Source organism: Artemia franciscana, chromosome 5, assembly GCF_032884065.1.
Source record: "Artemia franciscana chromosome 5, ASM3288406v1, whole genome shotgun sequence".
NCBI lineage: Eukaryota > Metazoa > Arthropoda > Branchiopoda > Anostraca > Artemiidae > Artemia > Artemia franciscana.
Window position 1 is genome coordinate 51171475 of NC_088867.1, and position 60948 is coordinate 51232422.

The 60948-nt window shown below is 36.0% G+C and overlaps 1 protein-coding gene across 1 annotated transcript; it reads right to left on the reverse strand.

Annotated features, from left to right (window-relative positions):
- Positions 1–505: 505 nt before the first annotated feature.
- On the reverse strand, positions 506–60509 carry LOC136027563 (casein kinase I). Its single transcript, XM_065704932.1, has 7 exons — positions 60111–60509; positions 44602–44708; positions 25873–26098; positions 23581–23720; positions 16545–16623; positions 13179–13253; positions 506–1715 (listed from the first exon to the last, which is right to left on the reverse strand). Exons 1-7 carry the CDS (start codon positions 60249–60251, stop codon positions 1455–1457), a joined length of 1029 nt encoding a protein of 342 aa, XP_065561004.1. The 5' UTR covers positions 60252–60509; the 3' UTR covers positions 506–1454.
- Between the last annotated feature and the right edge of the window lie 439 nt (positions 60510–60948).

The following is a 60948-nucleotide window of genomic DNA, read 5'->3' on the forward strand; positions in this document are numbered from 1 at the left end:
TATATATATATATATATATATATATATATACATATATATATATATATATATATATATATATATATATATATATATATATATATATATTTATATATATATATATTTATATATAGATGCAAAAGAGGATTATTTAAGTATTTATCACAATAGATGAATAAGGATATAACCAGGTTTGAGGGAAGTGGATAGTGGTTACTTGCGAAACAGCTTTCATTATTCCTTCTAAGACGCACAATTCAACGTAATTTCCCCATACCATCCAGGAAGGGGTTTGAAAATCTTTCCTTACGAGTTTCCTTGGAGATGGCACTTATTTGATTTTGCCTCGCCAAGACGTCGGTAATATTTACTATTGTCAGACATTTGTTTTTCGTGAATATAAAATGAAAGTTAATTGTTTCCATTCAGCAGCAAATTTTTTCTCTTCATGCGGGATAGCCGTTTAGCCGTATTTAGCCATTATCATTGTCCTAAGTTAAAAAAAAACATGAGTGAAAAGAACTAATGCTTTGGAACAATTTATTATTTCATTCCACCAAATACTTGTGGCTCGGATCTAATTTTCAAACACCAGATACGAACCTAAAACAAGGATTTTTGTCACTGAAAAAAAAAAGGAATAAAGCAACCTTAGTTACTCTAAACACGTCATTTAAATGCACGTACATTTCAAAAACGTTTCACGTAACATAGCCTAAAAGTGAGTACTCCTCACATTGTCCTTTCTTGGGTTAGAATATGAAAACAACTTCCTTTAATCGTCTTTTAAAGTTCTTTGGTCTAAACGGAAACTAACCCAAAGGAAGCAAGGAAAAACTGAGAAACACTTCAGATTGACGAAGAAGAAGAAATGAACACCCAAAACTTGTTTACGCCTTAGCCACAGCAATTTACAAGACTTTGAAATAGGAAAAAAAGAGCCTTTTTAACGACACAAACTTCAAAGTGGTAGAAAGCAACTTCTTTACGACTTAAAAAAAAAGTTAAGTCTAGTCTATACAAACACACGACACACAAATCATGACTTTAGTCAGACTGGGTGGTCAATTGGATCACCCCAATGCAAATGAACAGTTATAAACTTGTAGAATTACACTTATTTCAACACTAGTCGAATTTATGTATATATATTTTGTTTTTATATAAAAAAAAAGTGACTCAACTGCAATAGCCTATAACTAAACACTAAAAATTGACTACTGGAATCCAGAAGTTAATACAAATTGAGGCGGTTCATTTACTAACGTAGAATACAAAAAAGGGAAAAAAGATACAAAAATCTTATTTTCTGTCTCTGTCCGCTCTCCACAAATGGATTCAGTATGCCTCACACCAAAAAAAAAGAGAAAAAAATATAATCACTTCTATTCGAAACTAAAACACAGTATATAATTGAACACAATATCTTAGGGAGGGGTCAAAGACACCCACACTCCTTTAAAGACACTAAAATCTCACTTATTACGTTCGCGATCATGCTCTTCAGTGGTACCTCCGGCAGTGGCGCCACTTGGCCCCGCCTTTCCCATGGCGGCAGCACTGGCAGCAGCTGCTTTTTGTTTAAGCATTGTCCAATCAAAAGTATAATCGTATTGATGGTTGAGTGTTCGGAATAGAATCCTGAAGAGCTGACGAAGATACATGTAATCAGGAGCTTCTTCAAAACGGAGGCCTCTACAGTAGTTCAGATACATGGCGAATTCGGCGGGAAAGCCCTGAAATAGAAAATCGATATTCTAAACGTCCAACCAAAATTCTTAATATTTTAAAAATATATTGTCAAAGAACGTACATGACATGAGTTAAATAAGGCTGTGTTCTATCCCCCTTTGTATAGATCATTTTGATGGATTTTGTCTTAAAGGAACATAGGAAAGGCAATGGGAGACCACGGAAGCAAATGGTGACGAAAAACTATCCTGGACTTAGATCTTGCTGATGACTTTAAGTATAATAGCTAAAAGTGTGAGTAAAACGAACGAACTTTTAGAGGTTTTGCGATTTCAGGGAGCTAGGATAGGTTTAAAAATTAATGTTAAGAAGACTTAGTCACTAAGGCTGGGAAAAAGTGAAGATGAAGGCGACGTTGGATAACGAAAGATTAATGAGATGGGTAGCTTCACTGGCCTTGGTAGTATTATTAGTAAAGATGGTGGGAGCAGTGAAAATGTCAAAAGTAGAATAGCCAAGGTTCAGGATGTTTTATCACAGTTAAAAAAAGTTTGGAAGAATAGGAAGATAAGTCTGCAAACCAAGATTAGAATATTGGAAGCTACAGTGATGATAGTGGTCAAATATGGCTCTGAAGCATGGGCGCTCCAAAAAGCGGATGAAGATTCGCTCGACATTTTTCAGAGAAATTGCCAACAGATTGTTCTGGGTACCCGGCTGACTGACCGTATTTCAAACAGTAGGCTGTACGTAAAATGTGGTTCAATCCCGCTTTCTAAGGCTATAATGAGAGAAAAGTTGACACGGATAGAGTACGTTTTGCGGATGAAGGATGACAGATTGCCAAAGATTATCCTTTTTGGCAAACCGTTTAGGGCTAAACGGAAAGCAGGTCGTCCGCGGTTGGGGGGGAGGATGTCATAAGGAAGATTTAAAAGAAACGGGAACTTCCTGAGAGGGTGCAAAGAAGGAAGCTTTGAATAGATTGGGATGAAGGAGAAGCAGGCTTAGGTGTGTTGGCCTCAGGCGACTTGATGCTGCGGTGAGTTGTTAGTAGTAGTACATGACATTTTTGAACCAGAACACATGCCAAATTCGAAGAAAAGCCATGAAAACAGAAACAACACCCTAACCATCCCATTATAATTGCCCGTATTATGAAAATCTAGTTTTGAAAACTGTACACGACAAATCCAAATCTAAATATATGGCAAATTCAACAAGAAAGCTTCAAAAAAAAAAATTGACAATCTAAACGTCAAATCAAGCTTCTACATATTACATAAATATCCTTTCAAAGAATGTGCTAATAACAGCTGTTTAATCACCATATCAGATATCAACAATATCGGATAATATCGGATATCAACAATATCGGATTAATCACCATATCAGATAAAACAACTTTCACCGCATATACCTCTCCACTTTATACAAGATCCAAAATACCTTCTATTGTCTTTAACATAAAATGCAGTCTTATTTTCAAAATGCCTGCCTCAAGTTACCGTTACTGAACTTAACTTTTCTTATACAAAAAAATTTAAAATAAATGCAAGATGATACAACCACTACCAAATATAAAAATGCTATCAGTAATACAGGTCAGAAAACTAAAATCAATGTAAAGAAAATATATATAATCAATGTAAAGAAATATATAAAACCAAATAAACCACGCATAAGAACGTCAGTAGGTCAGTAAGTAATATATTTAAAAGAATAGACTTTTGAAAACATGTTCAAATAGATTCCTATCTTATGTTCCTTATTTTTAGTAATTTTTTTTTTCATTAAGTTATGTTAAACTATAGTACTAACAAATTATTATATTAAGTATCTATTTATTATACAAATTATTATTACAAATCATTATGTTCAATAAGTTCTTTAGTGTTATTATTTAATAAAACTATTAACATATTGTTAATACTGCTGCATATTTTTGAAATAAATTCCTTGGATTTCACGAGTCTTGAGTCTACCCTGGATTTTTTATACCTGGATGCTTTAGTTATCCAGATCCAACCTGGATTATTCAATCTCCTCAAGTATAAAAAAGATTTTTCTTTGAAACCCAAATACACAAACAAAAATATTGAATTCAAACCCTAAATCCACCATAGAAGTTAAACACGTTCCGAGTATCCTATCTTTTCAAAAAAGCTGAATATAATTTAGAGGGCGGTGTAGTGTATAATTCGATGGATACGAAAGGGTATAATTTAGAATATTATTTTAGAGGGTTAGAACAACCTCTAAATGTATTGTTTTTTATGCAAAAAACACGAGTTGGTGATGTATGCAAGTCCTGAATATGTAACTAGCTGATATAGATAACATTCTGATTCAATAAAGAAATAAGTTTTGTTTTCAATTGAAGGTAAGGAGCCCCAGTAGAACTTAAAACGAACAGAAATTATTCCGTATATGGGGGGGGGGTGTCCCTTCCTCGACCCTTGCTCTTTACGCTAAAATTTTAAAGATTCTAAAAAATACTTCTAATTAAAGATCAACGGTCCTTGTGTTTGAGTAGTCAGCATGAGTTTCCTAAAGAATTAGGACGAAAAGTCAAACTTTCAGTGTAAAGAGCGATATTTGAGGAAGGGGTAGCCCCCTCCCCCCCCATCACATATGGAATAATTACTGTTCGTTTTAAGATTTGATGCGGCTCCTTACTTTCAGTTGAAAGACTTACTTTTTTTCATTAATCTCTGCCTTTTTTCAATTCATGCCAGGAAATCCTGTGTTCTCTTCCCCCTTCCCCCGTGCAACATTTATCCTGCAAAATTCCCCCAAAAATTTTCCCCTTGAAAAATTCTTTTATCATGGACACTCCTCTTCCCCCCCCCCAAAAAAAAAATGCTCCAAAATTTCCTCATGTTTCCCACTAACAAATACTATACGTAAACAATACGAGCAAATTGCGTAGCTTACAGCACTTTCTTCGGAGACTATGGAGCGTCATGTCATCACGAAAAGCCTCGTTATTGAACCTTTCTGATGTGCTAAATTGAATTTTAAAATTTAATGTCTTAAAATTTAGATCGAATGTCATTGGAACAAAAATGGGCGTGGGAGGGGGCTAGATGCCCTCCAATCGTTTTAGTCACTCAAAAAGGGTACTAGAGACCTTCCAATTCAAATGAGCTCTCTCCGCATCTCCTAGGACCATTGGTTCGATACGATCAAACATGGGGGAAAGTAATAACAATAACAATAATAACATGCATCTGTGATCTTAAACAAAAATTCCATATTTTTTTTAGATAGGAGCGTGAAATCTCTGGAGTATTGCTCTCTGATATATTGAATCTGATGGTGTGAATTTCATTAAGATGGTTTCACTTTTTAGGAGGGTTTTCAAACTTTTTAAAAAATCAGGCAAATTTTCTCAGGGTCGTAGCCTTTAATAGGTAGTACTAAACTTAATGTACTTTGCATATTTGGAATCTAACAGTTCGTGGTAACGAACTATAAGATAGGAGCAACCCGGCTTAATAGTAATCGAAACTCTAAAAAGCGGAATTTTGACACAAATAGATATGTCAAAAGAATCGAATTTTTATACTGATTTCATATTTAGAAGTTTCATTAAGTTCTCTTTTGCCTATCAAAGGTTACGAGCCTGAAAAAAATTGACTAATTTTCTTAAAAAAGGGATAAACTAGGTCATAGAATCTTAATAAAAATCACACCATTAGATTCAGCGTATCAAAGAACTCTATAGGTTAGAAACTCCAATCTGCAAAAACGAGTTTTGTATTTGTATTTGTTTTTTTTTTTGCCAGAAGATAGATCCCGGATGCGTGTTTATTTATTGTTTGTTTTTTTTCCACGGCTGATCATATCGATCCAGTGGGCCTACAACATCGAAAGAGGGCTCATTCTAACGGAAATTAAAAGTTCTAGTTCCTTTTTAAGTGACCCAAAAAATTGGAGTGAAACTAGATCCCATTCCATGCCACATTTTTTTCCAAAATCGTCAGATCAAAATTTTGAGATATCTTTTTTGTTCAGCATACTTGAAAGGCCCAATAACTATGTCTTTGGAGATAACATAACCCCCCACAGCCCATGGGGAAAGGTCTTTAAGTTACGAAATTCGTCCATTATTTACGTATAGTATTAGTTATTGGGAAGTATGAATACATTTTTCAGGTGAGGAGGGAAGGACGAATTTTCTGCTGGGGGGATTTTGTACGAGGAGAATTTTGCAAGGAGATGGAAGTTTCCAGTGGTTGAACTTTTCAGGGGAAACTTTATACTTCGGGAATTCGCCAGAATTCCTACACAAAATTTCTTTATATGTCTTGTTTTCTCTTTACCGACTCAATTTTACGCGTGGAGATGTTAAGAGTAATTGTCCGGGATAAATTTTCACCAGGATTGAATTGTCCAGGGGATATTTCAGCGGGGAGACGGGTTTTTCTACCAGATTTCTTGGCTTTATTTAAAAAATGATCAGAGATTAAATAAAAAAAAACAAATTTTTCAACTCAAAGTAAGGAGCACCATGACCACTTAAAACGATCAAAAATTATTATGTATATGAGGGTTTCCCCCCTCCTCAACACCTTGCTCTATACGAAAAAGTTTGAATTTTGAATTCAACTCAAAGTAAGGAGCAACATTAAAACTTAAAACGAACATAAATTATTATGTATATGAGGGGGGTTTCCCGCTCCTCAACACCTTGCTCTATACATTACAGTTTGAATTTTGTCTCAATCCGTTAAAAACGACTCCTGAAAGACAGGCGTCTTTTAATTAGAACAATAAGCAACATCTTTTGAAATGCCGAAAAACTTTAGCGTAAAGAGCAAGATGTTGAGGAGGGAAAAACCCCCCTCATATACATAATAATTTAGGTTCGTTTTAAGTTTTAACGTTACTCCTTACTATGAGTTGGAAAACCCGTTTTTTCTATTTAATCAGCACAAAAAGCCAATTCTTTTTATGTCTATTTTACTTACAGCTACAGGAACATATAAGACACGGCCCCAGGTAGAAATATGGTGTTTTTGTTATGAGATTTTAACACCAAGGTCGGTAGAGATAGGGATAGATGGTATCTTAGCCTAAGTAAATTTGGTGAAGGAAAAGGAAACAGTAATGGCTGATGTGATAGATCACATGAAAATAAAAGGAATATAAAGTAACTGAAGAAATCATTAAAATACAAACTAAGGAGGTATGATGTAGAGGCCATGGATAAAATTCCCGAAAATCTGGAAGATGTAGCCAGGCAGCATAATAGTAAATTATTATTGACCTGGCATGTTAAATAAATTGAGAGTGAGTAGTGAATCTGGACTAGTCCTGGTTGAAGATAGAAACGGGCCAGAATCAGTAATAAGGAAGCAGTTAAAGAGACATGGGCAGAATGAAAAAGTATAAGAAACTGGAAGTGAAATTTATTTCACGAGGTAGAATCAACGACTTTTTTTTTTTTTTTTTTTTTCTTTTTTTTTTGTGGTTATAAAGTTAGAGCTAAATTACTGAAAATCATTAATATGGTTTTTGAAAAAGGGAAAATACCTGGCGTTTTATCAAAACTTTAATTGAACCGCTCTATAAGAAAAGTGATAAAGAGTGAGTGTGGTAATTATAGAGGCATTAGCTTGGTTTCTGTAGGAAGCAAATTACTTAGCACGATGATACTTTTCAGACTTAGAGATGTTGGGGACTATGTTTCGAGAGAAGAAAACAGTAGTCTTAGGGTCCTAACCTTATATAGTATACCATATAAATAAATTAAAGTGATTAATACGATGTACGAGAACAAAATTGTTGCGGCTAAGGTAGGATGAGACTAGTAGCTGGTTCTGTACTCCAAGACAAATAGTCCGATTGAGTTAGAGGCAAATCTGGCATAAGCCCTTATTAGAATTAAATAAAAAAAAGTTTTTTTTTTAACTGAAAGTAAGGAGCGACGTTAAAATTTAAAAAGAACAGAAATTATTCCGTACATGAAAGGGGTTGTCCCCTCCTCAACCCCCGCTCTTTGCGCTAAATTTTTTTTATTGTTTTGAAAAAGTAGAGTTGTGAGAAAGAGTCAAACTTTAAAGCAAAGAGCGGAGCGTTGAGAAGGGACAGCCCCTTTCATATACGGAACAATTTCTGTTCGTTTGAAGTTTTAATGTCGCTCCTTACTTTGAGTTAAAGAAACTGGTTTCAGTTATTTAATTTCTGAACGTTTTCGAATTAATGCAGTTTTGATTTTGGCTTACCGTATATGAATTTTTGGCTTAATGGCTTTCTCAAAGTTTTGATCGGACTATTTTGAGAAAAAAGCGGGGGAGGGGCCTGGTTGCCTTTCAATTTTTTGGTTAATTAAAAAGGCCACTGGAACTTCTAATTTTATTTAAAAACGTTTTTATTAGTAATAAATACACGTAAATTACGAATTAACTTACGTAACGAACTTCTATATTCGTATACTTTTATTACGTAAATAAGGGGATTCGCCCCCTCGTCAATACCTCGCTCTTTACGCTAAAGTTCAAATTTTGTTCCAATTTTTTAAGAATGACCCCCTGAATCACAAAGAACGTTTAATTAGAATAAATAGCTCTTACTAAAAATACTTTAGCATAAAGAGCGAGGTACTGAGGAGGGGATGGACACCTTCATATTCGAAATAATTACTTTCAGTTGAAAAACAAACTTTTTTTATTTAATTTCTCATTGTTTTTTTTTATAATTCTGGAAAATCCAGCGCCCCTTCATGGAAATTCTCTTCCCCTATGATAAATTCCTCCATATAAAAATCCTCTCACGTAACTCCCTACCCCTTACACCCCCACCACTAGAAAAATTTTCCCTGAAAACGTCTGTATACTTTCCAATAACCAATAATATACGTAAACAATGGGCAAAGTCCATAGCTTGGAGCCATTCCCCCGGGAACTGTGGGGGATTAATTCGTCCTCAAAGACTCAATTATTTGATTTTTCGACTATGCTGAATAAAATGGCTATGTAAAAATTTTGATCTGGTGACTTTGGGAAAAAATGAGCGAGGAAGGGGGCCTAGTTGCCCTCTAATTTTTTGGTTACTTAAAAAGGGCACTAGAAGTTTAATTCCCGTTAGAATGAGCCCTCTCGCAACACTAAACGACTGGGTGGATACGATCGACACTGGGTCAATACGATCGACGAAAAAACAAAAAACAAATAAACACGCATCCATAATCTTTTTTCTGGAAAAAATACAAAAATTCCACATTTTTGTAGATAGGAACTTGAAACCTCTACAGTAGGGTTCTCTGATACGCTGAATCTGATGATATGGTTTTCATTAAGATTCTATGACTTTTATAGGTTGTTTGCACCTTCTTTTTTTTATATAACTAAAATTTTCTCAGGCTCGTAACTTTTGATGTAAAAGACTACACCTGATGAAACTTATATATTTAAAATCATCAGAAAAATCTTATTCTTTTGATGTATTTATTGGTATCAAAATTCCATTTTTTGAATTGTGTTGCGAGAGCAACACTTTGGTTTTGTCCCGGTTTTTTTTTGTTTTTTTTTTTTTTCTATGCCGCCGATATCAGCTTATTCCTGAAAACTGGTAAGGGTCTAACCTGTGCGGTTTTTACGGAAAGTGTGGACCTCAGGCCGGATTGATGAATATGGCATTACATTTTGGAAAGCTCCGTAGAACTCTTGCCTGGGGCCAAAAAGGATGGTTTTTGCTTGTCCTCGAGCCAGAGCCTATGGTGTGCGAAGTGAAGTGGAGTTTTATAGCCTATGTCAGAGAGGAGTATCTGAAGTTGTGCAGCCAAGCTTTCGTTTCATCAAACCATGTTTCTGCTTTCGAGTGGAAAGCTCCGTTCTAGCAGGCAAGCAGGCAGGCACCAGTTTCAAATTGAAGATGGACTAAAATCTATAAGTGTTAAATATATGCGGTAGTTCCCCGGCCCCACAGCCAATATATCTTCTTTGAGTGATAAATAGAAAAATTTACAGAAACAAAAAGTGCGATTTTCCCACGGGTCCGAAAGTGCTGCCATCTATTGTTTCTAGCCATTTCTGTTCGTGATTTCAGCTGACTTTACCTTTCTTTTTTTTCTACTTGGGATTGCAATAGAGAAATGGTATCAGATATACCTCTTAAACTTTAAAAGTTCTCTCATTGCTAAAGAAATTAGAGCTTATCCTTTGCTCCTTTCTAAGTGGTGGTGTTAGAAAGTTGGCCTCCGGCAAAAAAGTCAACTTTTGAACTAAGACAGATAGAATTTTTTTTTTTCAATGACAATCGATAGACCTTGATGAGCTGATCAAAGTATATGTCATCCATTTTTTGTTACAAAAATTCCTTCATGACATACACCAGTTTGAAAGTTTCAAGGGGTTGACAACTTCAGTGGTAAGGTACATACTTGAACCAAAAATAGACCGATACCAATTGTGAGATATGTAGGGGACTTCCAAGCAACAGTCGATTATTACCTTATAATCATCTTTGGCAATGAGGGGTTTGCAACTTTTGCTGATTGGTGTACCTATTATCTGTTTCTGGTGTAATTGATGGTAAGAACAACTTGGTTCCCGATTGTAAGACATGTAGGGGAGTTGTAAGTAATAATCGGCTGTTAGGCTACAATGACTTCAGCGACAAGGGGTTTGGAACTTTTGCTAGTTGGTGTACCCATTATTTGTTTCCGGTGAACTTGGATGTATATCCCGGGAGAGGGACTTGTAAGTAAGAATCGGTTGCTAGAGGAGGCTCACGAGGGGCTACAAATTTGTGTAAATTGGTACACATCTATGGAATCAGGGACCCATAAATTTCCTGTAATGACTCGCCATCCAATAATAAGCGATCCTGGATGGCGAGTCATTACAGGAAATTTATGGGTCCCTGATGGTATTTTGATCCTGAAAAGTTACAGATAGCTTTATAATACCAATTAGATTACATAAGATAATGTTCCAAGTTTCCATCCGTCACGATGTCTACGATTGAAAAGGATAAAGTTCAACCGGCTGCAAAGTGACATTTAGGGGCCTAGTAAGTAATAATCGGCTGTTAGGTTACAATCATTTTCAGAGATGAGGAGTTTGCAACTTTTGCTTGTTGGTGTACCCATTATTTGTTTCCGGTTGAACTTGATGTCTATCTCGGGAGAGGGACTTGTAAGTAAAAATCGGTTCACTTTAGGCTAGAAATTTGTCCAAATTGGTGCACATTGTATTCGATCCCTGTAAATCTGTCGGTAAGAAAGTTCATATCGATGGTCTATCAATCACTGTAACCTAGAATTAAGATGTTACGCAACGGGTACAAACGATAATACAAAACAATGAGGTAGTTTCGTAATAATTAATAGAATGTCATCTATTGTATTTTGATCCTGAAAAGCTCCGGATAGTTTTATAATTAATACCAACTAGATTATACAAGATATTGTTCCTAGTTTTCATCCGTTACGATGTCTACGATTGAAAAAGATAATGTTTAACTGGCTGCAAAGTCAATTTAGTCCTTTCTTTCAATATTCTTTTGTTGTTTTTTCAACGCTGGGGTGTGATCATGTGATTACTGATTGCGTTCTTCTTTGAACATACTGTTTTAAAAGCTTCGATAGGCTGACAACTTCAGCATTTAACCGATAGCGAAGAAACAAAACCAAAGTGTTGCTCTCGCAACACTTTAATCGGCAAAGCCGGACAAAGGTTGCCGCAACACTTCACGTTGCCCAGGCAACGTAGGTCTAGTTTCAGTTACTATTGAGCCGGGTCGCTCCTTACTACAGTTCGTTACCACGAACTGCTTGATCAGGAGTTGAGAAAGGTTACGTTCTATCCTCATTTATATGATGTTTTTGATAGACTGTGTTTTAAGGGGGACAGTAAAATCTATAGGAGAGCAGGGAATCAAATGAAAAAGAAAACTTTTCTAGACTTTGATTTATTTGATAATTCAAGCATCCTAGATGAAAATGTTAGTAACATGGATGACTTTTTGGAGGTTTTGAGAGTTCAGGGTGCAAAGAATAGGGTTGAAAATTAAGGTTAAGAAGACTGATTCGCTACGACTATGAATAAATGAATATGAAGAGGTGATGTTGGGTAAAGAAAATATCGATCAAGTGGACAGCTTCACTTACCTAGGTTGTATTATTAGTAAAGATGGTGGGTGCAATGAAGATGTCAAAAGTAGAATAGCCAAGGCCCAGGGTATTTTTTCACGGATGAAAAGTTTGGAAGAGTAGGAAGACAAGTCTACGAAACAAGATTAGAATATTGGAAGCTACAATAATGTCAGTTGTCAGATATGGTTCTGAAGCGTGGGTATTCCAAAAGACAAAGGAGGATTTGCTAGATGTTTTCCAGAGAAATTCCCAACGAATTGTTTTGCGTACCCGTCTTACTGACCGTATCTCTATCAGGAAGCTCTACGACAAAGTCCTTCAATCCTGCTTTCTAGGGCTTTAATGAGCGAAAGGTCGAGATGACTAGGACACGTTTTGCAGATGACAGAATGCCAAAGATCGTTCTTGTCGGCCACAAGGGCCAAACGAAAACCAAGTCGTCCTTGAATGGGATGGGAGGATGTAGTAAGGAAAGATGTAATGAAAATGGGAACCTCTTAGAAGGGTATAAATATGGAGGCTTTGAATCGATTGGGATGGAGGAGGAGTATGCAGAGCTGTGTTCGCCTCCAGCGGCTTGGTGTTGCAGTGAGTTGTTAGTGATAGCAGTAATAATTTGTAACTGAAAATTGTTTTGCAGAGCATTCGATCTCACAACAAGCTAATTCTAAGCCATTATATTTTTGATAATGATTCAAGTAAAGGAAGAACAATTTAATCCGAGATGCATAGAAGATGTATCACGAATACATAAAAAATGTAAACATAAATACATAAATAAATACATAAAAGGCAATACATAAACAACCTGTGCTGATGTTGCTCACTGTTTCTGTCAATATAAGCCAAGAAAATCAGACAACACGAAACAAATATTAAAACGTGGTGCCTAGTCAGAAACGGGATCGAACCATCTATTTTGTTATTTAAAGTTTTTAAATAATTCCGTTTTAAGCCGTTACTGCAAAAAAACACACTTCGGTGCAACCGAAAATATCAACAAAAATTCAAAATGCTTCATTTGTTGTACCGTGTTACTGTTCGCAGCAAAAACACGAATTTCAGCTTGAAAAACGCACCAGCGAGACCCTGAGGATCAGGCCCATACGCTGAAATTTTGTTTTAACGAGGGGGGGGGGGTAGACGGGTTCCAATAAATGAGCAAATCATATAAAAAATACCACAAATAATGATAAATCCCCAAAGAACCGTGAGAGACCTGGGCCCGAAACTCCGCTGTTCCATCAACTTCAGTGTATGTACCTACAACGGATAAAGAACTTTTTTAGCTTTGGAGGGACAGATAGATATGATTGACCAATTAAAGACAGCCCAAAATTAAACCCAAACGAGGGCTACCTCGTTTGGGTTTTCGTTTTGGGTTTCTCGTTTGGGTTGTTACCTTGCAGAGTACTTCAACTGGAGTGGACATTTTTCTTTCACTTATTTTTTCATACTTCTGTTTCTTAGTTGCAGCCTGAAACAGAGAGATTAGGTCAAATTGTTATATATTAGTAATAAAAATTATATATAGCCTACATACAAGACTTTAGTTACTATAATAGCTAATTATACAACAGTTCCATATATTATATACTAATATAATAGCTATTATATATAGCAGCATTTATAACTAATAAGAAATCGACGAATACTCAAACGGATCTTGCAATATTGTCTCAGATTTCTTTTCCAATATTGTCTCCATTCTTTTTCGTAGATTATCATATCAAACCTAGTTCTAGAAATATCAACAATAAATTTTAAGTTCCATCAACTCCACATCTTTTTTAAAGTGCTTCACAAAAACCTAGTTTTTAGGATACTACCCACCATATGCTCCCCTTCTGTGCACGTGTGCGTATGAATTGAATCCTTTTCTGGTATTTGCAATATTCCTGCAATATGAGAACAGCTTTTATCCTGTGGCACCCACAACCAGCCTTAATCCAAGAATATTCTTCAGAATTGTGCAGAATATACTTGTAATATTAGTATTAATATATTTAAAAGAGCATTGGGTGAAAATCTTGTGCAAAGCCTGTTCTGAACTGAAGACTGACACTCCCTAATATACTATTTTCACTTTGAGCATCATCAAATGCTATTTCGTTTATTATATTAAAATTCGTAAGTAGCGAATATGCTGACGTTCACGTCAGCTGACAACGACGTTCTACCAAAAAGATATTAGTGTGTGGAAAGGGAAACTAAACGGTCAAATTTTTTCAATAAAATAATGCTAAAAAATTCTACTCCCCATTTTAGGCCATGGGCTCCCAACCAATTTTCAGGTCGACCCTCTTTTTACTTTTTAAACCAAACCTCTTCTATAACAGACTGCTGGACTTTTGCTGGTGTAAGAAGTCCTTTACAAAATCATCCCCAGATATCTTTTATAAGACTCCATGGCTGAGCGACCCCCCCTCCCACTTTCTTCAATAGAATAAAAACTATTAAAGATTCAGGAAATACCCAAAGATTCATAATCAGAGGAAAAACAACAGAAAACGTGAGAACGCAGGAAACAGAGATGCCAGCATTCATTCTGGCTGCATTCCAAGAGCAAGCTAATAATGGAATAAGAGTGTATATGTTACCGTGAGTATTCGAAATTGGTGACTTGTCGATATTCAAAGGCGAATGTCCGAAATACCTTTTTTTTTCTCCTTGGATTTAGTCACAGTCGCCAGTCAATTTTTTCAATTTTATGCAAGGTTTGATGGTGACAGGTTAGGTTAGATTAACTTAGGTTGGGTTAGGTTTTAAACCCATTTTCTGGACTTTATAACCTAACCAGCATAACCTGACCTAACTTAACTTTAACTCTTACCATCAAAGCTTGTATAAGACCGAAAAAGCTAATCCGCAAAGAACTGAATCCAAGCAGAGAAAAAGCAATTTTGGACATTCACCGGTGAATATCGACATTAACCAGATTCCTGACATTCACAAGATAGTCTCTGAGAAAAAAAAGTAGACAAAACCATCTAGCTTTACCAATAAAGATATTAAAAATAATTATAAAAACCAACAATTTGAATTAATTTAGTTAATCAACCCAGATCTTTTATCAGACTTTAATAAGTATTTATTCTACATATTAAATCAACTCTATTACATAACCAATAAAAAATAATCTAAACATAAAAGAATCTTTCTACCTCCACAAAATTTCTGGTTTAATCCAACAAAAAAAAACTTATAGAATAATTGAAAGCTAAGCCTTAATAACTAAGTATTTAAGCTCGTCTGAATGTTTCTCACCCCGCTGAGTAATACTGCAAAGCCAGCAGGGACGTACCCAAGTGGGTAGGGGCCTTAGCCACCACCCCATTGTCATGATTTCTCTAGAAGTTCTAGACAGTTCTTATCTAAATTAAGAATTTGAATTATCATTATCCCCCCCCCCTCCCGAAAAAATATATTATTGACCTCCCTAAAAAATCTATGCGCACGCCCTTGGCTTTAGCATTGAATATTAAAGGGTCAACCTGTCTTAAATATTATAAGGTTTATGAGAGGAAAATAATATATTTTCCCCCTTTAACTTCCCTGTTATATATGTTTGTACAGCTCAACAATATTTTAGTAAACTGTTCCTTAGCTCTGTACTCAAACCTTAGACATAAGATTAGTGATTCCCATCTAAAAGAAGAGCAATTTTCATGGACAGAAAGGTACAAGGGGATTGCATAAACATTATTTGAAGCGGCAAAAATACGGTTCTTGGTAAAACCTTATAATAAGGTTTAGGTAAAGTAAATATTAATCAATAAAAAATAAATGTAAAATGCAAATATAATAAAATATAAAACAAACATAAAAAACAAAGTAAAAATAATGTTTAGGTAAAAAAAAAATATTTCACTATCGTTTTTCAATACAAGTAATTACTACCTCTCAATGCCCTTTTCTAGTATTTGGAATGCGTAAATTAGACCAGACACATACCAACAAGGAGAGAGGAACGATAGGTCCATTCCCCAGCTAAACTTGAAGACTTTCGACATCCCTGCCATCTTTGTTAGGTATTTAAGGCCGAATTCACTTTGCTGTTAAAAATACTGTTAAGTAAGAGAAATGTCATTCGATTCAGTTATTTTTCCCTCTCTTGTAACTAATCAAGGCTATATGAGGTAAATTATCTGGTTATATGAGGCTATATGAGGTAAATTATCTTGATATTCTTCACACATACTAGTATATTCTTATAATCTATTATTACGCTACGTTGATGCTGGTATATTGATAGACGCATAATATATTGATACACTCCTGATTTGACACAAGAAATATTTTTTTCTACAATATTTTGCAGATATATTTGGGAAAAAGATCAAATTGTAAAGGGTGAATTTTGACTGCAAAACTGTAAAAACAACTTATTCGCATAAGAAACGAACAAGCATCTTTTACAAAATAATCCCTGGAAAAAGAAAAACAAAAATAAGCTTGAAAAACAGATTAGTAAATACCCTTGACTAGGCCTACTCCCTGTTCATAATGAGAATTTATTAATGCTGAGATTTAGCTCGCGCAAAATTCAGACCAATCAGAATTTTTATAGATTTTTTTTTTTTGAGCCAATTAGAAAATCAAAATCAGATTGCCTCAAAATAGCGCAAGCTAAATTTTGATATTAATTAAACCTCGTTGTGAATGAGCATTAATATATGCAATTTCCCATCAGTTTCCGCAAAATTATGACAAACATGACATTTATGAAACCCTCGCGATTGAGCTTCTAATTGTATACTGTACTCACCTTCAAGCCTTGCCATGGTAGGCTGCCTCTATTGAAGTACATTAGAACATACCCCAGTGATTCCATATCATCACGACGACTGCAAAAAATAGGGCATAATCAGTGATGTCAATTATAAATAATGGAAAGCAATTGTTTACAATATCTGCTGATAAGAAATAAATATAAATTTTGTCTTTATATCTAGTATTTTGAAAAATAACTTTTTTTTGTTTTTTTTTTCATTGAAAAATTGGAAAAAGTACTACATCCCCTCCAAATTTTGAAGCATGGAAATATTCACTGAGAAAAGTACCAAGGATATCACAGTACCAAGGATATCAAAAATAAGGATATAAAAATGAAAATATCAAAATAAGGATATAACAATGAAAATATCAAAATAAGGATATCAAAATAATGACATCAAAATAAAGATATCAAGACGGGGATATCAGAATCAGGATATCAAAAATAAGGATATCAAAATAAGAACATCAAGGATATCAACAAGTACCAAGGATATCAAAAGGTTTAATGTATCAAGGATATCAAAATGAAACTGTTTTTACCCCCGGACCCATCTTACTTCTATTCATACTAGTTAACCGCCATTTTCTTAGATATTTTTCTTGGTTATTTCAAGTCTATGAAGTTTTTAGGGCAATACCACATTGACGCCAATGTTGCCACGTTGAACCGTGAAAAGAAATAAAAGCAAAACTAATTAGTTAAATTTGGCAATGCCTAACGTCCTTATAAACTCAAAAATTAACAAACTGTCGATGCCCAGATAACCTCACGTTCAAAGGAAAGTTATACCTTCTTAAGTTGTTGGGGGCTATACATTTAGCTATTTCCGGCTAATCAATCATATTTCATTTTAATTTGGCGCCCAGTACTACCAAAAACCGATAACTGCATATCGAGATTTTCTTTTATTAATAAATATTGAGTTCATAATTTTCCTTTTTTTTACGTATATATGGTTGTGTCAAGCTTCAACTTAACAAATCCAACCTACCAGATTCCATTTTCACTGTCCTTGGTACTTGGAAGATTTAACATTTATAAAAAGGGAACGGTACTTGTTAATTAAAGGAAACACACCCAAGAAGTGAATTTAGGTTAATCCTAACGAAAAATAACCTTCATATAGCCTTTAGTTTATATAATAACATAACCTGAGCTATATATTTGCACATTAGGGGGAAGGGTAAAGTAAAGTATCTTGACAGCACCCCTAACCTAACACAACCTAACTTAACGCACACTCACCCTAATGTACAAATATACAGCCCAAATTATACAAGTCCGATGCATTCTATCACCCGTCACTTGTCTTTGTGGATATGAAACCAGTTTTCTAATCTAGACTAAGCGTAATTCTTGTTTGTTTCGTTTAGTCAACAAGTACCAAGGGAACTTTTCGAAATTGTTTATAAATACCAACAAGCTCGAACAAGCGTTTTCTGAACTGATCAATGGTTCTCACTTTAAAATTAAATTTAAAAAAAAATCAAACCGGCAAAATGTGCGATCAAAGATTTATTTTATGACGATCACTGAAAACTCTAAGTTCCATGCTCTTTTATGCCAATGAATAAATCTGGTCACGTTAAAAAATAATTTTTTACACAAGTCCAATTTCTCTCACGTAGGAATACCACGTCATTTTTGGAAGGAACGTCAAACTTTAGGTACCAGATACAATTAAAATATTTAGTGAGGTTCGACCAGTACAAGAAAAACTTGTCCGTTGATAATAAATATATCCACTGTCTTTCAATGACATAGGCCTACAGGAAGTACCAATTTTCACAAACACCGGAGTATTTCAAACAGAGTTCAATAAAATATAACTAAATAAAAAAAAATAGGTACTTGTCTTCAATCCAGAACAAACTCAACAAGTTTGCTTTGTTTGATCTAATGAAACCGGTTTTCTCTCGTATTCGGTTATAATTTACTTATTCTTTCATGAAATAAACTACGATGCAGCTCTATTTCAATTCAGTATTTAATATATAGAGGTGGTTAGGTTAGGTATTTTAATATAATGCGTTCTGGGCTGCCTGCATTCCATAATTCTCTGTTGTAATCTCCATAATTTTGTTATTATTATTATTTAAGAATTAACGACGCTTCTTGACTACTATGGTCCCTGCGTCGGCCCTGCTGTGCATTCCTGCAGCGTGATTCGATCTCTGGGTCCCGTATTACCAAGCTAAGTTCAAATCAACTGCGCCACCACAGGACCCATAATTGTGTTACTAAAGTATTACATCTTAATCATATTTCGGTATATTTCATAATGATTAACCTGACTTCACTACTTGAGTGTGTTCTGGATAACAGACAAGTACCAAAAATTACTTAATAATGAACAACTGGACATTTTGCTACAAAAAAAAAGAAAAAGAAACCTATTTTCAGTTAAGTGTATAATTTTACAAATAACAAATAACTTTCACTATTTTTGGAGAATTTTATCTTCTTGTGTATAAAAGAAGAATTAATAGATGCAGAATTACAGCTAACTTCAGAATCGGGTCATGGTTATTTTTCATTGTAGCCTTTTCATACCGAGCCAATCCTCCCATCCATCCTAACTTTTCCTGTCCTAATATGGTTGAAATAATTTTTTGAAAGAATAAAAAACAACTTTAACTTGCAATTTTAAAAGCCTTCAACAGCATTCAATCCTGATTTAATCAAAAGAACAAATCAGAGCCACTACTACTACAATCTTAGACGCAGTTTTATGCCTCCTGAGATTGACAGACTTTTGAGCTCTAGTTGACAAGCTTGTGAATGTCTTGCCCTTTTTTGTGGTTTAATAGCAACCTAATCGGGCGGGGATTCGTGACAGCAGTGGTGTCAATTCACATAAGTTACGGGGAGGTGAGGGAAAATATATATTCAAAATCTAGGTGAGGAGGAGTTTTGTTCAAGATCCAGGGGGATTGTATTTTTTAAAATCCAGGGGGGATTTTTTCAATGGAAATACCAGGAAAGCCAGTTTTAAATTAAAATACCGAAAACGAAGGCATTCTTAAGATCTGGGAAGTTGGACAGAAAAATCTGAGGTGCAAATACCCCACCTCCCCCAATTCACGCCACTGTGTAAGAGAATTAAATTCATCCAAAAATTGACATCTGGATGGCTTTCAGAATTTTGTTTTGGTAATTTCTATTTTTTTTAATGCTCCACGTGCGTCATACATTTCTTTATGACGTGAATTAAGAACACATTATTACTATTATTATATGCAGTGACGTACACAGGGGAAGGGGTATTGGGAACCAGCCCACCAATATCTTATATTTTTTTCGAATTTCTGGGCACTTTTTATTCAAATTACCAAAAAAAATTATTTTTATTTATGGCTCTCCCTACAAAACAAAGTAAAGATATTGCACACGTTCATGATATTCACTACATCATTTGCAAAGAAACAGAAAACGTTTAATGTGTTTTCTTACTATGACTTTTTTTTACATCAGAATTAAAGAGCATCCGACTCGCCACAACTAAGCACGGGTATTTTTACTAACACGCACGATTTATTATGTAATTTTCATAGCCTTATTTCTATCTCCAAAATTGAAAGTTAAACCAGAATTAAAATGACTGTTTTGTAGAAATCTCGAACTCCTTGTACACAATCTAATTCTACTGTTATTAGAAGTAGATCGATAAACAAAATATATAGGCTAGGATGGACTACTTTATAGACACACTTCTAAACTCAACAAATTCACCAATAACCGACGTCTTCCTAAAATACTATATAATCATCCACTAAAATACATAAAAGGAATTGAGCTAGTAAAAATAAACCTCCCATACTTCTCAAATGACTAGACCGCTTTTATTACTATTTGTAAACGATTAGGCTGAAGTTTAAAGTAGCCTACCAAGGATATCAAAACGAAAATATGTTATACCCACTGGCTCCAAGGTCTATTCAATTCATTTAAAAAACTCATATTTTTATATTATTTTGTTAATTATTTACATTACATATTATCATTAATCATTTTGTTATTTTAGTTATTATTAATTCATTTTAAGGATCATCTTAAAATGAATATTTACTAAATATTAATATTTATGTTATTATGTATTAATATATTTACATTATTAATTTTACCTATTAAAATAAAAATAATTAATTAAAAAAACATCCAATGCCTCTCAAATGACTAGACGACTTTAATTGCTGTTTGCAAACGATTCAGCTGAGGTTTGATGATTATGCCGTCGGAAGAAGCTTCCAAAAAGTCACGGGCAGAAGCAAAACAGGTTTAATTCAGATATGAATTTGCACATCGCTTTGTAGCGCTGACATTATAACACAAAAAAAAAAAATAAAATAAAATAAAATAATACCAATTACATGAAAGTGCTTTTCAAAGGCACCCAAAATATTTAAAAGCTACAAGTCTAGATTTTACGAATCTTCACGGTGAAAGATTTCTCGACTCCTTGATAAAAACTATAAAAAAAAAACTTCTGAAAAAAAGCGGGATACAGCCAATAATAGCAAACAAAATGACAGACATTTCGGACCGACAATCAGGGTCCACTATAAAACGGAAGAATGAAAGGAAAGGAAGAACAAGTCTAGAATTTCATCATTCATATAAAGCAACAACAGATCAAGATAAAAAAAAGAAAATCATAAACAGTCTAAAAACAAAGAAAGTGTAAAGTTGCTTACTTTCGCAAAAGAGACTAGTTATTATCAAATTCACACATAACTACTTGGAGGTCAACAGGAAAGCCAATTCCCTGATCAATTTTAAGGTAGAATAACTTCTTTCCCTACTCCCCTCTGTGAAGATATAACAGCAAACGTATTCAGAAACAGCAAAACTCCGGAGGAAAATTAAAAGGTTTACTTGAGGGGTCTCATATTTGTCTTTTAGGCGTGAATATCTGAACTCGTCCATATAACCATGTACTTCTCATAGAAAATACAATGGAAGAGGAGGGGTCCTAAGTTAGATCCTTAGCAAAGCGAGGGGGCCATCCCTTTTGATCACCTGTATAACCGTAACCACCCTCCTATCCAACTAACTCTAAAAGAGGTACATTGTATGATATACCCCCTACCTAACAGGGTTCTATATGTTTATCTGAGGCTCAATATTAACGAAATATACCACAGTAAGATAAAAATATTATACTTAGAAACACATTATGCTTTATGTGATAGGTACACAATTATTCTGCATATTATGTAGTAAGAATTGTTTTCTAACTTCACATAGTACAAATACTTTACCCCCACCCCCTAATAGGCAAATATATAGCCCAAACTATATATTTTCAATCTACTCTGTCACTTCGTCTTGCCTCACGCTATGCTGGAAGAAACTCACGAAAAAAAAAACGGTTCTATAATGCGTCAATGAATGAATAACTTGAGTGGTAGGGGGTTTATCATACAAGTACCCAAAAAGATACCCACTTTGGTCTCTAAATGCAACAGCGCAGAATGCTCTCCCTTCCTAGCAGGAGTGGGGCTTACATTTATACTGGAGACCCAGTTCAGCCAAGATATCAAATAAAACAATAAAATCTAGCAGCGCTTGTTGCAAAATTTCAAGAACGGATAAGGCAAGATCAAACACATTTTAACAAGAATTTCGAGCAAAGAAAGCAGTAGCAACCCTACCCATAGCCCTATTCAAGAACAGGTTTGGTTTAAGATTATTGACGTGACTAAAATGGTGTTGCCATAATTATAGGAAATAGACAGTTAAACCAGCTTAAAAATGATAACTATACATGAATTCTGTTTTGCATTTGATTTGTATCGGTGATATTTATTTTCCATAAAGGAAAGAAACAGACAATAGCAAGTTCCGGTAGGAAGTTGGCCTGACTCAAATAGTGGAAAGACAAAATGCATATTGCAAAAAAAGAAAAAGAAAATAGTCAGAAATCAAACATGCTCGCTGGCTTTGTCATTTTGGACAAGGAGGAACGTTTTAAAATTTTGAACCAAAATTGAAAGGAACAAAATGACCAGATTATATGAGAAACATAAGAAATGATAGCTTTCAACTATTGAAAAAAAAAACCTATAGAATAAAACCGAGGACCCGAAAACTTGGTATAATTCGTGAACTGCCTCAATTCTAACTTCGCATTGCTATGTTCTCCTAATTAAGGGCGCGAAGTTCGGACCGATACAAGTCAGTTATCCCGACCATACTCAAGAAGTGAAGTTAGGTTAATCATAATGAAATATACCAAAATATGATGAAAATATAATACTTTAGAAACAAAATTATGGAAACTGCAACGTAAATACCCTGTCCTATTGGTGCAGCTGCAGGCTTGTCGCAAAGTCGCTAGTTTCAGAGAAGACATACCTTAAAAATAAATACATTTTTTGTAGTAGGACTGACACAAAAAAGCGAAGGTGAAACTTTAGGTTGATAACACTTTCCCTCTTTCTAGAGGAGTCTAGAAGATAATATTTATTCATCATGAAATACATATACCATATTATATTTTACTATTCCCTCAAAGGCTCATTGGCCTGTAAAGAAGGGGGAAGACAAAGAGTCACTTACTCAGAGAATCAAAATAATCACAGAGAGAAAAGCAAAAAGGAGAAAAAGATGAGTAACAGTAATAATAATAAACAAATAAAAACAAACAAAAACTATAGAACGCGAAAACTAAATAGATTGAATAGACTAAATTAATTAAGTAGATTAAAGACTCCATTAAAATAATAATATAAAAAAATAATATATAATAATATACATAAAATGAATATATATAATAAATAATATAAAACATAAATAATACATAATATAAATAATAGTGGCAATACAGACCCAGGTTACTGGGCTACATGCTTTTTTTGCTATTTTTTTTTGCTAATTTTTTGTGAATAAATCATGTCTCCAGTGAAAAAATAAATAAATAGATAAAAGTAGTTTTTGAGAATCCAAAGAAAAACCTAACAGTTTTTGGGCCGCCTGAAAGAGTGGCAAAGACATTGTGTAGGCTATTTTTTATGTGTCTTACCTTTGTTCAATTCCCAGGTGGGCGTTGATGGAAGCATATCGCGCAGTGCCAGTTAAGTTCTTATCTTCTCTGTATGGTATGTGTAACCGAGTGCGCGAATCTCGAAACTTTTTTGCCAACCCAAAATCAATAAGGAACAGCTAAAAATATATATAATCAAGTTTATGAATATATGCCATTAAAAAAAGAAGCTAAACTCCTCGGATCAACAGTACACATTAGAAGACAAATGGATTACCTAGACAAACGGGATACATTAAACCGACACAGATAACAGTGTCGAAGCACTTGAAATTTATCTGTTTATAAATACCAAATAGTAAAAAGTAGAAAAAAAGATTCCCACAGATCTGACTCTTAGGGGGAGGGAGTAGAGTCAAGACTTTTCCTGTGATGCGAGGGAGGGTAAAACTGTGTATTTTTATCTACCCTAATGTTTCTATTTTAGAACTTTCGTATTGGGAAATAATGCCAATTGACTTGTCAAGCCCAAAGGGCTTGACTAAGATGCAACTTCACTGAGGCGATCTACCATTACCACTTCATCTTATTCATTCTTAATTTAAGCAACTTAATCCTTTTGAAATTAATTTTCAAACATGTTCTCGCTCCCTGAACGCTCTGAAAATGCATTATATTGGTAGCATTTTTTATCTAGAAAACATAAATCGCCTGAGCAGTTTAAGTCTAGGAAACTTTTACCTTTAATAAAATGCTACAATGATGTGCTATTTACTAGGCTATAACTCTTGAAGGGCGCAACTCTTCAATGAAACCCTGTAACGCTCTCGGCAGTCACGGTTTTGGTTTTATATTGACCGAGTGCTGAGTAGCTTTACCGTCTCTGTGTACTTATGTTGTATGACGGGTTAGAAATAAATAAATAATTGCCTATGGACCAATATTAGTAAGGATGGTAGATTCAATGAGGACATGAAAAAGTAACAAAGGTACAGGGTATATTTTAACGTTCGAATATAGTTTGGAAGAATGACCAGTTCAGATCCGAAATGAGGGCATTTCGAATGGCATGCTAGATGTTTTCCAGGTGTTCAAGGATAGCTTTAGGTGCTTTTTTGAATGACCGAGTATCAAGTAATAAGCTGTACGAAAAATGTGGTTCTATCTTACTCTCTAGAGCTGTAGTAAAAGAAAGGTTAAGATGGGGGGGGGCACAATTTGAGGGATGAAAGGTCGTCAAAAATAGTAAAAATAGTGCTTTTTGGTAATCTCATAGACGCCAAACGAAAAGTAGGACGCCCTAAAATGGAATGGGAAGAACTCATCAAAAAAGATTGAAATGAAGCAGGAGCGCCAGTTAGAACGGAGGAGAGGGAAGGGGGCATATTTGCCCCTCTAGAATGTCAAAAATACTTTTTTGGCATTTTATTGAGTCAAAATAGAATTGACCCCTCCCTGGACTTTGAAAGAATACCTTCTTGTTTTCACCACTCCAGAAGATCCAAAATACGGCAAATAGGGCTGGCTGCGCTTTTACAGATGACTCACTCCAGCCTCTAGATTCGATGCAGCGTCGATGGCAGTCTTCTACAAGTACATGAATTCGCCTCCTCAGACGATCTCTCTTGTATTGTTACCCCATTGTCCAACCGACAAGGCAGACGCGAAGGTACACAACTCGGTCCAATTATCTGAAGGAGGACACGCCAAGAACCGAGTATTTGAGGGAAAGCTTCATCCAGCGTTACACTTCTATCTGGAACAATCTTCCTGGGGATATTATTCTGCAAATTCCTCTGTTGACTCCTTCAAAAGAAGGCTTAAAGATATTTAAAGTCTAGAGGTTTCTGAACAAGGTAAATAAATAACGGCATATGAGACACCTTTAAGTATCTGGCGCCGTGAATACAGGAGTAAAAAAACTCCTTACTCCCTTCCCCTCTTAAAGTTTCTTAAAATAGCGCCCCTGAGTGGGAGCTTAATGGGAGGAGCTGTAGAGGGGAGCTTTGAACTCAGTGGGTGGAGGAGTGTACGTAGCTTTTTTGGCCCCAGGCGGCTTGATGCTGCGATGAGTTTGCAGTAGATTAATAATAGTAATAGACCTACAATATCCAACTAAAATTTGTTTGATTAGTTACACAAGGCCGTTTCTGGGTGAGGTGTGGCTTCTCTACTAAGACATATGGGCGATTAAATTTTTTACATTATCGTGATAGAAGAAAAGACAAAACCGATCTGATTCTTTTTGGCTGACCACGGCAAAATCTAGTATTAAATATTTGATCAAATAAAATTGTGGTTTTGTCTCAGAAAATAATGAGCCCACCTTACCTTGTTACAATGACGTCCGATTCCCATGAGATAGTTGTCCGGTTTGATGTCCCGATGAATGAATGATTTTGAATGGACGTATTCTATTCTTCCTAGCATTTGGTCCGCCAGCATAAGAACTGTCTTCATTGTAAATCTTCTAGAACAAAAGTTGAAGAGGTCCTCCAATGATGGACCTAATAAATCCATCACCAGTACATTATAGTCTCTTTCTTGGCCATAATACCTATAAAAAGAATAAAATGATAAATAAATTGTCAATCAAAACTAACAATAAACCAAGAATAGAGATTTACGACATAAATTGCATATACTATTCGCGTTCCTGACAAATATTCTATCACTTTTTATCTAAACATGCAAGCCTGAAACAGAGTCATGGTAACAGACTTGAAAATAGAGGGGGATTCCGGATTTAAGGAACGAGGGTGGCATAGATAAACATAATTGACATTTACAAATTATGAGCACCATTTCAAATAAATCTATACAATAGTGGTCAATGCCATCAATTTTTTTCACAATTCCTTTATAGTTTTTATAAGCCCCAATAGAATCCCAGACATTTGGTTATTTCAGCGTAAAAGCCTATTCCTTTTTAAATCAGACCTCTGGTGTTGCTGGAAATTGCCTTCATTATTTTCCAGCTCTGTAGATCCACATCTTTACCCAATATATGTTGGACAACCAACCCACATGATCTAAACTCCGACTGATTAAATTGCACCTTATGTCAGCATCCAGAACGTTATGAACTAATAGAATTAGAACTGGTTACATTTTTAGATCGTTAGATTGTTGATCTTATGATAACTTAAGTTATTAGATCTAGTAATGACACTAGAAACACACGCGGTTCCATAACAGTCCGAACAAGCAGAAGAATTACTAGAAACTGAAATCTAAAACAAGAGTCCGAATTCTGCATCCACCAACTTACCAATTGAAAGCAGTTGAATCGAAAGCGGCCAATTGAAAGCAACTTACCAATTGAAAGAATCAAAAGCAAGATTAAGAGCGGAAATTTCCAACAGCCTATTTTATAAGTGAGAGTTTTGGCGTCAATATTTTACCGAATCTTGTTGGGTGGACAAGGCTCCTGAAAACCTTCCCCTCTCGCCATCAATGATGGATTGCAACAGATCTTCTGTCAGCTAAGACTTGTTTCAGTGAAATTACGAAATTATAGAAAATTCAATCAAAATTTAAATTCTGTAAAAAACAAATCCGAGTCTGAGGTTTTTATATTATCACAATTACAGACCCTTAATCCTAATTTCTAAAAACAACAAAATCATATATAAGAAGTATCAAGAGACTGGTAAATGAACACCAGTTTATACGAAACGCAAGCGTTACGGAGGAGATGGGCACACCTGAACACACAACAAGCCCTCATGATATTTATATGACGGCCTCTTGTAAATAAATCATCTAAAATGTACTTTTTTGTCCTTTGAACCCCATTCCTCTCCCTAAGGAGAAATTTTATGACCCGCACCATTCACGAAAGATTAGACAGGGCGAAATTAGGAGGGGAAGAAGTCAAAAGACCTACTGTAAGTGGGTCTGATTTATCAGAAAAAAACCCCTTTTACTATTTTAAACGTTAATATTTCATTCAATTAGCGCATTAAAAAACGCTCCACCCGAGGAATTGAAAACCATTTTTCTCAATTTTGTTTTAATCAAAGCAGTTTTCTCATTTAAAACTTCGGACATAGCTCCAAGAGATTAACCTTTAAAAAAAGATTTCCAATAGAACATTCTATTTTTCCCTACTTAAAAACGGGTCACTAGAATACGCACCCAACAAGAGAAATTGTCAGTCACCCAAAAATAAGGTCGATGTCGATCAATCAAATGGGGAGTTCGCGTGCTAACATCAGCGTCTCAAAGGAAAATGACGTCAGTAAAAAAAAAAAAAGAATCAATGCAACAATGCTTAAAATATGACTAAAAAACTTTATCACGTGGGAAAGTATTAGATAAATTATGCTTTAAAACAAAGCCTGGCGAAATAACCGGTAATCAAGCAAAACCGTTACAGAATCATTTGATCAAACAATAGCAGATTTATATCGATTTTTACGTTTATAAACAAAAAAAAAAACTCTAAACAAAGCGAAGGGTGGCTAACTTTCAAATATAATGTACATCAGTTTGTGCGCGTCACGCATGTTAGAACAGGTGGCGCGCCAAGTTGTACCCAGAGTGACGAAGAGTCTAAAACCCCTCGAGGTTGCGCCATTCTACAATATTTACTAATACAGTTTTAAGTGGGTTCTTAAATTTTAGCATAGATGCTATAAGTAGGAAATTTATAAAAAGTAAGGCTTACTAAGCAAAATTTAAAAATTTTTAGGATTTGGAAAAAAAGCAGAATCAATCTTTTTTTTTTTTTAATGGGCATATTGATATTTCTGGCCACAAAAACGATCTAAAGAGGTCACAACTCTAAGAAAGAATTTGCGTTTTTCCCTGGGTGGCTGTATCGAACCTAAGGTGACACGCGAAATCAAGAAGGGGCTCACATTGTTTTCGGCTAGAAGGCAAGCGACCATGAGAATCAATATATATTCAAGCCTGCTGCGTAGCCGTGCCGGGCCCGGCCCATGACATCAAGAAGAGGCTCATATTATCTGCAGCTATAAGACAAGCACAATGAGAATCAACATATATACAAGCCTAGCCCGTAGGCGTGCCGGGCCCGGGCTCCAAATCGGCTACATAGTTGTGTTTTTCTTAAAACTGGCATATTGAGATTTATGGCTACAAACGATCTATATAGGACATAATTTTAAGTGAGAATTTGTATTTTTTTTCAGCTGAGGCCAACACAGCAAGGCAATATCCTCCTCCTTCCAGTCTATTCTTTACACCCTCCCAAGAAGTTCCGGCTTTCATTTAATCCTTCCTTACGGCTTCCTCTCATTCCATTCAGGGACGACCAACTTACCATTTGGCCGAAAAGGACTATCTTTGAAAGTCTGTCATCCTTTATCCACAGAACTTGTCGTGGCGTAGTCACCTCAACTTTTTTCTCATTGAAGCCCTAGAAAACGGGATAGAACCACATTTTTCGTACAGCTTACTGTTTGAAATATGGTCAGTCAGATGAGGACCCAAAAGAGTCCATCATCAATACCTATGGAAAACATCTAACAGATCCTCCTTCGTTTTTAGGAGCGCCCATGTTTCAGAACCATACTCGTCCACTGCCATCACTGTAGCTTCTAATATTCTAATCTTAGGTCGAAAAGTTATCTTCCCATTCATCCAAACTTTTTTTCAGCCGAGACAAAACGAAACATATATAGATTAAAAAAATAGAAAAATCGAGAATTCAATTTTGGCGGGAATTCAGTTTTAGCGGGAATTCAAGATTGCCAAACAAAAAAAAAACAAACAAAAGAAGTGTTGGAGAAATATCAGCAAAATTAAGCAAAAGATCTTAAAAAGATGTAGATTTCCTTTAAAGGTGCAGTTATCTTTGGCAATCAACAGACTTTTAATGTTATGATTTTACCGACGAAAAGCACTGCAAAGTTCAACAAATTTGCTTCGCTTATTTTTTTTTTTTTTTTTTTTCACGGTTCAATGTGGCACCTCTGACGAAATTCTAATATCGCACAGAAAATTCGTAGTTTTGAAACAACTAAAAGCAAAATCTTATAAAATACCGTCGTGAATACCTAAGACGAGTCCAGGGGACAAACAAGCTTTTTGTTTTTATTTTGATTTCCATGGTACCAAGGCCGTATCCAGGATTTTTATTCGTGGATGGTTATTTTTTTCGGAAGGGGGTAACAAAAAAAAACTTAAAAAACATAAAAATTTGTCTATATGCATTAGCGTTACGTTTTTACGAGTCAGATAAAAATCTTAGGGAGGGGGTTCAAACCCCCTAGTCTCTCTCTGGATGCGGCCTTACTTGGTACTATAGGGTTTCACCTAGATCACCTCCTAGTTGTAAACATATCTATGCCTTTCATAAAAAATATCACGTGGTCAGAATTCACGATTAGAAAGAATTTACGGTCATTACTTTCGCGTACGGTTTCTGATGCTAAGATTGGGTATGCAAAAATAGCAACTAATAGGAGCAAAAATAGCCGTAAATTGTTAGCAAAACTACGCTTGACCAACTATAACCATGTTTTTCTTATCTGGCGTGCTTCCAACTTTTCTCAAAATGATATGCGATCGCTCCGTGCAGTTTATTTTTGATTTTTGTGATTTTATTTTATTTGCCTCTGTGGAATACGAATAAATATATTGTACAAAATTTACATGCTCTAAGTATAAAAAAAAAGCTTGCCTTTTTGCATGAAGGACTGTCCGTCACTTCCATGATTGAGTTATTTCATTGTCTGTTCCCATGTTTTCAGCTCACTGGTTGTATTATTTTTCATTTTATTTTCTTTCCTTTCTTTATACATTTCCTTGCTCTACTTTTAATTGCATTTTATAATGGAGTATACAATCATTAATATTTAGCCTAAGTCCTTCTCGATAAATCAGATTTAAAGTAGTTCTAGGTGACAAAACTTTATTAAACGGATCCATGGCCCAAACTATGTCTGTAAGTCATTTTTGGCTGTCATACCTCGGGTCCACACAGATGCGATTTGCACAAAAACATGACCCGTTAAAAACACACGGCAAAGAGCCTGGTTATAAATTTTATAAAAATGGTTTGTATTGAGAAATTAATTTTGGGTGTAAGATGAAAGTCAATAGTAATAACTGAAGCCCCTTGTAACTGAATCCTTGCTCAATTGAACCCCATTTAACTGAACACTCGTGCAACTGAGCCCTCGTTTAACTGGATGTCCGTTCAACTCAACCAGCGTGTAATTCATATTGAGTTCTTTCTATTCTTTAATATCTATATATTTCTTTACTCTACTTGTATTTGTTTTATAGTGGAATGATTTTGGGTGTCATACTTTAGGTTGACGCAAATGCGATTTTACACACAAAAAAAGAGCCTAATTCTAAATTTAAAAAATGGATTTCACTGAAAATTTAGTTTTAGGTGTACGATGGAAATCAATAATATGCTTATAGCATAAAAAACAACATCCCGACCATTATAAACGCCACTTCACTACGAAAGAAGCAAGCAAAAGGCCATGGTCGATGATAATTTTGTTAAATCCTATTTTTGTTTTCTGCGTTTTAGCAGCTTTGGTGTGGCCGGTTTCGCCTTTTGCTTCATCCGTTATCCACGAGCTGTTTAGCACCCGAAAATAGTAGACCTAAGGGATTCAAGGACACCATCCGATGTTTCATAAGAGAACTAGTCAGTTACGCCTCATTCATAATAAAATTTTAGCAATACCATGATTTAGCCAGCTAACCTAAACCAATCAGAATGTTTAAGTCAAAGAAATTCCGAATTAAAAAAAAAAAAGATTGGGTCAATTTAGTGCTAAATAAATCTCGGTATCAGTAAAATCTCCATGTGAATTGGCCATTTTAGACAGATTGGCAGCATCCGGGTATTAGCACCCGGTATTAGTACCCGGGTATTAGCATCCAAGTATTAGTGTGAGTGGTAAAATACAATTAGGCAGTGAAATTACCTCTTTTTACCAATTTCTTACTTATTTAATTATTTTTCTTAGGGCGATGTACCGTAAAGAATCCCTCGTAAAGAATCTCGTCCATTAAAAAAAAATTTTAGTCCATTAGTTAAATTAATTAGAAATGATTGGGCAGTCTTGTCATAACTTGTAGAGCTTGGATAAGGTATCTAAATAAACGACAGAAAAGTGTGGATTTTATTTTTCTGATTGAACAGATCAGGAGTTTCTTTTAAGTTCCGAAAAGGGCAGTCCCTAAAAATGTTCTAGCATAACACCTAAGAAAACACTAAAAATCAGTTCAAAGAAGATATCTTTTGAGCAATTTGACAGCATTGGGAGAGTCATGTGGTTCTACCCACTTTGATTGAAAACCTTGTCGAAACAGGTGATGGATTAATTATGTTGTCAGTTACACTGAATAAACAGTGTTTTGCTTAACAATTAGTAAAAGATTACATTTTTCTTTATTTTAAACTAGCCTCTCGTTAGATTTTCGCACTTTTGACACACTCAGGATCCCCTATCAATTTTTACTAAAATTATAAGGAAGTACGATTTGAATGACTTAGCATTTTTGGGAGTTCCCTGTGGTACTGTGAAAATTCGCTAATGAGCCTTTTGTCTTTGAGACGGGGACCCGACACTAAGAATAGCAAAACGACTTGCAAAGTATCGAAAGGCCTTAATTTCTCTTAATATTACAGGCAATAGACTTTTGTGTCTAAAATTATTTTGCAAGAATACAAGACTGAGTAGTGTGCATTTAGCTATTGACCGTATTATTTTTCATCTTATATTTATTTGATAAGAACACAAATTCGGCCATTTTTAGTATTTTGAGCCTTAAATTATGTAATTTATATTACATAAATTAGTAAATTTTGAGCCTTAAATTCTTTAGCCTGAATACCAGACTGAGTAGTGTGCGTGTAGCTACTGACCGTATTATTTTTCATCTTGCATTGTCATATTATATTTATTTGATAAGAACACAAATTTGGCCATTTTTAGCATTTTGAAACTTAAAATTTTTAACCATGTGATTAGTTGGAGTTGAAAGAGTAAAGCCTGCTAGGGACACAATATCTATGAAAAGAAAAAACACTGAGTATTTTCATGAAAAAATTAAAAACAAGATTACACGAGAATTAAATAATATAAAAGATTATTTCCTAAATTATGCATGATTAACATTAAAATCACCTCCTAAATTAAATTCAAGAAATAGAAAAATAAAAATGTACCTAAAATTAATGATATGATGTTGTGTTTACAAATTACGATTCGTTATGTTACGATACGTTGTGTTACGGATAACGATACGATAAATTGTATTAACAAAGCTAACTATTTATTCTATAATCTTCAATTTTTAAGATGAAATCTTCCAATGCAAATCTTTCAGTTGCTGTTCTACTATGACGAATCACATAACCGCAGTGATTAGCAAAACTGTAAAATTAACTTCATCTCACAAAGTGAAATATTTCTCTTGAATTTAACAATTTTGTCATGTTTAAGGCAGTGAGCTATTCTAATATACCCACTTCTATCTATATGCCCACTTTCACAGATACATACAGGCCCAAACCTCAGGATTGGAAATGGGATGGTTGGGGATCTGTCCAATGGGTATGGAGTAAAAAAAGATAAAACGATATTTTTTTAAGCTTTTAACTTTTACTATTTTTTTTAATCAAGTTTTTTTTGGATTAGGCGAAAAGTAATATCTAATTTCTCTAGGGCGCAATTAAACAACACAATGTGGTAAAAAAGAAACGTGTCGACATACAGGGTGGAGCGGGGATGAGATTTGGATAATACTTCCAGGGAGATTTTTAAAACTTTCTTCTATCCCACTGCTCTTGAAATGCGTTTGTGGCGTAAACCTCGAACACTTCTTGAGCCCCCCCCCCCGTCATTACAAATATAAAATTGAGGTATGTATTTTATAATTTGTTTGCAGGATTATCCAGACAATTAAATGGCCATAGGATTCGATATAAGAAGATCAGGAAACAGTTTTCTACATTGAAATGGTCATAAAATTTAATGGTCATAGGAATTTAAAAGGGCTACAGTAAATGGTCATAGGAATTTAAATGGGCTACATTAAATGGTCATAAGATTCGATATTAGCCGATCAGTAAGGAGCTGTGCATTGTTCAGTTCCACTGAAACTGAGTTAATGGTCATCGGTCTTCAAAACATATTATTCAAAAAATTCCGGCCAAGATTTACAATCTTTTGAGTGAGGTACCCCTCACTCCCGACTGACCTACAAAAGGATAACTAAGAATTACATAACCAAAGGGGACAATACAAAATAAATTGCATTAGCCAATAAGTGGCACCTCAAAAAAAGACAACAGCTATAAATACACAAAATCCAGCCTCCCCCCTTCTGTGAAGGGAGATAATATGTTTATGAGACATAACGGGTCTTGTCATTGCTAGATCTAGGCAAAGTATTTAGGTCCATTTCTTTTTACTATTTTCCCCTGCAACATTATTAGCATCCACTTTTTTTTAACAACGCTTATTCAAGAATTCTTTAATAACAAAACCGTGTTGTATCAGAAGAGGTGCATTTTAAACAGGATTCTAATTGATGGAAAATGATGGAAAGAATTGTGGTCTAATATATGCAACTTCCTTAAATGTAAGGGTTAAAGTTAATCCCCCGTCAGGGGCGTGTATAGGGAGAGCCTGAGGACCCACCCAATCAACAAAATCCTAAATTTAGGAGTTTCCACACACTTCTTATTCAAATTATGAAATAAAGTTTGTTTTAAATTTCACCCCTTCCAAAAAAGTCAATGTTTAGGGGCTTTTCACCAATTAAACCATGACACTTAAGCCGGAAAGGAAGTGGGGTTACAAGAAAACTTTTAACACCCAAACACTTTTTTATATGCATTTTTGCTACGTTTTACGAGCTGGGCAAAAATTTCGAGGGAGGGTCAAACCCTGCACCCCCCTGGATACGGCCTTAACCTGGGACCTAGTTACGAAAGTGATTATTTTAAATTTTTAGTTTGATCTAACGTAAAAGGTTTGAAAATGTCCCCGAGCTGTTTTAGATATCAGCTGCAATAGTTACGGTTCGTCCTTCGTTCCTCTACAGCGCCATTAGCTAATACTTAAAAAGCACCAGAACCTGAGATAAAATCCATATTATCAGAATACAGCATAAACTATAGCCATTACGCAATTAGGATTAATTTGCTAGTGCATAGGTTTTGTCAGCAGGGAATTTTATTGCTTTTATTAACTAACCGCAAGTGGCGAACAACAGAGAGGCCTAGGCTATAGATTTCCAGCTTTCCCACAAAACGAACAACTTATTTGTGTACAATTTTTAATTCTTTAAACTTTCGGCACTTTTTTTTTTTAGCGCTTAAAAGTAAACTGCTGAAAAGAATAAAACAACACATCCATATATCCACACACTCCATCCCCCCGTCTTTGTCATAGCTGGGCTAACCTGGGATAACTTATTAAGTCAGATAATATCAACAGCTTAAATAAGCGACAGGGAGTGGAGACCACTGCCCTGTTACTGTGATATAAAAGGCCAATGGGTACAATTTTACAATTTAACGTAAGGACATTATAGGTCAAGGCAAGTAAAGGTCTGCAATCCTAGGGGCAGCGAGTGCTACAACCCAAACCACTCCTAAATGCTTTTGCTCAGATTTTTGCAGTGTTTAAAAAGAATTACCAGTACGCATTACTATGAATGTTCAGTGGCACGTGTATAGTGGTATATAGTATATAGGGTATATAGTCTCTAGATAATTTGCCCCTTCCCAAAGATATTTAAAACAACTGTTTTGGGTAGATATTTTCATTCAAAATGCCTTGTTTGGTATTCTCTTTTTTGAAGAAATTTGAAAAAACGATAAGCGTGTCCCCCACTAGATTATACAGAATATATTCTGCCTCCTCCCCTCATAAATGATGCCATTGATACCACTACCTCTTAGATCTATTGCCTGAATTGACTATGTACTTACTATCGTACTGGAGCCCTACTCCAATTATTAAAAAAAAATATTGCAAATTCCAAAAACCTAACTACCCGCGATTAAAAACGTATTTTTTCAACCTTAAATCTTCACAACGATCCAGATTATCGAACACCCTACACAGGGGTAATACAGTGAAGTCAGGGCACTGCATTTACAACGCAGCTATTGGTTGCTGTCAATGCTGCCAATCAAGATTTCCAGGTTCTTATACATCCAGGGATCCCTTCTCCATGTAAATATTTAGATTTAAACTCAGAATGTGTATGACTATTTTTGTTTGTATTGTTTAGTTGGGTTTTTTTCTTACAAAAGCACGACAAATACCAGTTATATAAGATTAATTTTTTAATCTTATATGACATGAATCAATAGTTTACAAGAGGGCTCGGGAAGTCAAGGAAGATTTGTTATACAAACAAGCCCATTTTGTGTTTTCAGTGTAAAGCCTATCTGTAGGCTGCACAGTTTGCATCATGTCATCCCTTGAAACATATTTATTGGTCTTTCAGACAGTTCAAGGTAGGCTGTTCACCATACACTTTGAGCTCCCCTCCCAGCCGAAATGTTTGGCCGACTGGTAAAAACATAACAAAAATGAATACTAACACATTTTTAATGCGTTTTTTAAGGTTTCTTGTAACCCCCTCCCCCGAGAAAATACTTTTACACGCCCCTCACCCCTCTCGAAAAAAAATCCTGGATACGACCCTGGTTAGTAATACCAATATAACAACCTAATTCATTAAAAACGTGAAATGTAATAATATCAGACAAGCTTTATTCAAAACTAAGCAAAGATGTTTCAAAAGGAATTGTCCGATTATAGTTTTAGGAACTAGCTTGACTAACCGTATATAAAACAATAAGCTGTGCAAAAAATGAAGTTCGATCCCGTTTTAGGGCAGAAATAAAAGAAGGGTTTAGATAGTTGGGCCACATTTTACTGATGAAGGATGAAAGATTGCCAAAGATCGCGATATTTGGCCTCCACTCTTGGTTAAACAAAAAGCAAATCCTCCTCAAATTTTCACCTAAAAGCTTAAAGATAAACTTTCTAAATGAGTTTCTGTTAATGCTGACCATAAGGTACACAACACCTGACACTATGGTGAGCTATAATAAGTTGCATAAACCTGGGCATTTTTTTCAATATTTCTAAACCGTTATTTCATAACCACGACGAGTAGCAGACGAAGATCTTTTTCTTAAAAACTACGGTGAGCTAAAATAAGTTGCATAAGCTTGGAGTATATTTAACCATATTCAAATCATAGTTCATAACCCTAAAGAGGATCTGGCAAAGGCAGTTTTCTGAAAACTATGGTAAGCATGGATGACAATCTCACTGCATTTTATTCAACATTTCTAAATCGTAGTTCAAAACCACGAGGTGTAGCAGACAAAGATCCTTTTCTTAAAAACTACGGTGAGCTAAAATAAGTTGCATAAGCTTGGAGTATATTTAACCATATTCAAATCATAGTTCATAACCCTAAAGAGGATCTGGCAAAGGCAGTTTTCTGAAAACTATGGTAAGCATGGATGACAATCTCACTGCATTTTATTCAACATTTCTAAATCGTAGTTCAAAACCACGAGGTGTAGCAGACAAAGATCCTTTTCTTAAAAACTACGGTGAGCTAAAATAAGTTGCATAAGCTTGGGGTATATTTAACCATATTCAAATCATAGTTCATAACCCTAAAGAGGATCTGGCAAAGGCAGTTTTCTGAAAACTATGGTAAGCATGGATGACAATCTCACTGCATTTTATTCAACATTTCTAAATCGTAGTTCAAAACCACGAGGTGTAGCAGACAAAGATCCTTTTCTTAAAAACTACGGTGAGCTAAAATAAGTTGCATAAGCTTGGAGTATATTTAACCATATTCAAATCATAGTTCATAACCCTAAAGAGGATCTGGCAAAGGCAGTTTTCTGAAAACTATGGTAAGCATGGATGACAATCTCACTGCATTTTATTCAACATTTCTAAATCGTAGTTCAAAACCACGAGGTGTAGCAGACAAAGATCCTTTTCTTAAAAACTACGGTGAGCTAAAATAAGTTGCATAAGCTTGGGGTATATTTAACCATATTCAAATCATAGTTCATAACCCTAAAGAGGATCTGGCAAAGGCAGTTTTCTGAAAACTATGGTAAGCATGGATGACAATCTCACTGCATTTTATTCAACATTTCTAAATCGTAGTTCAAAACCACGAGGTGTAGCAGACAAAGATCCTTTTCTTAAAAACTACGGTGAGCTAAAATAAGTTGCATAAGCTTGGAGTATATTTAACCATATTCAAATCATAGTTCATAACCCTAAAGAGGATCTGGCAAAGGCAGTTTTCTGAAAACTATGGTAAGCATGGATGACAATCTCACTGCATTTTATTCAACATTTCTAAATCGTAGTTCAAAACCACGAGGTGTAGCAGACAAAGATCCTTTTCTTAAAAACTACGGTGAGCTAAAATAAGTTGCATAAGCTTGGGGTATATTTAACCATATTCAAATCATAGTTCATAACCCTAAAGAGGATCTGGCAAAGGCAGTTTTCTGAAAACTATGGTAAGCATGGATGACAATCTCACTGCATTTTATTCAACATTTCTAAATCGTAGTTCAAAACCACGAGGTGTAGCAGACAAAGATCCTTTTCTTAAAAACTACGGTGAGCTAAAATAAGTTGCATAAGCTTGGAGTATATTTAACCATATTCAAATCATAGTTCATAACCCTAAAGAGGATCTGGCAAAGGCAGTTTTCTGAAAACTATGGTAAGCATGGATGACAATCTCACTGCATTTTATTCAACATTTCTAAATCGTAGTTCAAAACCACGAGGTGTAGCAGACAAAGATCCTTTTCTTAAAAACTACGGTGAGCTAAAATAAGTTGCATAAGCTTGGAGTATATTTAACCATATTCAAATCATAGTTCATAACCCTAAAGAGGATCTGGCAAAGGCAGTTTTCTGAAAACTATGGTAAGCATGGATGACAATCTCACTGCATTTTATTCAACATTTCTAAATCGTAGTTCAAAACCACGAGGTGTAGCAGACAAAGATCCTTTTCTTAAAAACTACGGTGAGCTAAAATAAGTTGCATAAGCTTGGAGTATATTTAACCATATTCAAATCATAGTTCATAACCCTAAAGAGGATCTGGCAAAGGCAGTTTTCTGAAAACTATGGTAAGCATGGATGACAATCTCACTGCATTTTATTCAACATTTCTAAATCGTAGTTCAAAACCACGAGGTGTAGCAGACAAAGATCCTTTTCTTAAAAACTACGGTGAGCTAAAATAAGTTGCATAAGCTTGGAGTATATTTAACCATATTCAAATCATAGTTCATAACCCTAAAGAGGATCTGGCAAAGGCAGTTTTCTGAAAACTATGATAAGAATGGATGGAAAATATATAAACTCGCTGCATTTTATTCAACACTAGCTGTTGGGGTGGCGCTTCGCGCCACCCCAACACCTAGTTGGTGGGGCGTTTCGCGCCCCCCCAAGCCCCCCCGCGCGCGTAAGTCGTTACGCGCCATATTAGTTACGCGCCATTGTAGCTGTGTCCCTGTGTTCCACCTGTGAATAGAGATAGATATAAATATATATTTTTAACTACGTAAAACATGCGAATATACAACATTCTTCGCTTTCCCATTGTCTGTGCATATAAATAGCATTTAGATTCCCTGTGTCCCGGTCGTCATTTGTGTCCTGGTGTCCCAGTTTGTAATTTCTCTTTGAGTGTCCCGGTCGTCATTTATATTCCCTGTGTCCCAGTGTCCCGGTCGTCATTTGTGTCCCGGTGTCCCGGTCTGTAATTTCTATTCAAACAATCCCTGTGTCTCAGTCGTCAATTATATATCCCGCCTGTGCCCCCGGCGTCCCCGTTGTAGTTGTGTCCCTGTGTCCCGGTCGTCATTTATATTCCCGGTTATATCCACGCTTTCTTTTCTTACTTTCTCTATCAGCAGCAAGTTTTTTGGCATAGACTCTTTGAGCAGCTTCCTCGGCTGTTGCCATTGTAGGTTCTTCAGTCATTTTACAATTAAACATTTTTCCGTGAACGCATGTTTTAAATACCATTAATGACGTCACCGTCATAACAAAAATGACGACAACTAACTTCATGACGTCAGTCGACACAGAAACATGACGTCACCTGACAGACAGACACACAGACAGACAACTTATTTATATATATATAGATTTCTAAATCGTAGTTCATAACCCCGAGGAGTAGTAGGCAAAGATCCTTTTCTTAAAGACTATGGTGACTATGAAAAGCTATATGGGCCTGCATTTTGCCCAACATTCCTACATCATATTTGATAATTCTGAAGAGAAGTTGACGAAGGGTAATTTTCTGAAAAACTATGGTAAGTTTGAAAAAGTTACATAATATATGGTATTGATGGTTGAAGTATGGTAAGTCATATGCATTTGGTGCTTTTAGCGAATATTCCTGTACCATAGCACATAACCGTAAGAAGAAGATGATAAAAAACAGTTTTCTGAAAAGGTACGGTAACTATGGTGAATTTTGATAAGAACGATCTATTAAAAGTATGGATAAACTATTATATGCACTTACTAAAACTCACCAATCATGTGAGTTTTGATAAGTTATATGCATGGTGCATTCGACTCCAACATTTTTAGGTCATAGTTCACAACCCTAAAAAGGACCTGGCGAAAAGCAATCCTTAATTCATTAAAAAAATTGTAATATGTACAACTCCAGAAACTGTTTTTAGTTGACACTGAATAGAGAGTGATAACCTTGATTGTAAAATAAGTAACCAATAACTTTTGATGATGCAAAATATTGTCCAAAGAGAGCAATGGCCCTTTGAGTAAATCCAGAATCATTATGACAAAGTTCACCACTGATTTCAGTATGTCCAGAAATTCTTATCATAACGAAGTAATCTTTTCGCATTTTTAACTTGGACTCATTCCTTTTTAATACATTTAAAACAAGACAGAATTAAAAGAATAGTTGTAAAATTTGCACTTTTTTATAATTCGTTGAAAATAAATGGAAACTTGACATTTTTTTCTTTATTCAATTAATAATAACCATACTTATTTAACATACCCTAAATTGTAATTTTAACTTAGTGTCTGAAACAGAGTACAGCAGATTTGAAACAAAATACAATAAGAGCAAGTCTCACATCACATTCTACGCTAGCCATCATTATAGGGTCAAGATCGTAAGACCACACAACTGTTGGGCATAAATAAATACATAGTAAGACACATAAATACATAGTAAACAAATATTATTTCATAAAAGAGGCAAATTCTTAGGAATAGCAAAAACAGCGCGAATTATTCAATATTAAGCGAAAATATCGTAAAAAGTATAGGATATTAGGAATGGGCTCCTAAGCCCCTTCTTCCTGAGTTGGGGCTACAAAAAAAACCTTCCTCAGAAAGTTTTGATATATAAAAGTAAGCCTACAGAAATATGGCCTAAATTATAAGTATCATATAATAAGTATATTAATTAGGTATATGAAGTTTATTAAGTATATTAATAATCATATAATAAAGTAATATATATATATATATATATATATATATATATATATATATATATATATATATATATATGTAATATATATATATATATATATATATATATATATATATATATATATATATATATATATATATATATATATATATATATATATGAATCAATTTCTAAAGTATCAACACAGAGCAGACAGCCCCGAAAATGAAAATTGCTAGACCATTAATAGATTTTTCAACTGAAATATTCATAATTTATGAGCCAATGATGAAAATCGTTGGACAACTCGAATAGATTCAAACTAAAATACTCCTGGGAAAAAATATGAAAACCGTTCAACACTCAAACAGATTTTTCAACTGAAATGCTCATAATTTATTAGCTAAAGATGTACTTAACTCACTTGTACTCGTTGCAAGTTCAATCCAGGCTTATCATGGCTACCAGCAGGCGATAAAATGCTTCCTTCCAGATATTTCACTCGAAGGTGACAGGCTTTACGATTTCAAGCCAGTGACTTGACTTGAGGGTGACAGGCGTTACTCACATTCGGAAGCCCCCACAAACCTTAAGATCAGAATTGACTCTTGCGAGTTACATTTTCTTCTGTTCTCCTGATTTCTTCTTCCATTCTGGTAGCAGAAGACTTTTGAGTTTTTTTGCTTATATACTCTTCTGATCTCCGCGCATGGTGTGGCAGAAACGACCTCAATTGCCTCGTTTTGACAACATGTGAGATAAGTGTGCAATTCCCACAACTTCTCCTGATTTTGTCGTTCCAGGTCCTGTCTGAAAGGCAAATTCCTAGTACATATAATAGGTAATTGGGATGGAATATGTCCAAGTTCGACGCTTCTGCAGCTTTCGGAGCCGTAGAGAAGAACAGAGAGTACCATCGCTTGCCTGCGTTCATTCCGTTCGGAGCTAGTGTGCGCTGGTGGAGGCTATTGCATATCTAGGATATTTTTGTTAGCTGTTTGAACACGGGCCTCTCTTGATTTATTTCAGTAATACAGGGCCCTTGCCTGTAAGTCTCTGTTTAGTGGATTTTTGATTTGATAATTAGCCAATCTAGGGGAAATTATTGAATAATTTTATGATGTCTTTCACGAAGCCGTACTTAGATCACACTGAGCTTATGACGAAGATTCTAAGCCTAAAAAAGGGGATTGATACTAGACGAAATGAGAATTTGGAGCTTAAAGAAGAAAATACGGTTCTCAAAGCCGAGGAAATAAATCTGAAAAAGTCTCGTCTTCAAGTTGAACTTATTTCAAAAAGACAACATTCTACTTCACAGCATACCAACTGTCAGTAACGAGAATTCAATGCCCTTTGTCAAGTGCTATCGTTTCAATGGAAATAAAATATCAGGCTATAATACTAGTACAACATCTAGGTCTACAGCAAAAGCCGGGCCAGATCTCGTGACTTTGGCTAATTTAGCAGATAAAGACGCTATTATGAAAAATTGCAGTAAAGTGAAAGGATAACTGGAGGAAGCATCACTTCTGATCTCCAGCGCGAATTGGCACGCCGTAGAAAAGAACTGCTATCTTTCGGCTACAATCTGCGTACGTCATCTGATACTCCAACAAAAGTTGCTCAAACCCGAGTGAAAACGAGAGGGTTAAGTGTATGGATAGAAGCGAAAAAGTCTTCTAAGAGTAAGACTTGGTTGCGAATTGAGGACTCATGTTCCGATCCTTTTAAGTTATCTAGTTATACAGCCTCTATTGTTCCCTCCCTCGCTTTATCAGTCGGGAGTAACGAGTAATTGGTGTGATTCATTCATTCTTTATTTATTTGTTTGGCATTTGTTATTGTTTTTTCGTAAGTTATGAAACATAAATTTTTCTCCTGGGTAGTGAGATTTAGTTATGTTTTCGTTATTTTTCAGTTTGCATACAAGTTTTTCTCTTATCAAGTTCTCTGTTTTTGGTCTTTATTTTTTCTGTTTCAGTCTCATATGTGCCAAAAAATGAGTTCATCGTTCTATGTGCCTAGTTGATGTCCTCATGTCGTTGTTGTGAAGATGCCAAGCTGGGTGGTGAGTATGTATCGGATTTAATGAAGTTTCTCTTGTGATTCAGCTTAATGGTGAGGGTATTGGTCCTTCGTTTGATGAGTTGAAAAGATAGTGCGTAGCGGCCACCATGATTTTATTTTTCTTTGTGAGACTTTCCTTGATTCGAGAAATGAATCTCTACTACATCCCGCTGGGTACAAGATGGAACATTTGAATCGAAGCAAGATGGCTAAAGATGGCCTTGCTGTTTATGTTTCAGAATATCTTTCGTACTCTGTTAGACATAACCTGTCAAGGAATGAAGAAGGAATTTCTGAATCCATATTTATCGAGATTAAAACCCAAGCTAAAACTTTGATAGTTGGTAATATACACTGGTCTCCTAGTGGGTCTGTTCCCTCTTTCCTTCAGATCCTTGACGAGGTTTTGAAAATAATCCAACTTCATTCATGTGAACTTGTCATTATGGGCGACTTCAACCTTAATTTGTGTGACCGGAGGTCATCCTCGTCCTTGGATTTTCTTTCAACAATGCTCGCTTGTGGAACATTACCTTCTACATACATTCCAACTCGCATAACTAAGACTACTGCTTCTTTGCTTGATATATTGTATTGACGAGTGATATCTCAGACCATTTTCCTGTTTTTTCCATGCATGATTTTTCCGATTCGTTCCCTAGGAGGTAAAGGTAAAGGATACGGCATTAGACTTTACGGTCCGTAACGGCGGTGCTGATCTCCGTTTCTTGGCCCTTCAGCCAGGAAGTGCAATGGGGGGTTGCAGCCAAGGAGCTGGTTTTTCCTCTTTAAAATTTAATGATCAGGGTTTGCATCTTCTTAGGTCACGGTTGGCGAGTCATTCGTGGAGTATTTCTGAAGATGAATCTGATATACTCTTTGTTTAATTCGTTTTATGATTCTTTGAAAGAAGTTACCATGAATACATGTGCTGCAACCCAGTCGAACCCGGCATCAAAAAGAACAGCTCCTTTGAATCCTTGACTGACCCCTGGACTCCTTAAAAGTTGAAAGGATAAAAATAATCTTTGAAAGGCGTACGGATCCTCTAAGCCATTTTCGCGTGATTCTCGGCTTCAAATTTAGAGGCTTATAGAAGAGTTTACAATTCGTTTTGCCGAAAGACTAAAGCGTTATCTTATTAAAGAAAGTTCTCTGCGAGCGCTAAAGACATGACAAGTAATCAGTTCTGTTATAGGTCATCTTCTGTCCCTTCAAGTGTTGTGATTGACGGCGAAAATGTAGAGGGTGAGCTAAAAGTTCAAGATGCGTTTACTTCATATTTTGCTAATATCGGCAAAACTACAGCCCCTTCTGTAAGTCCTTCTTCTTGAAGAAACGATGAAGAAACGAGCCCAGTCTTTGCTTCCGATGAACCTATTTTCATAAATGAATAAAAATAAACAAATAAGGGCCAAAGTTAAGCACCTTGTTTTAATTCTACAATGTTATACATGAAAACAAAATGCGTTAATTTAATCTTACCTGCAATGTGGGATTCCAAGTCCGCCTTGTAATATTTTGTATAGTTTAGACTCATACAAGAGCTGAGGATGCCTTGCTTTCAACGATTCTAATTTCACAGCCACTTCCTATAAACAATGGAAAAGAATTTCAATTTTTGACTAAGCAAATATTTTGCCCAACAAAATAAAGATGAAACGATTTTATCAAACACCTTGCATGGTCATACCGATTAGCAGCAGTTCTTGTCATACTAAGGCACTAAACATATAAAAATCATACCCATAGCCATCATCATACAAAATTATACATTGATTCGAAAACACGGAGTCAAAGTAAAACCTATGGCATTGAAAACTCTAATTTCAAACTAAAGAAAAAAAACTTTAAAAACAAAACGAATAAAAAAGAATAATGAAATAAAGCATATAAATATTTACAATTATTGACAAGTGAGTGCAGAATTAAAAATTGCAGAATTAAAGGCACTTGTGACGAGGCTGGAAGAGCCAAGAGCTCATATGGTACGAGCTCTAGCAAAATTCTAAGAATCAAAAGATTGATTTAAAAGGAAAATCAGAGGCTTAATGCCGGTCGGGATTTAAAATAAGAGCTCTGGATCACTAAATCCTTCTAAAAATCAAAATTCATTAAGATCCGATCACCCATTCGTAAGTTATAAATACCTCATCTTTTCTAATTTTTCCTCTCCCTTCAGCCCCCAGATGGTCGATACGGGGAGACTTTATCAAGTCAATTTGTACAGCTCCCTGGCACGTCTACCAATTTTCATCTTCCTAACACGTCCAGAAGCACCAAACTCGCCAAACCACTGAACTCCACCCCCTAACTCCCCCAGAGAGAGCGGATCCAGTACGGTTACGTCAATCACGTATCTACGACATTTACTTATTCTACCCACCAAGTTTCATCCCAAATTCTCCACTCTAAATGTTTTCCAAGATTTCCGGTTTCCCCCTCCAGGTCCCCCCAATGTCAACAGATCTGGTCGGGATTTGAAATAAGAGCACTGAGACATGAGTTCCTGCTAAATATTAAATTTCATTAAGATCCGGTCAATTGTTCTTAAGTTAAAAAAAAAACCTCAATTTTTCTAATTTTTCCAAAGTAAAACTCCCTAGCTCCCCCAAAGAGAACGGATCCGTTCCAATTATGTCAATCACGTATCTGTGCTTATTCATCCCATCAAGTTTCATCCCGATCTCTCTACTCTAAGCGTTTTCCAAGATTTCTTTTTCCCCCTCCAGCCCCCCATGTACCCAGATCCAATTCGAATTGAAAATGGAGCATCTGAGACATAAGACCCTTCTATATATCAAGTTTCATCGCAAGATAAAGATACCTCAATTTTCACGTTTCCGGTTTCCCCCTCCAACTCCCCCCAATGTCACCGGATCTGGCCGGGATTTAGAATAAGAGCTCTAAAGCACAAGATCCCTATAAATATCAAATTTCATTAAGATCTGATCGCCCGTTCGTAAGCTACAAATGTCTGATTTTTTCTAATTTTTCCAAACTACCGCCCTCCAGCTCCACCAAAAAGGGCAGATCCAGTCTGGTTATGTCAGTCACGTATCTTGGACTTGTGCTTATTCTTCCCACCACGTTTCATCCTGATCTCTACGCTTTAAGCACTGTCCAAGACCCCTCCCCAATGATGCTGGATCCGGTCGGGATTCAAAATAAGAGATCAGAGTTACGAAGTCCTTCTAAATATTAAATTTCATTAAGATCCAATCACTCCTACGTAAGTTAAAATACCTCATTTTTTCTAGTTTTTTCAGAATTACCCCCCCCCAACTCCCCCAAATAGAGCAGATCCGTTCCGGTTATGTCAATCACGCATCTAGTACTTGTGCTTATTTTTCCCACCAAGTTTCATCCCGATCCCTCCACTCTAAGCGTTTTCAAAGATTTCAGGCTCCCCCCAACTCCCCCCAATGTCACCAGATCCAGTCGGGATTTAAAATAAGAGCTCTGAGACACGATATCCTTCTAAATATCAAATTTCATTAAAATCCGATCACCTGTTCGTAAGTTAAAAATACATTTTTCTAATTTTTCTGATTTAATTTCGATTAAATTTTTCTTGGTAGATACCAAGTGCCATAAAAATCGTGACGACCGATGGAACAAAACTACTTGTATAACGCATATGCCGTGCTGGTACTGGCTGAATTTTTGGTATCAGTTGAGCTAAAATCAAAATAATAAATAAAAACCAAACTATAAAATAACAAAATCTATTAGGTTTAACTGTTGAAGACTGGGGAGATGGGGTGGAGATCTGTAGGTCTTTAATCAGGTCTAGGGAGGGAGATGCACGAAAATAAATGGTAACATGAGGTCGAAACCTAAAAGGCAAGTTCTTATTTGAGAGCAGCATTTTGGAGGGAAGGATGTCCCGATTGGCTGATTCATAAGAAGTTGATTTTAACCTGAAATTTAGGATTTTCTCATAAGTTAATTAAAGGTGTTTTCCCAAACTTACGAAAAACGTGAGGACTGTGTTTGGGATCAGCCTTTGGGGATGGGTTTTCCCTTCTTAGTCAATGCTATGTTCAAGAATAGTGCGGAAGAAAAAAAAACACAAGGAACATGAAAAAAAAAACACCAACGAGTTCAGGGTAAGAATCAGAATACTCCTTCTAATCCTAGGTCTAAATTTCCAAACGAGAGGTCATCTGACACTTGTAAAAGTTGTAATTTGAGGTCTATATATTCAAATTTCAGTTATTTTGCCTAATTTAATTAAGGGATAACAGGATATCCTTAGAGGGATCTGTAAGCAGATATTCTTTCAATGATAGGTCATATTAAAAATCAAAATGCTTACCTTTAAGATAGTGCTTTGCACAATTAATACTGCACAAAATTATACAGAAGGTTGTAGGAATAGCTTTCCCATATGACTGCTTTGATACTACTAAAACCACACAAAAGAAAAAGGTGTTATTTGACAGTTTGAAACTCTGTATTAATATTTGATATTAAAAATTTTTAACCAAGGCAAATTATCGAGGAAGTAACTTATTTAAAAACTGCAAATGCACATTAGAGTGTTGGGAAAATATTATATTTTTATAGAATGTATCCAGAAGTGGGTTTTAGAGACACGTGCCCCCCCCCCGTACACAACCAAAAGGTCGAAAGTTACAATAATTACAGGAGGAAAAATAAGGATAGAGGGGTCAATTTTTACCAGTGTCACAAAACATTAATTCTGCATCCACTCCTGGCTGTACCCCATAAAAGCACAATGTATTGGCTCTGAGAAGCATTCAAAGGCTCTATAAAAAAGAAAAAAAAAAAAAAAAAAAAACCACAGTGCACAAAATATTTGGCTTTAATAAAGCCTTTCTGGATACACTTGATTCGTAAACCAAGAAGATAAGAGGTTACACTCATTTTGATCCAGATTAGTCTTGATTACAATTTATTGAGAGATGGGTGCTGCCAACAGTACAATGTCATTTGGGGGGGGGGCTGCCTTATCCACTTTATAGCCACACCTAGCCATATCCAACTTTTATATTCCCAAAGTCAATGGATAGTTGAAGGGCATCTATTAATAGCAGTAATGAAGCAAAACACACAGTAAAACCCTGGCTTACAAAGAAGCCTCCAGACTAAGCATCGGCACTGTTTCTGTTTTTGAGAAAAACAGAAACAGAAAAAAACAGTTAGAAAAAAAACAGAACAGAAACAGAAACAGGTCAAACAAAAACAGGTGACCTGTTTCTGTAATCTATTCTGTTTTTCGAAAAAACAGAAAACAGCTGTTTTTAAAAAAAAAAACAGCTGTTTTAACAGCTGTTTTTCCTGTTTTTTCCTTACTTCTTCTATTTCTAATAGGAAAGAAAACATCTTCTTGTTAAATCCTTGTAGTCACATACAAAAGATGAGCAACTTCGTGTAATTCAACACACTAGCGTATTTTTAGGGGGGGGGGGGCGAAATTTGTCATAAAATGTGTCCAATCGGGTGATACCAACGCTATATTCCTTTCAAGCTTAAATGTCATTTATAATTGACAATTTACCCTAGTTGCTCTTAGACCGTTGCTTTAGCGGTAAACCATTGCTCAAAGCATATACCAACACTATATTCACCGCTTAACGCATGGATGCTTTCAAGCCGAGGCTACTTAGACCGCTGCTTGCTAATATATACCAGACAGACACAGAGTCATCCCATCTAGCTTATGTCCACCGCTTAAGTTAGAGGCTATTTAAACCGTCGCTATAGCGGTAACCCATTGCTCTAAGCAAATACCAACGCTCTATAACGCTCTATGGTTAGACCATTGCTCAAGTGGTAATAACCCTCCGCTACACACATACCAAGGTGTCTAGGTTCACCGCTTAAAGTACGGATGCCTTCAAGCCGTGGCTTGTTGGATCGCTGTTCTAGCGGTAACCCATTGCTCTAAGTCAGTGGTTCCCAACCGGTGGTACGCGTACCCCAGGGGGTACGCGAAACCCTCGCAGGGGGTACGCGAAGGTCCCAAAATTAATTTAGTCTACATCTTTAAAACTTGTTTCTGACTCAGTTCCAACATTTCCCTCAAAATCAGATAACATAACCCATTGTACGTAATTTCAGACTCATTTTCAAAACTTTCGCTTTCAGTAACCCGCTAATTTTTCTCCATAGCCGTAAGGTCTCGATTTAAACTCAGCGAGTTCAGTATCTTGTCATCTGTTGAAACACGAAGTTCGTGAATTGTGGTTGCAAACAAAGATGGATAGATTCCTGATCAGGAATAACAAGAAGCCGAATGATGGTCCCCAAAACTCTGAACCTGCACCTAAGAAGAAGAAATATGACGAATCATCGGTCAAAGTGCGTCGATATTTGTCAGAATACCTAGGGCTCGGATTTAGTGCGACAAAGTCTGATCCAGTGAATGCACAGTGCGTTCTTTGTGGTCAAGTCTTGGCCAACAGTTCCATGAAACCTGCGCATATGAACCGGCATCTCAGTAGTGTGCACCCTTCTCATGTCGGTAAGCCCATAGAGTTTTTCAAGCGTAAACAAGAAGCATTCGCTAGTAACTGTTTGGAAATTGCAAAAGTGGCATCAGTTTCTTCAAAGGCTCTCCGGGCTTCGTATGCTGTTTCATATTTAGTTGCGAAACAGAAAAAACCGCACACCATCGCCGAATGTCTGATATTACCAGCACTAGTGAAAGTCAGTGAAATAATGTTTGACACGAAAACTGCTACTGCCCTTCAGTCTATACCTGTGTCGAACAATACCATTTCAAGAAGGATAGAAGACATTGCAAGCGATATTGTCATGCAGGTTATTGAGCAAATAAAGTTGACGAAGATGTTTGCGTTACAGCTTGACGAAAGCACGGATGTGTCAGGTGAAGCCCAGGTGATCGTCTTTGTTCGATATTTAGATTGTTCTGACATAAGAGAAAATATTCTGTTTTGTCAAAACCTACAGTCAAGAACAACAGGAGAAGAACTATTCAAGGTGATTGACAAATTCTTCGCAGAAGGGGGCATCTTGTGGGACTGGTGTCTATCAGTTTGCAGTGATGGAGCTGCCGCCTTAACAGGGAAGAATAATGGGCTCATGGCCTGGATAAGGAAGAAAAATCCAAGAAAGTGGTTGCACTGCAACCACTGAATCATTCACTGAAGTGGTTGCACTGCATCATTCACAGACAAGCTCTTGCATCGAAAAGGATGAACGCACATCTGCACGAGACCCTCAACGAGGCTGTAAAAGTGATCAACTTCATCAAAGCCCGACCACTGAACTCAAAAATGTTCAAGTTGCTGTGCCAAGAGATGGGTTCAGAACATCAACATTTACTTCTGCACACAGAAGTTCGCTGGTTGTCTCGTGGGAAGATTTTAAACAGACTTTTCGAGCTTCGACAAGAAGTTCAAATGTTTCTTCTGGAGCAAAAATCTGCATTCAGTTCACTTTTTGAAAACCAGGACTGGGTCTGCAGCCTGGCCTATCTTGCGGATATTTTCGACAAACTGAATGACTTGAATCTGTCAATGCAAGGTTTCCGGACGGACGAACTCTCCCTGAATTCGAAGATGTGTGCTTTCATCAAGAAATTGGAGTTCTGGCTTAAAAAGGTTCAAAGAAACAGCGTTAGTGTCTTCCCGACCCTTGACAAGTTTGCGGACGATAGTGAAATTGATAACCTCAACACAATCTGTGATTGCATTCGGGAGCATCTGACAAAGTTGCGAGATGAACTTGTGTCATATTTCCCATCGATTATGAACCAAGATAGAACGCAGGATTGGATCCAAAATCCATTTGTTGAAGACGTGACCTCAAGCTCCGGTCTTAGTGACAAGCTTACAGAGAATCTGATCGAACTTGCCACTGATCGCGCCTTAGAACTGAAATTCCAAAATGTAACTGTTTCCCAGTTTTGGCTGGAGGTGAAAGGAGAATACAAGGAACTAAGTGAAATCGCCATGTCTGCTTTGTTACCATTCGGATCCACTTACCTTTGTGAAGTGTCATTTTCGGCAATGTCATTGATCAAAACCAACCACAGAAACAGACTGAGTGTACAAAATGACCTTATAATTGCCGTTAGTGACATCGAGCCAAGATTTGATAATATTTTAGCAAAAAAGCAGCCTCAAGTTTCTCATTGATTTTGTAAGTACATTTAAGCACCGTCATATTGGACAATAAATCTCGTGTTTTTGAAAATTTGATTTTAGTTAAGAAAAAAGTAAAACAACGATTCTCAAGAAAGGGGTACGCAAACTTTTTGGGCCTTGACTAGGGGTACGCGGACCGAAAAAGGTTGGGAACCACTGCTCTAAGTAAATACCAACGCTATATTCCTCTTTTATATGGGATTTCATTGAGCCCATGTTTGCCGCTTAAAGCACGAATCCTTAAAGCCGTCAATGGTTAGACCGTTGCTCAAGCGGTAATAGCCATCCGCTACACATATACCAACAGTAGAGACATTGTCATATGGGGTTCCCATCTAGCCCATGTTCACTGTATAGCGTTCAAGCTTCTCTCTCTTTCTCTATCTCTCTCTTTCGCTCATATTTACCCCGCCGTGAATTAGCATGAGAGGTTGACTCTAGTTGAGCATTGTGGAGTGACATGCATGAGAGGAAAATTTTCAAGTAGTCAACCCGTAGTCAACGGGTTGACTCTATTTTGGCATTGTCAAGGGACATGCATGCACGGAGAGGTGTAGCATAAATGGGAGACAGTCACAACGGCAATCAAAGGGGTAAAATTAACCTTGACTGGGTTGCCCACTTAATTGGACAATCTGTCTTAGCTTTTTTCTACAATTGGCCATGACTTTGACTTTTCCCACACCTATTCCCTTTTTGTTTAAATTCAAAAATCAACGGTATCATGGTATCATGCCCGCTAGATGTGCGTTTCGGTACGGTAGGCACGGGTAGGTATCATGCGTTTCGGTATCATGCCCGCTAGATAGCGCGGAATTTGAAAAAAAAAAACAGAAAAAAAAAACAGAAAACAGAAAAAAAAAAAACAGAAACGGAAAAAAACAGATGAAAAAAAAACAGAACAGAAACAGAAACAGGTAAAACAAAAACAGGTAGCCTGTTTCTGTTTTCTGTTCTGTTTTTTGTAAAAACAGAAACAGAAACAGGCAGAAACAGGCAAGAAAAAACAGAAACAGAAACAGAAAACAGAAACAGTGCCGATGCATACTCCAGACTTCTTCAAGGAGTCTGAAAGGATGGAAGCACTCTCTGGCAAAGTGCACCAACCTACACAGGAATATGTTGAAAAGGGGTCCAGCTCATTCCCCTCCCCTTCCCCCACCCCGAAAATTATCCCAGATTTAAAATTGAGCAGCCAAAAGGAAATTAAGACAAATAAAGAAAATGAAAAAAACAAATATTTAATTACAAATCAGTTATGAAGGAGGAGTGACCGGTCATTGCGTAGGCAGGGAAGAGAAGGGGTGCCAGATGGCGAAAAGGGCGCATTCCAATGCTAAAATTGTTTGAATCTCCATGAGCCTTCAGAGAAATGTAGGAAGGGATATGGAGGGAGGGTAAGAAATTATTCTCTCATTTCCCTTTATTTAAACTAAGCCTGAATAAGTATGCTGTAGGGAGATGCCACCCTTCTTAATGCAGAAAAATGTTCACAGCACTTATTTTAAAGCTTCATTTAAAAAAAGTAATTGGCTTCATATTTCATAAAATTCTATCCATTTTCCCTGGAGATGGGCAGTTGTGTTTGTTTGTTTTTTTCATTTTCTTTTTGTTCATACTTTCAGTTATGTTTCTTTAAAACAAAAATAGAAAAACAACTTCAAGACTAGTAACAAGTAAAAGCAATCCATAAGATTTCAAATTGTAAGCTAACTCATTCACTTCTTCGAATTCTTTGAGAGATTAGTGAACTTGCTCATCAAGTCCAATTTCCTCTTTTGTATGTCCTTTTCCGCCCGCTCTCTCTCATGTCCTTCGTTTTTTTTTCCGTCTTCTCGCGTTTTCATGCCACTCTCTAGTAAGGAATTCACCAAAGCGATGTCCAAGGAATCATTTGAACCCACCACTCTCTGTAAGCGTTCGGTGGCTTCTTTCAAGAAGGCATCAACAATTGCTCTTTTTTTTTCAGAGCGTCCGCTTTTCTTGCAATGATTCCTCGAGTCTATCTAGCCCTTTTTTTCTTGAGATGTCAACTAGGTTCAGCTCTCTTTCTTTCTCTTGGTCTTGAATGCTTTATTCAGTATCTCGTTCTTTTGCCTAGCTCTCCGCATAATCTTGGAATTTTGACAAGCCCAACCTAGCCAAAATCAACAATTCTTTGGGAATAAGAAACCTTTCGGGTTTGCCAACATATATGTTCAATTCGTCAATCACACACAGCTCCACATTCAGGACTCCTTCTGACATGGAGGCTTTGTTCGATGGAAGAAGTATTCTTGAGAGCAAAAAAAAACTTTCCACGTCAGCACTGCCGTGCGATTATGTCAATGCAGCTTTCATAAGCTTCAACAAAAGCATACACTTTTGCCCACCAATGTATCCATCATTGAGAAGATTTGAGGCCAATAATGGTCAATGTTTGGTGGTGTTGATTCTACCGAGTTCGTGGCTTGAAGCAGTATACACTCACTTCTAACGTCATCAACACTTACTCTTACGTGGATTTTTAGAGCAAGCACAGCTATATCTGACAGGCTTCTAGCTCTTTTCCTTTCCGTGGGATCCAGGCATCTAAGCACTCCGAGAAGGCTACTGGAAGAGATGGGGCACTTCTTCATCAAGTGTTCGGCAGCTGCCTTGAAATATCTTTGCGTCCTATGATGGCACCCTTGTCTTTCTGCCAATGTTATTTTCTGAGTATCTAACGCAAGTTAACCTAATCACCAACAGCGTCCTGAGTATAATTGTCTAAGTTCTCAAGCAAAGTGGTAGAAAGTTCACCAGCAGACATGATAATGTTGGGTTTAAGAAGTCTTGCAAAAACACTGAGAAGTAAATTTTTCAGCTGGACTTGTAAAGCATCACAGGCGGTGTGTTCTTCTGATATGCTGCTGTGAATTTCGTAGAAAGCTCAGAATTGAATTCGATGAATACATGAATTCAAGTTCTGCAAGTATATCTTTCCTTTTTAGGTAGTTTACAATCATGAGGAACTTCAAATTTTCAAATGTTTCTTCAATGGCATGTAATGCAAAAATACACCATGAGTGCAGGCAACTGATCAATCACTCAGCAAATAGGAGGACCCAACGTCAGCAACCTTCTTGGGACCTGCTGAATAAACTGTTGTATGGGACGCCTTTCTAATTTCTGGGATTCTAAGAAAATCTACACATCATGCAGGCCAGCTAAGGAAAAAAAATACCTAAAGATGACAACAAAGTTGTATGACTTTGTTGATTGCCAAAATTGCCAAATTCCTGAAGCCCTTTCATGAATATGTAGTACACATGATGAGTTTTGACTTGGGATTCTACTGTAGATTGTGTCTAAAGATATGACCTGGCTGAAGACGTGACTTCTGGCATTAATTTCTCAGTTCTTCATTTAAACATTCAAGGTCTGCCTTCTTCTCGAAATAATCTGAAGTTTCCCATAGATAATTCTTCTCCTCAGATTATTGGAATCTTTGAAACCTTTCTTCACAGGGGCAACAATATGCTTTTAGATATTTCCAGATATAACTTGGGAGTTTGTAAATAGATTGGAGGGAAAAAAGGTGACTTAGCATTTTATATTCCTGATTACCTGGATTATACTTTGCACAGTGATCTGTGTAAACATTTGGATGGAATTTTTTAGTCTATTTTTATTGAAATTTTGATACACAACAAGAGACCTATCATTGGGGAAATATATCACCCATCAAGTGGGTCAATTCCTTTTTTCCTAGGAATATGTAAAAAGGCTCTGTCTGAAATATGCAGAAGTAATTATAAAATTATCCTTTAAGAAGACTTCAATATTGACCTGTTAAAAACTTTATCAACAATGTCTTAAAACTTTTTATCCTCTGCTTTATCCTTTGATATGTTTCTTTGTATCACTATTCCTACTAAGGTTACTGGCACATTTGCCACAATAATTGACAATATTTTTTTTCTATTTTAATGCCTAATTCAAGCTTTGTTATCATGTCTGCAATCTCTCACCAATTTCCATGCATTACAAATTATTCAATCTCTGGTCATCTTCAGTTCCTTCCACTCCTTGTTATTTACCATTCCGTTACCAACAGCATCAACTTGAACAGTTCAAATTTCGATTGTCTGATACCTACTGGGAGTTTCTCACTGATTCCAGGTAGCCTGTTGATAGTCTTTTCAACAAATTTTATGATTTTGTCAGAGACCTTTATTGATAATTGCTGTTCAACCTCAGCTCCTAAAAGCTTCAAACATGCAGTTCCTTGTGTCCCTTGGGTGACCACAGCTCTTCTTAAGAACATAAAAGAAAGATTATTTAAGGAAAGCATTCAAGTCCTCTAGCTCTCATCATCATCTTGAAAAGTATAAAAAAAAATTATTGAACTCCTTAATTTGTAAAGCAAAGTGTATTTATCACTCCCAGATGTTCTCCAAATTTGGCAAGTATTTGAGAAAAGCCTGGCAACTTACAGATGCAGTTCTTCATCCCAATTTCAAAATAAATAACTTGCCAAATACATTAGTTTCTAAGTGGGCAGTAACGCCTAATAGCCAGGTCATAATGGATGAATTTTTCTCTTACTTTACATCCACAGGGAAATCAATTTCTGATGATGTTTTGATTAGTGCTTTTTCTAACAGTGACTTTAAAAAGTACCTCAGTCTTTCTTGTCAAAAATCTATGGCTTTGGATCTTGTTTTAGCATCTGAAGTCCAGAGAATTGTCTCTGAGCTAATAGGATTATCCTATTTTGGGCCTCATCAAATTCCTTCCAAGTCTTTGAAGTTTATATCACCCTCTATCCTATCCCCTCTCACCATTATTATGAGCTTATCATTTTTGCATGGAACTTTTTCTAGTTCCCTGAAATCTGCCAGATTAGTTGTTCTCCAAAAAGGTGGTTCAAAAAGGTGGTTCTAGAGATGATCCTTCTAATTATCAACTAGTTTCTCTTTTATCAGGCCTTTGGTAAATTTAAAAAAAAACGCATTTATTTTAGACTTCTATCATTTCTGTATAAAAAAATCCATTACAATCAGTTTGGTTTTCACCAAGAAACACTCAACAAAACATACTTGCATGACCTTGCTGAAGTTCATTCACAAGACAGGGGTAGAATTCCAGCTGCAATTTTCCTTGATGTTGGGAAACTATTTGATAGCACATCAAATACTATCCTACTCTTCAAGTTGGAACACACAGGGATACAAGGAAACATTTAGCATTGGTTTGAAACTTATCAGAAAGGTCTATCACTATTGATCCTAAGCTTCAAGATCAATTCTGTATTGATCTTGAAATTCTGAATTTCTGATCTTGAATTCTGTATTTACATTTGCAGATGATAGTACTCTTTGTGTTCAGAAATTAAATAATCTTATCATGAACATGTATTCTATCCTAGAAAGAGCTTTTGCTTGGTTCAATGCAAATTCCCTTGCCCTAAATCTACCTAAATCTAGTCTACTTATTTTTTCCAGATCAGGTACTTTTTGTCCTTTGGTTCAAACTATTTCTACTACTCATGGTGATATAACTTTTCCCCCTGACAGACTCCTGGTGATTCCTGGGTATTTTATTGGAAGAAAATCTTTCTTTCAAACATCATGCTGCTCTTGGAAACTTAAGCTCTCCAGAAACCTAGAAGTTCTTTGGAATCTTTGTCATTGTTTCCCAGGTTCAATAATAAAGATCCTCTTTCATTCTCTCATTCAATCTTACATGTACTATTGCCCAACAGTATGACTATTGACATTCTTTTCTTTTACCCTGTTTACAAAATATATAACAGAGGAATTAAATTCATGGACTCCACCCTAACTTCTTTGAAGAGTTATATCTTTAAATTCTAAACTACAAAAGGAATCTTGCATTTCTTTTTCTCTCAGAAATGACGTGGATATTTTCATTCATAAAACCAAAACCACAAGATCAGATTCTAATCCATTTTTTGTTGTGCCTCCCTATGAAATTCCCTACCAGTTAAAAATGGACTATGTTATTCTTATAGACAATCTAAACAAGAGCTAACAAACCACCTCTTATATCTGGAGAGTTAGTTCTCTTCTCCATTCTCTTTTTCCCCTCTACCTTTCCTTTTCAATTTATTCAATTCATTTATTCTGATTAGCATGGCATGTTTTGTTGTTGTTGTTTAATCATTTTGTTTCTTTTTCTCTTCTTGTCCTTCTGTTTGATTTTAGTGTCATTATTTGATGTTATGTTTAGTCCCCCACTCTCACAAGCCAAAGAGCCTTTGTGGGGGTATAAAATATTGTTTGTTCTTTTTCTGTTTCCTTTAAAAAAAATTGATATTATTACCATTGCTGCCTTTCTTTATCAATCTTCCAAAAGGTAAATTCTTGCTCCAAATGAATTACATCAGCTTTTTTTTACAATTTTCTCACCAGTTGCATATTCCATGAAATACATCACCAGATGGCAGCTCCCAACTTGATCTTTTAAAAAGGGCCAAAAGTGCACTCTAATCTGTAGCTTTTTTCCTTCACTGTTTGTAGTTTTATTGTATTCTAGAACAAGGTAAGCTTCACCTATATCCTTCATAAGACTCTGTTTACAGTGTGGATAAAGTCCATCAGTTATCATGTACATAGCTTTCTTTGCACTCATCAACATCCCAGGCAATAGCTTACCAGTGAATATGGCTATAAAGACATCAATGATTCAGTCACATGAAGCTGCAGACATAAAAGCTTGCAAGATATTGAATACCCATGTGACTTCTGCTTTGAATGCAGCATCTTTGTCACAAAACATCTCAAGAATTTTACTTCTATTGCAAGCTGATGGCTCTTCTCATTAAGACTCTTCCCTAGCATATCCACACAATTGTAACTGTAATGGATTGAGATGGATTATAACCCATTTCTTGTGCTTGTCTGACAAAGCATGCTGATTCAAGGTGTAAAAGCCTTTGCAGCAGCTAAGATTATTCCTAATTAGCAGTAAAAAAAACTCATTATCACCAATCCAGCCTCATTTAACCTTCTGACACTCCTGTTTTCTTTAGTTAACCAGGAGCAACAAAATTTGTAGTTGCCCATTGTCTTTCCTAAATATACTTGGGAGACCTGAAAGACTAGTAGGTTCAAATACAGAAGGAAACACAAAGATTTTTACCATCTGAATATTCCACTCATGGTACTCTTCTCACTCAACCTGCTATTAGCTTATCAAATACCCTCAGGGAAAGAACATGCAATTTGCACCATTGGAATGCAAGTCAATTTGAACAAATTTGTACTGGTATGGTTCATTTCATTTTATGAAGTCACCAGGAATTATCAATATTTGAATGTCATTACAATATGACCAATCCCTCCCACCTACCCTACAGCCTAAGTCGATGTTCCTCTCTATTCTTGAACAGTACTACCATGTCACCCATTTATCCCACCCACAATATAGGCCAATTTTGTGCTGTTATATACTTCCTATGTTTACAACAGTTAATAGACACTTTGACCACAGATGAAATTCTGACTGTTTTGTTGCATTTTTTCTGAACTGCAACAGCATAGTCAAGAGACAAATATAGCCAGATTTGTGAAAAAGCTATACTATCTAAAGAGGGTCTTTTAAATATATCATGCTTCAGTTTTTGAATATACCAAGCTCCCAAATAGAGACTTTTGAGGGAGTTAAGGGACTACTTCCAAGCCCTGAGAAGAGAGCCAGCCCTCAGACCCCCCTTTGTCCAGTAGACACTTAGGGGAGAGGGGGTGCTCTTTCAATCAGAAATTGAGAATTCTAGTGCTTTTTTTGAAAGTTGAGTGATAGTAGAGGAGCCAGCCCTGATCTTAAAACTTTTTTGATATTTTGTTCTTTTGCAATTCCATAAGACATCCAATTAGCATTTCAAGGTAACTATTTTGTTCAGAATAACATAAATATAAAAAAAACATGAAAGGCATAATACCCGCAGCCCCTGAGATTAAGTGTGGTATATTATTTAAACTGTAAAATCTTTACAGGTTTATTTTATAATGGAAGAAGGGGGGGGGTATGTTTGATCTTGAGAGTCTAGTGGCATGAAACTTTCAGGGATTATTTTCTTGGTAAAAAAAAATGTTAATATCCAAGATGATTCATTTTCAAACAAAGCAAACATCTGATTTTGCTTACAGGTTACATCATCTATAGAGTGAAGCATATTACACCAAGAGCCCTGCAGGCAAATATGCTTTACTCTATAGGTAATATTACTTGTAAGCAAAATTGGACATTGCACTGCATACCTCCAAATCAATAGACCATAAATGTAGGCTAATATTTAACTAATCATTCTGATTTGCCTGTTCAAATTTTGTCATAGGCTAATGTCACAACAGCTAGTATTGCAATGGTTCAAAAAAGCTGGGTAATTTAAACTCAAAAGTGACAGTAAACCATCTTGGATATTAGCATTAATGGTAGCAGGAGTTTTTTAATTATCTTTTTTGACTTCCTACTAGCCTATAGCCTACAGAAATTACCAGTGATGACTGGAATTAGTAATTAAAATATAATTTCAGTTCTATTGTACAACCCCAACTTTTCCCTTGGCTTCAAAACCCTACTTACTTTAAGCATTTTTAGTTTGCCCCATAGAGAAAGAGGGTCAACCCAAAATGGATACACTTCTAGAATTAGCATTTCTAAGTGCTATTGTATGAAAAACTAGTATAAACTAGTTTCCAGTTTAGACAGCTTATGATGAAACTAAAGTTTTACCTTATTTACTTTATGAATGATATAAGCTAGGCAAAATAGATAAAACACACTTCATAGTAGTCTAGGCCAAGAGTAGATTACAACACTTCAAAGCCCTATTGACCCTAAGTAAACTAACAAAAGAATACAAACCTCTCCTGTGACTATATTGATTGCCAAATAAATATCACCAAATGAACCACTGCCAATTTTCCGAACAAGCCTATACTTAGATGCAATGATAAATTCTTGAGCTCTAATAAGAGCCAGGGAAGCACCTTTTGACATTTCCATTTCACTAAAACCCTTTTCCACTCACTCAATAACAGGCTATAAACACTTCAAGAACTAAAACCTTTCCTGACTCTTGTGGTCTTAAAGATTGAGTAGCCACAGACTTTTTGCTGCATCCAAGTATGTAAGCTAATTCAATAAAGCTGAAATTCTCAAATGAAATTTCAATTTATTGTTAGATGTTTCATTTTTTTTATCAGAAAATATATATATTTACAACACCAATATCTTTTGTCGAATTTCACCTCGCCTTCACATCAAAACTTGCTAGGAAATGGCGTAATTTTATGTAATAGATAGCGCTTATAAGGAGCACAGGTAACAATGGACGCTGCGAACAGGGGTGGCTCTATGTCATATCGATGTGCCATACGGATAAGGTAAAGAATATGGCACTGGACTTCACAGACCCTGCCGGTTTTGATGAGTTACGTTCTATATCCCTTCATCCAGGAAGTGTCGTGAGGGGCTGGGGGTTAGCCCTCCTGTGCTTTCACGGACCCTTCCTGTTTATCTTCCTTACATTATTTCAAGTACTCATTTAGGGCTAGGACGACCCTGACTGAGCTTACAAAATAACGCCACTGATCCCCGTTCTAACGAAATAGCCGGTGATTTCGGGAGTTGAACCCGCTGTCCTAAGGGACAAAGGATTTCAGATCTAGCTTGAATAAATTGCCATATTGTTTTGTATAAT

Coding starts and splice junctions, on each gene's coding strand:
- LOC136027563 (XM_065704932.1), bottom strand. CDS start 60,251: ATGGAAATGTCAAAAGGTGCTTCCCTGGCTCTTATTAGAGCTCAAGAA. Junction 16,624..23,580: donor CACCTGGGAATTGAACAAAG/GTAAGACACATA, acceptor TATTTTTTGCAG/TCGTCGTGATGATATGGAAT. Junction 1,716..13,178: donor CAGTTGAAGTACTCTGCAAG/GTAACAACCCAA, acceptor TTTCTATTTCAG/GGCTTTCCCGCCGAATTCGC.